We start from the raw sequence: 58784 nt of genomic DNA, 5'->3' as shown, positions 1-58784 counted from the left end.
GGTCACAATTATCATAAGAGAAAGGAAAATATAACTCCCTCCCATCTCCTCCAGACACACCAGACCTAGCTAGGTTTCACCCTGAACCTCATTATCATACACACAACATGAAGGTACAGAAATAACTGCAGCAGTGCAACCTCAGCTTAAACCTCTTCTAAAAATCCTCTTTTTTTTTTTTTTACCCTAGGAAGAAGACACAGCTTCAGCCTGTCCATACGGGTAATGGAGAATCCATCTGTGCCAGGAGCTTAACAGACTCGAGATCAGGCATGCCCATACCGACACGGGGATTTTGGAGGCATGAAGCAAAGCTGCCCAGTGTGGCATCTAACCCTGCACTGCGCTGGCTGAGCTCCCTTCCCCATCGATACCAAAACTGATAAACAGCCCTAAGCTAAACCACATGGCCTCACTTCTTGTGTAACTATGCAAAATGTTAAATATATTAATACAGGTCAGCAACAACTACCTCCCCCCCAGAGCTGGAGACTTTTTGGAAGAGGGTGAGGGAGGGGCATTCTCAAGTTTGCCTCTAAATCAAACAGAGAACTCGTTAATGCAAATGAAATCACTAAGTGGGACCTCTCTCTATCGTAACTTCCTCAACAGAGCAGCTCTGCTTGATTTCACTCGCTAACGCCAGTTTTAAAAGCCCTGAAGGCAGCAGAAGCTCTGAAGAGGCGGCCGGGCGGGAACGGCGGCGGAAGGGGCAGAGAACGCCTCCGCCTCTTCCCGGGGAGTGGTAGCGGGAGGGGGCCATCCCGCCCACCAGTTGGCGGGAGACTTAAAGTGGGCTGGAACAGCCGGGAACGCTGAGTGCTCCCGCCTGGTGCAGCTATGTCCACCCCGGCCAAGCGACACTGCCACAGCACCACCGGCTCCCTCGACTCCAGCTTCCAGAAGCGCCTCAAGAAGATTTCTATCGAGGGTAACATCGGTGAGCACAGAGACGGGGAGGGGGAAGAACCAGCGCTTGTGGCCGTTGGGACCGCAGGACGGGCCACCCTGAGGTGGCGTGGGCAGTGGCGGAGGCGCTGTGGGCCCTATTCCACCCACCTATACAGGAAGGCGGGGGGGTCCTGTTGATCCGAGACCGGCTCCCGGCGCCATGGCCGGGGTACGGGAGCGTCCGTTCCAGCGAGAGGGAAGCGCTGGCGTTAACGGCCGTTGGGTGTGCTCCGAGGCGGTAACCTCCGGGCACACAAAGGCCCCCCCGGGGACCGAGCGCGGCGCCCCACCTCAGTACTGCGCCACACGCGCCGCGCATGCGCGGAGCCGTTCTCCCGCCGCTGCTCGGCGATGGCGCGCACCGAGCCCCGCCCCGGCTCCTAAGATGGCGGCGCAAGGCCCCACCATGGCCTTTATCGGCTGCCTGGCCCCGCTGCGGCCTCCTGGCGACGGCGATTACAGCCGTTTTCTCGGAACGTGCACCCGCAGCACGGTGCAGGCAAATCAAACATCCCCTCCCCTGCCCCGGGCGCCGTGCAGCTCCACACCAGAAACACCATGGCCGCATTACCTGCGGCCTCCTTCACAAACCTCACGACTGCCCGTCTAACACCAGTCTAACCTGCACCCCCAGTGAGCTTTTCCCATCTTCTGCAGCTGCAGGGAAGTCAACGTTTGTCAAGCTACTAGAGAACCACAGTGATGAGTGGGAGATCATCCCTGAACCCATTGCCAAGTGGTGCAACATCCAGACAGCTGAAGAGGAGCATGAGGTAGGTGTGCTGCTCTGGGGAGCTTGGGCAGAGAGATGGATCACACACTGCAGTGAACAGCCAGGGAGCCATACCAGAATTTAGCTATCCAGTCATCCCCACTATCATACACCAACTGGCCAGACAGACTGTAAAGGAAGATACTACTGAATCCAATTCCAAATAACCCCTACTCAAGGCAAAAGAATAAAATCCTGTAAATATGTTGGTATTAAATTTTCTCTTGTCCCCCAGGAACTTTCAACATCTCAGAAGAGTGGAGGGAATCTACTCCAAATGCTCTACGACAAACCCACACGATGGGCTTACACATTCCAGACTTATGCCTGCCTGAGCCGAGTGAGAGCACAGTTAAAACCTGTCTCAGCCAAACTTCAGGAAGCAGAACACCCAGTGCAGTTCTTTGAGAGATCTGTGTACAGTGACAGGTAATTACTCTCACAATGCACAAGGGTTTATATTAACAGCTCCAGGTCTTTATGACAAAGATCTGGAGCTGGGAAAACACTCAATATTAAACTATAATCTGCAAGGAGCAGGTTTGATTCAACAGTGGGAGGTGGATGGGACTCAGAGTACTTCATGAATGACAGAGTAGGCAGCTGCATGCATTTAAGTATCACTATTCTGATTCAGTCAATTTTAGTAGTTCCCTTTGGTCATTCCTGGCCTGAGACTAATGTCCTTCTTTGCAGATACGTATTTGCTTCTAACCTGTTTGAGTCTGGAAACATTAATGAAACAGAGTGGGCTATTTATCAGGACTGGCACTCATGGCTTTTGAATCAGTTTGAATCAGATATAGAACTGGATGGCATGATCTACCTAAGAACCACACCTGAGGTAGGTTCACTAAAGATGAAATAATAAGAACTAGATGTTTAGCTGAAGTGGCTCAAGTTAAAATAACTTTTTAAAAGGCAACCAAAACTAATTTTAGATGTAACTTATGTTCAGCCAAGCATTTAAATCAATTGTAACATCTAACATTACTCTTTCCAATTTAAGGACCATTTAATCTGTTCAGTTGATTTAATTTTTAACACGATTAGTATTTGGTCTTACACTTTTTTCCTCCCCCCAGAAATGCATGGAAAGGCTACAATTGAGAGGAAGAGAGGAGGAGCAAGGAATTGAACTTGAGTATTTGGAAAACCTCCACTATAAACATGAAACCTGGCTTCATGAAAGGACTATGAGGTATGAATCCATTTTCTATAGGCAAGTTTCAATTTACAGGCAAGGCTCTTACCTGTTTTGTGCTGAAGCTGATTAGGGATAAAACTAAATTTAGACCCATTCCAGGTTTTTTGCCACAGAGATACTGGTTCTAGGTTCCATGCAGAGGGAAAGTTATCTTGGCAAGAAAGTAAAAATTGCCAAGAGATGGAACTTCATCTGCTTTAAAGCCTAGTTAAGCATTAGCTTCAACTCCAGCAAGGATATGCTTTTTGTTAACTGGAAGTACACAGGAATAGAACAGAGCTGAAGGGGTGTTCAGTCACTGTTCACCTAAGTTACCCACTTAGCAGGTTCTCATTCCAATGTAAGGGAGGGCAAGGTCCCAGCTAGCTTTCAACTAGAGTATATTTCAACAAGGGTTAAATATTAATCCTAGCTTCAAAATAAACAATGAGCAGAAAGGCTTTTGGCAGGCACTAAGCAAGACAATCAGCAACTAAGTCATCTCAATATACTTTCCCACCCCAGCTGCCTTACTCTTACTAGTTTCCCCAGCCCAGGCCTCTCGAAATAGGAAGCAGATTATACTTCTCCCTTGAGAAGCCTGGAATGCTCTACTGAATGGGAAGCATAACAATTCCAGGAAATGTTATCAGTCACATCTACTTTCCTAAGCTTAATGTAGGACGACCCAGACGCTTAAGAGACAAGAAGGCACTGCATATTGTGGAATTCTGGGACCATTTACCTTGTATATTCATTTCAAGCTCATGAGCAAGCATTTCCTACATTTTTCAGGAACATTTAAGTCTGTAAAACACAAGTTACAATAGAATGGTGGTTCTGCACACATACTGCATTTTAGAAATGCTTTTCACACCTACAAAGAGAGAGTAACTACTGCTTTAAGGGAACAACCATCCAGTTGCACAACTACTGCTCCCATCTGCTTGTAGCCAGAATAGTCTTATCTCCCAGCCATTTTAAATACCAGTCTTAGAACTTGTTTAAGAGGTCCTCCCCACAAAAGGAAACTTTAAAACTGCATCTTAGTAAATGGATTAGGAGTTAGTTAACTAGACTGGGAGAAACACAGGGCAATATTAGCTTTTAAAATGCTCTTCCCAAAATCATAATGCTGATAATTGATTCCATAGCAAAAAGAATGGAGCAAATGAAGTTAAGGTAAAAAGCTTAAACCATCTCTTCTACCCTACTTGTACAATAAAAATAGATATTAAAAGGCCAGATTTATGAACTACATTAGTTAGAGTAATACAATGCTGACTGGGTTGTATAAGAGCAATTAAGGACAGGCTTATACTTAAGTCCTGGGATCCAGTACATGTGGTAATCTGAGTAATGCTGCACCCTTAGGATGACTTGGAAAGCAACCAAAGAGCTAGATTGCTTTATACACACTGCTTTATACCATTTACTAGCATTACGTTTCTCATTTAACAGAGTTGACTTTGAGAACCTTAAGGAGATTCCCATTCTAGTTTTGGATGTTAATGAAGATTTTAAGAATGACAAGATTAAACAGGAGTACCTGATCGATAAGGTGAGCATTAAATAATGTTTCCTCCTATCTGCTTTTCATCTGCAGTAGTAGCTTCAGGTTATCAAATTACATTTTTGAATTGCATGAAGTGCTTGTCTGGGGCTAGTATGGTCAGTCTCCTTCACAGGCTTAGAAAGTTACATGGCTGCAGAAAAGGCTTTTCGCTTTTCTTCATGAGGAATTGTGAGGATAAGGAGGTGGCATTAAAACAACTCAAGGGAAAATTGTTTTTAAAAGAGGAGCAGTTGCAAGGGATGCAAGTACACAGCAGCTGGCTTAGTCAGACTACCCCCTGCCAAGTCTGTGCTGCCACACTGTTCATTAAGTAGTTCACAGAATGATACTGTCCAAGTTCTGTCAGCCATGATGTCCTCAGAGAATCCTGCAGTCAGCTTAGAGCTGACTCAAAGGATCTATGGTCTTCCTGGACTGAGCGCAATACATCTGACTCACACAGATAACTAAACCTTTTACATACTTCTCAATGCCTTAAGTGACATTTCTAAGAAGAGCTGGGAGGGAGGGTCAACAGCCATTTGAGGGAACAAGGTGATAATAATTACATCACTTGACTCAAAATGGTGTTTGTTAGGTAAGACTTAGGAACTAAGTGCCTAAAGGAGTGCTCCTGCTAGAGGCATGTGCTGTGTAGTACCTAGACCACACCAGATCAAACCCCAGCCTCCCAATATTTAAAGGCATGGGGCTCATCTCCAGTCTTCCAAGGAGAGCTGCAATATTAGTTATTATCCCGGGACACATTACCTTTTCTTTACCACTGCCCCAACAAGACTGTTCTTGTAAGATGGACAGAAGTACCTTACTCCCAAACTGTACAAACCATTTTCTCCATCTTGTTGTGTGTCATCCATTTGAGATTACTGAAGAATGACTCCTTCAAGTCAAGCCTAATTCCTCCAATTAAGTATTTCTATATAAACTGGAAAGGGGAGCACAAGATCCAGTTGTGGAGGTATTTGTTGTTACATTATATCCTCATGGACACTACCAACTAACAGCTTACAATTATGAGCCAGACTACATACACTCATTACATGCTTACTCCCCTCACATGCAGTATATGAAAGGTCAGCTCCACTCTCAGTTTGGGGCAGGGGTACTGTACCATGCTTAAAGTTCTGCCAGGTAGTTGGTTTAGTTTTCAGACAATCCCTCTCTTCATAGGCAAGAACTACCTAATGAAGTAAAACTCATTTTTCTTTAATGAGGTAACATTCCATAAAGCATTCCGGAACCTGCCTTTCAGACGTACCTGTTATTTTAGAATAATTAAAGTCAATTCTACCTAGACAAATCTCAGGCTGTCACATGCTATACTGAAAAACATTTCACATCATGAATTACACAGAGAGAGGCAGAACAGCACTAGGGACTGTTGCAGACCATTTGTTTGCTAAGAACAAATTGGGAAAAGCCTAGTGACTTTTCTAATGCAGCAAATATATCTGCTTTCTGTTTTCACAGGTCAAGTCTTTCCTGACTTCTTAGGATGATGAAAATTAATTTGAATGTCAAGTTCTTGAAGGTTAAGAGTTACACTTATCAATCAGCATGTTGATTTAAACTGAATGCATCACATGTATAGCTTATTTTAAGGCAAGATCGAAATGCAAAGGATGGTTTGGTTGGGATTTTTGCTAGTCTTACCTGTGCAGGTTTTGACATAATTTTCTGTCTAGTTAAACAAATATGGAATGCTTTGATAATATATTTTATGTCTACTCTTTGCTGTTTATAATAAATTAATACCGACTGAAAACTGGCTTCAATAACAGAGGAGTTAAGCTGTTGCCAGCGGCTGACACAGCAGCACACAGGCAAGAGGCACTGAGGCAGAGTTGTTTTGCAATAACTGGCATAGTTCACCATTTTAAGACGAGACTGTTATGGCGTCCACAAAGCTTTACTTTCAACTTCTGCTTTATTGAAGGGCTCTTTTCACAGCACTTGCACTACTTAGTGATGGACGCTACTGTAGTCGCAAGGGTTACACCTGTAACGAGCTGCAGTTCACACATCTCTCGTTTACCACCACCCCCCGAATAAACAAATTTCCCCCCCTCCATTTTCCTCTCACTCCCCGCCCCGTGACAGCAGGGAGCAGGCGGGGAAGGACCCGCCGGCGCTTGCACCGGAGGCGGCAGCGGGACAACGACCCCGCAACCGCCCTCCCCTCCCCCGCCCGAGCGCAGCCGCCGCCCCAAGGCCCCGCCGAGCTCCGCGGCCGCCACGACGCACGCGGCGGGGGGAGGGGAACGGTTGGGCGCACGCGGCCGGGCCAGACTAGGCCGAACCTCCCCCCTTATCCCCCACCTCCCGCCAGGGTCGCGCCGGTGGCGCTGTGCGCGGCCTCCCCCCGCCGCCAGCAGGCGCCAAGGAGGGGCTCGACGGCGCCGGGGCCCCGGATCGGATGGAACCGGCCGCCCCACCCCCATCCGCCCCACCTTCCGCTTTCCCCTCGCCACAGCCACCCCCCCACCCCACCTCCCCCCCAGCCGGGCCTTACCCAAGCCGGGGATCTCGCCCTCGGTCTCCTCAGTGTGACAGGGGTCCATCTTGGCCGCGCCTTTCCCCACAGGGGCCGCGAGAAGACAAAGCTCGGTGGGGGCGCTCGGGAGCTGCGCAAACGGAAACAAAAGCTCAGCGGCCGCCGAAGGGACGCTCCAGCGAGCCCGGATCGAGGCGTTTCGGCTGCTTCTTCCCTGCGCTCACGGGGATGCGGCACGATGAACCCGCGGCCTTCCCCCGGCCCAACCCGCCTGCTCGCTCCTGCGCACCGGCCCCTCCGAGCCTATAAATAGCCAGCGGGCGCGCTGCGCGGCGCGCTGACGTCACGCAGCGCCCGCCCCTGCCCCTGGCAGCCAATGGCAGCGTGACAAATTGAACCAGCCAGTCACGTCCGGCGCTCTTGCGCGCAGAGGGCGATGCGTAAGGGAAAGGGAGGGGGGGGGAGCGGCCGCCCCGGGGGGTGTCTCGTAACGGCTGCGGCGGGGATTGGCGACACGGCCTCCCCCAGTGTCCCTCGGTAACCCCGGTGCCCGCGGCCCGGTCCGGCGGGACAGGCGCGACCCCTCTGCTCGGGGACCCGCCTTCGGGTGTTTCGCTACCCAAACCGCAAACATGGCGGCGGCTTTGTCCCTCCCGCCTGCCCCGCCGCGCCGATCGCTCCCCACCACCACCACCCCCCGCCCCTCACCAGCTCCCGGCTCACGGCAGGCTGCGGCCCCGGCGCTCCGGCGACCAGCGGGGATCGGCGGCTCCGCGCACTGCAGCAACGCCCGCCGCCGTCAGGTGGGCCGGGCTCCGCCTCCCGCCGCGCCGGGGGAGCCGGGGGGAGTGGACACGCACGGGCACGGCGGGGCTCGGGCCCCCTCCCGAGAGGCTCTGCCCTGATCCTCGGGCCGCTCCGCTGGGGTGTAGGGTCACTGCCAGCCCCGGAGGCGGCGGGGGAAGGAAGGCGGCCTGCGGGAGGCCCTTGGGAAGGGGCTGCCTCGGAGTCCCCCGCAGTGCTGACAGTGAGGATGCGAACCGCAGCGGGCGAAAACCTGCTAAACCTTGACCCAAAGCGGCTGTCTGTGGGTTTATTCGGGCTCGGGCAGGTTTATTTGCAGGATCTCCGCCTGGGAATCACCGGGCAGGGTGGTTCGAATGGCCGGTGCACCCTGCAGTCCACTCACCCTGAGCCTAACCAGACCAATCCCCTCTTCAAAATGTTGCCACAAAGAATCATTAGCTAAAACAACTAGAGAAAAACTGTAAGAGAGCCAGTGCGATGGAACAGATAAGTGGTGACCTTCGGACTGCGGAGGTGTGGGGTCTGTTCACAGCTTCGTTTCTGAGTGGTTTGTGTAAAGCAAATCCCTTTGCTAATCCCTGTTGAAGCCTTTGCATTTCCAACAGTTAATTATAATTTTTGTTTTCTTCTAATGTATATTAGTAATCATACACCGAGGTATATCTACTCTGGGTCATTTTATTAGTCTGATTGGTCTTTTTAGTCCCCATTACTGCATTTGAATAATGATGGAAAATGGGTTCTCTGTTGTTTACGCACGAAGATCCACGTGATTCATGGCTTTGAAGTCGGCTGTACTGGCTGGTTTCTTGCTATCTAATGTTCTTATTTTTCTTATCTAAATAAAGCCTGGTTTGCCCAGTACTTTCTCAACCATATGTTGTGGTCAAACAGCATTCTGACATAAATTTTCTTTTTAGAGGCCTCTCAGGAAATGAAAATCATCCTGTGCTTACACTGGCATGAAGTTCTGCTGCAGGCATATTCTTCCAGTGTTAGAGGAAAGATCATATGACTTCTTTGCAAGTACGTAATTGCTACTAAGTGTAGGCAAAATACCTGCCTGCTCTGAAACTCAGCACAGCAACAGGATGTTGGGTACAGCCATGTCTTGGAGAAGAATGTGCCTGTGAACAGAAGCAAACAAAGACAGAAATAGTTACCAGAAGACTTATTATTAGCCAACATATAGGCAGTGCTTGAAAGATGAAAATAATTAGCAATTCAAGTGGAGTTACTGTTAACAGCATCAGCCCTTCTCCTGAGAGGCCATCTCTGGTTAGTGTTTTTGCAAGTAAAGGCAGTCACATGTGGTATGTGAACACTTGCAAAGTGTGAGATAGAGGATAAAAATGTTGCTGGAAGCGTCTAATGCAGGATTTTATTAGGTTTCTTGAGCAAGGAAATTACTGTGTAATTTACACATGTAAACTTCCAGGTCTTGCTTCCATGATTTCTTCTAGGACTCCGGCATCTTTAGTTTACCTGGCTTTTTTGTTTTATGGTGCCAACCTGACACGTCTACCTTCCTCTCCAGCAGACACAGCTGAGCTGTGGTGTGTCTGTCAGCATGTCTGTCAGCAACTCACGCTGCAGCTTCAAGTACTTTTTTTTTTCTCTGAAAGTGCTTTGTTCTACTTCAGAATTTCACTGGCCTGTTCCTGTGAAGGGGAGAAGAACACCTGCCATGGAGGCTGCTGGGGACAGGAGCTGCCCTCATGTTCCCACTTGCATTCCCAGAAGATAAATTTCACCTTGTTCAGCCCTGGGGACAGCTGTAACCTAAGCCAAGCTCAGCTTGCTGGGTTTTGTGTGGTCCATCTGGTAAAAAACGTGCAGAGCGGAGCCTTCCTGGGTAGAAATCTGCTGGAGAAATAATCTGCCACAGTCACACAGGCCTTGTGCAACATCCCCAGTTCCCTCAGACTTCATGGTGACTGGGGCTGGGAGCAGAGACCTGCATCAGGAGAGGATGAGCACCAGTCCACCCTGCAGAGAAATATGTAAAGCTGAGTACAGATGTGTTGTGGTTTAAGCCCAGCTGGTAACTCAGCACCACTCAGCCACTCGCCTCCAGGCAGGATGGGGAGGAGAATGAAAAGAATGTAAACCCCATGGGTTGAGATAAGAACAATAATGAAAGTATAATACAAAACTACTACTAATAATAATAATGATAAGGAAAATAATGAGGGGAGAGAATATAAAACTAAGTTTGGGTCAGGTGTCCTGTCTCTGCTTCTTCCCCGCTTCTTATGCCCCTCCTCACTGGCAGAGCATGAGACTGAAAAGCCCTTCATCAGAGTAAATGTTACCTAGCAACAACTAAGCCATTGGTGTGTTATCAGCATTGTTCTCAGACTAAAGCCAAAACACAGCACTGCACCAGCCTCTAGGAAGGAGAAAAATAACTGTCACAGCTGAACACAGAAAAACATGTATAGTGTTAAGCTGGACTGAAGTAAAGCTGTTCCTTGAAGCCTGCTCTCCTCCCTGCTCAGGACATTTCTCTTTGATACCAGTCATAAATCTCTATTTGTTTGCTTGCTTAAGTTCCTTTTCTGGAGGGCAAGAAAATCACAGTATCTACAGCTCTGGTTAAAGGGTTTTACAGGCATCTAATTGTACGAAGACGCTTTGGGTCTCTGGAAATTATGCAGATGCTGATTTCTGAGTAGGTTTTTGAGACATTATTGCAATGCAAAAAAATAATTACTAAAAATTCTCTTACGGGTCAGCATTTGCCATTTCAGGGAGAAGAGAACAGTGACCAGAGTTTAAATACTTGCTCTGAAAAGATGACAGAACTCATTATCCATCACCCTGACCCCATCGCTTTCTGCGCCTTCCCTTTCTCTCTTTCCTAAGTAGATGTTATCCATTTGTTCCTCTGCTTCTGTCATAAGCTTCATCCTTCATATCTCATCTCATCAGCTGCGTGTTACATGTTTCTCACGTTTGCATATAAGCATAATTCAGGGTCTTGCAGGTAATCTGCAAACCTGATTAACTCAACAAATACAGCTAGCAGCTGACTTGCTTTATCATCTGACATCTGAAAACAGGGAATGCAGGGAAGTCTTACACTACCAATGGTTTCTAAGTTTCTCTGTGAATGTGACTCCCAGTCAAAAGCCCTTGAATTCAATCATAACCTTTCTGTCACTCCCCATGGCTCTAGAAACAGCCTCTAGGTGTGATGGTGCAACAAATACAAGCTAAACAGCTACTAAATATGTATAATGTGTGTTCTACCATATTAGGTAACAGGGCCACCTTCGTCATCTTCTATGCTGCAAATTCCCAGCTTTGATAATGCACCCTCCCTCTTACTTTTGCTTTGGGTAATTTAAGAGTTCTTTTGGTGACACTTCACCTTTATTTCTTCATTTTCACTTTTTTGTCTCTTTATTCATTACTCCAAAAATGGCGGTCTGCAGCAATGACTAGGCAGAGCTTGTATTTCCCACATTTCCTAAGCTGTAGTTCATTAGGAACCAAGCCAGTGTGGAAGCCAGTCGGAGAGGTTGACGGACACTGCTCTAGTGAAAAAGCAGATACCCAAGTCCCTCTTTCTCTCTGAGACCGCTGTTGTACTGTTTGACTCTATCACCCTTCTCTTATACCACCAGCTTATCCACAGCATATGCTCACCATCGCTGTCACTATTATAACGGAAGATTGCCTCTCTTCAGCTCCCTTGGTGGTCACAGGGCTCCACTGGGATTTCCCCTGTCTGATGCTTTTCTGCTCATTAAGGTAACTCAGGCCTCTTACTGTTCTGGTTCTGCAACATTATCATCATGGCAGTTGGCAGAATGCCTTTGCTTTTTACCAACAGAGCTAGCTGCCTTGCTGTGAATGCAGTTACATCGGTAGAAGTGTCTTCTACCAGCTCATTTTAGGTATCTGCATGTTTCGGCTGACTCTGAGCTAGGTGGGCATGAGTCAGCTCTGATCCAGAAGCCATCTGGCTGTGCAGTGCTGTACTGAGCTCATCAGGCTGCTCTCAGAGAAGGTTTCTTTACTCAGGCAGAAGGTTTTCAGCTCTTTGGCAGTTCAGCCCTGTACCCACCAGGAGAGAGGTGGCCAAGTGTTCATTTGCATCCCTTGCAATAAGCCTTGTCTGCATTTCCTTATGTCCTCTCAGAAGGAGAATGAGCTGTAAAGCTGTGAATACTTCACAGTGGGGTGACTGAGTCCAGACTTGGGAGAGCTGCTGTGATATCTGTGGCAAAGCAGGTAACACAGTGCCTGAGCTCTTGTTATTCTGAGTCACCTGTGTTTGTGAAACGGTGCCTATTTTAGCCACTCACCAAGGGCAGGCTCAGGAGCAGTGACCACAGCAGCTCACTGTTTTTGTCCTTGCTGACATGATGATCCCAACTTCCACCCCTTGCAGGTAACATTGTTGTAGCTGTTTGGGGTCACCCAGCTTTCTCTTGTCAAGTCCTACAATGTCAAAGCTGAGGCATATGCTTAGGCACAGATCCTATTTGAGTGCTCCGAGTCTTCAACTGCTGACCCTACTTTTGCTCTTCCTACCTATTTTACCTTTAGCTCTTAGACTCTGGAAATCCCTGAGCACAGTCAGGCACAGCATCAGTGAGGGCTGGAGCTGGGCAAGCTCTTTCCTAAGCTACCACAGAAAATATGCAAGTTTTCCATTGGAGGGAGTGCCTTCAGGAAAGAGCACATTAAGCCCTGCCCACATTGTGGCTCTGCTCTTACCAGGAAAAGGGTAAATTCTTAGTGCTCTCTTACAAGAAATAATTGCTGGGAGGTATAAAACTGATGAAGATAAAGCAAACTGTGGATTTTCCTGGCCTCCCTGTCTTGACCCCACATACAAAGTGGCAGATAGTTTTGGTTTTGTTTGGATTTTACCCTACTATCTAACCCAAGAATGACTTTTACTGCATAGGGCCGTGACCTGTGCTAATGTAAAGGGCAAGGGGCCTGCACTCACAGACTTGTCTTAAGCACTCTGCAGTCCATCCATGGCTTCATCTCTGCTGCAACACTGTGGCATTCAAACCAAACAAAAGTGCTCTCAAAACACAGGTATAACACAGGTCAGCCACAGTCACACTCTTCACCTCAGCCCACTGCAGTCTCTTCAGTGAGGGCTGTGCTCTTGCACCTACACCCTCAATTCCACTCAACAAAGCAATCCTATCTCTGCTCCTGCTCTGTTGCACACCCAACGGATCTGTGTGTCCACATGTATACTCAGATCAAGAGGGTTTTGGATCTTCCTGCCTATAATGCCCTTCTCAGCGTCGGCATTGATGGATATATAGTTCAAAATGACCATATTGCAAGCAGACAAGCACTAAAATGCTGTGATGTTGACAGCAAGGCCTCTGAAGACTCAGCACATAAAATGGGTCACTAGCGTGGTTATTTCTGTTACACAACTCCAGCCTACCTTTCTTTTTCCTTGCCCTTGAAGTCATCTGAATGTAAACAAGTAAAATTAAGACAAGGGGTAACAAAATCAGGATGAGGAATGGCAAGGGGAAAGTAAAGTGTCCCACAGTACTGGTCTTTAGCATCCTCACAGCGCCAGCCGGCTGGCTCCCCAGAGCTCTGATCCTGGAGCTGCTGCAGAAATAAAGACCCATTGAGAAGTCTGGCTCCAAATTAGCATCTGAATTCCCTTGTAGCCTGTTGTCAGATGGGCAGGAGGTGGGTGCTAGTCTCTCAGGACTGATACACAACGGTGGCTTTAAAAGGTCCTTATTTTCCTGAGGCAAAGAAATACATTGCTGAACTATGGACACTTTGTGTTTTCCTGTTTTTTTTCCTCCCTTCCCTCTCCCTTTCTCCTCGGTTTCACTCCCTTTCCTGGATCAGGCTGAGTTGTAGATAGACACGTCTGGGTATTGTTAGCCCTGTCTGACCTACTTCTTTCTCTCCCCTTGGCCTTGTGTTATGGATGCTGGTGCTATGGAAACCTGGGTGACATGCCCCACAAAGCCAGGGCCACCAGCTGCACCCTCATCTCCCAGCCCCACAGGAGCTTCCCTCCCAAACACATCCACAAGGAAAGCGGTGCTGCTTCCCGGGGAAATTCAAGGATGTGCTCCATCCATCCCACCAAGCTGTGCTCTGGAGGGACCAGGGTGCTCTTCCTTGGGCTCAGGTGTGGTTTTACCCCAGCCCCAAGGCACAGTGCTGGTGTCCACATGTAACCCCATCGCTCTCTGCACACCAGCCCTGTCTCTGTGAGTACCTGCACAGGCCATCACATGATGGGTACGAACTACATGTGGGTGCCCTTGAAGTGTTCAAGATAAAAATAAGCAACAAACTTCAGTGCTGCGGTACCAAAAGGAACCCAGTTAGGTTCCTGCGAAGGCAGAAACGGGAACACGTGTGCCGGTGGATGGCAGCTGCTCCAAAGAGAGCTCTGCATTTGCACTCTCACTCTGCCGCGTGGGAACAAGCCCCATAGGGCTGGAGCTTGTTTACAAGTTCAACATCTGCGTTTCTCCCGATAAAACCGTTCTCGCTGGTTCTGCAGGTTTCCCTTGCGCTCCGCTGGCCTCCCCCCTGCCTGCCGGGGAGGCTGCCGCAGTATCACAGTGGATTTGCTTCCAAGTTATCAGACGCCGAACCTTTTCCTCCCTTTTCCTGACACTGATCTGGCAGCTGTAAGGGGAGGAAGCAGGAAGGAGCCCGGGAATCCATAAAGCTCCTGCATGGGGGCTCTTAATGTCTGTTGTAAGCCGTCTCCAGGAGATTTCTGGGAGGCTCCAAGGCTCCCCCACCCCAATAACCTTGACACGAGGGCCCGGCCCAGCACAAACAGAACCTGGAGCAGGTTTGTGCCCGAGTGCCGCCACGGCCGTGCCCTGTGTGAGAGCTGCGCCGGGCCTGGCTCGGGGTGCACCCAGGGGCGCCCCAGCCTCCTCTCGGGGTGCAGCCACCGGCGGAAGCGGCGCCGACCCCGGCGCGCCTCAGACACCCCGTGCCCGGCGGCCGCGTCGCACCAGCGCCCTCTCCCGAGCGGCGGCGGCCGGAGCCCGGGGCGGGCAGCGCTTCCGGCCGGGGCCGCGGAAGGGCCTGGGGACGCCGGGGACAGAGGACGCGGTTTCTCTTCCGCCTCAAGCTGTGGGCGCCGCAGCCGGGTCTCATCCTCGCCGCCATGGCAGCTTGGCCCCCTCAGCCGGTTCCCGCCAAAGCCGGCTCCCCCTCAGCTCACTGGAGCAGGATAAAATCATACAGAACGGTTTGGGTTGGAAGTGACCTTCAGAGCTCATCCAGTCCAACCCCCTGCAATGAGCACGGCGTCTTCAACTACATCTGGTTGCTCAGTACCACGTCCAGCCTGGGCTTGGATGTCTTCAGGAATGAGGCATCTACCACCTCTCCGGGGAATCTGTGCCAGTATTTTACCACACTTATTATAAAAAATTATAAAGTCCAGCCTGAATCTCCCTTGTTTTAGTTTAAAGCCATCTCCCCTTGTCCTGTTGCAACGGACCCTGCTAAAAAGTCTTTCCGCATCTTTCTTACAGGCCCCTTTTAAGTACTGAAAGGCCACAATAAGGTCTCCCCTGAGTCTTCTCCAGGCTGAACAACCCCAGCTCCCACCCGTTCCTCATAGGAAAAGTGCTCCAGCCCTTGGAGCATTTTATAGGCCCTCCTCTGGACCCTCTCTAACAGGTCCATGTCTTCTCCTGCCCTGAGGACTGCAGAGCCGGACGTAGTGCTCCAGGTGGGGTCTCACCAGAGAAATATCCTTCACCCAGGGCACGGTCCTGGGATGGGGAAGCTGAGGTGGCTCCATGGGGCAGCCCCAGGCACCGAGGGGACAGCCTCTGGGCCTTCACACCAGCTCGATGGTGGCCCCGGAGCCACCTCCCGCTGGGGTGGCAGGGGCAGGCCCCATGTTGTCGTCGTCGTCTGTCCCGTCCGTTCCCCCCCCCCGCACACCCCCTGCCAGACCAAACCTGGCCCCTCAGCATCACCGCAGGAGGTGTAAGTGGGCAAAGAGGGCTCATACAGTGCTGGGGCACTGTGCTGTGTGGTGGCATTTTGAACCGGGTAAATCCTGCCTGCATTGCTGAGCCACGGCCCTGGGCAAGGTGATTTCCTTGCATTACAGTTATGAAGTAGCAGAGTAATGACAGCGTCCCTGGGTGGAGAGGAGAAGCTTTCCTTCTGCTAGAGGCACCTGAAACGACTCCTCTGACAATTGTCTGAAGGGGATGGTGTGCCGGGAGGTTTTTCTGTAGCAGAACCAGTGACAGTCAAGGCCAGAGCTTGGCTGTGCTGCGACAGGATTGTTAATGGTCCTCTGTGCATCCAAGGGGAGAAGCCAGCTTGCTACAGCCTCCTGCTGAATCATTAACTTCCCTCCTCTGAATCATTCTGCAGCCCTGTCACACACAGAAGCTGGGCCGAGGTGGGAAGAGACTACAGGCCGACACTACAGGTTGCAGAGTAGGAGATGGAGGTTGTGTCTACGGAACCCTTCAGCACCCGCTTGGACTAACCTGAGACATCAGAGGTTTGAAACAGAGTCAGGATCTGCACCGTCAGCTGGGGCTGGTCCTCCTGTACTGACCCTCTGGGAGGTGACTGGTTATGCTGGTAAAAAGGTGAGGACTGAGAATTGACTTCAGGAGATGGTGGGATGTGTTAATGTAAAGGCTAAGAAAAACCTCACTGGGGGCAGGTGGCATGTCTGTCCCTCCCTGGCCTTGCTAAAGCACAGCCAGGGTTAAACAATGTTCAGCCTTTTCCTAAGTGTATTATCAAAGATGCCAGATGTCCTTGTTTATCTTGTGGTGACACCCGGGCGTTCCTGTGAGGATGGGGCCCTGCTGCACTGAAAACTTTGCAGAGACAACTGGTTTACAGTTATTTTTGTATGGATTTAAGCCTTTCCCTGCAGTGTTTGCCAACTTCAACGCAGCAGCACAGCTCCAACGCAGGAGAGCCTGAAAGGGAAATGGACTGGGGGCTTTGCTGGCTAAGGCAATTTAAAATGCAGGGTAGGAAATGAAACAATGTAAAAAATTAAGCACTTCTTCCAAGAGAAATACGCCTTTTGTTCTTATAGTCTAGATATGCCCACTGCTGGGAAGGGAGGATGGCGGGCTTTGAAAAGTGGTTAGACTGGCAGCACGTTAATGCAGTTATTTTTGCTCTCTGGGTTTGGTGTGGCCCCCCCCCCATGACGATGGCACAGAGCACTGCTGGTGTTTTCTGAGCTGTGCTGCTGACATGAGTAGACTGATGGCCAAAAGCATCGGTGTTGTGAATGCAGGGCTCCATGAAAATCCATCCCTTCCTGCCTCAGGAAGCCCAGAGTGGGACCTGAGCACTGGGAAAAACACCCGGTCGGGACCACTGTTTAGTGCTGAGCAGCAAAGATGCCAGTCTCAGACCTCAGATCCTCTGAAAATCAGCTTCTCTCTACTCAGAACTCTCCTCCCACAGGATGTGGGGTTGCAGGCTGTGTTGCACTGCACAGCAGGGAAACTGAGGCAGCCGCCTTGCATTCAAACGTTCATGTTTTTCTCCTATGTTAACTGCAGACCTACCAAGAGACACCCAGCACAGCAAGCTCAGTGCCTTTTTATTTGTGCATGTTATTGCTCAGCAGTATTCAAAGTAGCACATGCAGTAGTGGTTAGGAGTTTGTGCACTCTGATTTACAGCATAGCCCATGGACAGTGGCTAATAACCATTATAAGGGCACTAACAGACTTTTGCACAACATGTTGGTGGCTGCTCCTGTTTATCCCTCACCTCTTTTGTTACGCCTCAACCCACATCTGGTTGCAAACAAATGCCTTTCTTAGGTGTGGGACTTGGTAAACTGGAATGAACGCATGTTTGGTGCCTGGGCTGGAGGCAGAGCCTCTGGAGGAAGGGGAACACATGGCAGTTCCATAGGGTAACTCACTGGAAGCTCAAGCTGAGATGAGTTTGCCTTTATGTGTCTGGTTTTCCTACAGTTCCCCCTGTTTTGGAGCACTGTTGTTTCCGCATCAGGCATGATGGAGCTGCCAGATATGGAGCACTTGACACCTAGAGTGCCACAGGGGAAAAATACCTCCTGAAGAGCTCAGCCGTTCATGCTGGTGCTTGGCAGCGAGGAGGGAGGTGTTAAAAACTCAGGTGAGGGTGGATTTGTCACTGGGGACTGTGTTGGTTGCAGGCAGTCTGTAACTGTGGGCAGGAGGGAGCAGGACTCGAAGGCAAGGACACTGATGAGGAACAGAGCAGTGAGTCATACTTTGAGAAGGTGGAAGATGTTCAGCCCTATGTAGTGAGAGAGGAAGAAATGCAGGATACCCAGGGCTGATGCTGCAACGAGAATCCAAAGAACTCCGGTGCCAAAGTATATCGGGGCAAGCCTGGTAGGAGAGAGAGAGCCTGTTGAGGCCAAACATCACTGCTGTCACTCCAGAATGGGGTGGAAAGGCAGCCCCTGGCTGTTCCCTGCCTCCTGCATGGTGTCCTGTGCCCTGCTCCCACCCCAAAAGAGCACACACATACCCGCAAGGGCTCAGGGCAGCTCCATCCTTGCCCCATGTCTGTGTTTCTGGCCCCAGCCCTGTACCCATGCCCATGTTATGCCCCAGGGAGAGCTTGGCAAGGCTGAGTCATGCAGGGACACCAGAGCAGCCAGGAGGAATCTGGAGCTTCTCTGAAGCACATTATGCTCCCAAATGCAAACCCCAGCGGTTATCACGTACTCCAGGCTGCCAGAGGTGCTCACCTTTCTGAGGATGATGCCTTGTATCCCATGAAGTAGCGGTAGCGGGCATAGAGATAGACCAGCCCCAAGGCTGCAGCCAGACCTGCAGTTGAGAGAATTCACAGTGACCATCTCCAAAGGCTTTTTAGAGCTGCTTTGAGCAGGTACCCCAAAGTGAAGGAATATAGGCTTTGTTTCCTCTGGCTCCACCACCCCATCAGGGACAGGATTACTGCCTAATTTGTTTGGAAGGTGAGCAGGACCTGAGGACTGGGGCTGTGCTCAGGGGGACAGATCCAGTGACAAACCAGGTAATGGGCTATTCTCACCTTGATGGAAGAAGAGTCCAGCCTGCCACAGAAGTGCCAGGAAAATGGGAAAATACTCAGAGGAGTTCACCCTGGCAGGAAAGAGGAAGGTCATAAACAAGGGAAAGGAGGAAGATCTGGTTTTGCTTCCCCCAGCAGTTTCCAGATGCTGGAGGCTCTTGCTTCTAGAACTGATATTGCCATCTTTCTGCACAGCTCCCATTCCACTTTTATTCACATGAATTAAACTGTGGAAGAAACTGGGTCTCCAGGGCACAAGAAATTAAGTCAAAGATGCCCAGGTCAGTCTGTGCACAGAAGGGCTCTATGAACCACCCCTGCTGCCCCTTCCCAAGTGCTGCAGCCCCAAAGCCACAAGGAAGGTATGCTCCAGCAGGCTGCAGACACAGGGTGAAGTACGTCTTAAGCAGATAAGGCCAGAGCAGCTTGGGCTTTATGCAGAAGAGAGCAGTTTGCTGTAGGCCATGCCCCATCCCCCCAAAGACAAAGTAGTATGGACAGGAGATGCTGAAGGAGGTTGACTCCAAGCTGGCAAAGGAGCAGAGAAGGGGATGGCTGAAGGCATCCTACTCCTATTGCCTGGTTGCTTTGCTTTCAGTGCTCAGCTACAGCAGGAGTGGAAGCTTCCTCTCTCTCTGCTTCTCTTCCCACTGCAGCCCTAGCACAGAAGTCACAGCAGAGATGCTGGATCATGTCTGTCCCAGTCCCAGCCCCAGCTGAGATCTCTCTGGGTGCTTGTCATTGCCAGTGAGCAAGGTTCAGGGCAGGGCTGAAGCTTCTTGAGGCTTTGATGCTGCTTGGCGTTAACCAGCCTAAGTCTCAGGCACCGACAACTCTGTCTTTAGCAGCCCTTCACTCTGCAGCAGATTCCCGTGTGATTTCTATCAGCAGTGGCTGATGTGTTTAGCACTCACATCAGGAGAGTCCTGGTACTCTTAAGCCCATTAACTTAACCCCAAGAGAGGTAATTTAAGAATTACAGTCCTGAGAGATGAACAGCGAAGCGGGGGAGGGCAGTGCCATTAGATGTAAGATCTGACAAGCATCTTGTAAGAGGAGTTTCTTACTGTGCTCGAAAGATCCTCTCAAATTCAGGTGGGCCTGAGATCTTTGGAGGAGAAATGCCAAATGCCCTCCTAGCATAGATCACCTGGAGGAAGAAGTAGGCTGCAGTGAAAGAGAGAAAAGTATCAGTGGTCAGTCCTCTGGCTGGGCATGGTGGGGCAAGGAGACTACCAGAGGTGGGGGCAAAAGATCATGGTCTCCTCCTAACCCTGCACCTCTGCATATCAGAGAAAGCTGGATGAAAATCCCAGATATGTTTCAGACAAGGAAAAGGAATGTCCCAGAACAACAGTGAAGCGAGGAGTATGCATTCATGTACCACCCGCCGATATCTGCTTTCTCTCTTGTGTAATCAACAGGCCATCTATTACCTATAGAAAAGGTTACACAGTTCAGACATACTTTGTTACTGCCAATTTTAGGTTTTTTTCAATCTTTAATGTTTTCCCCTTCCAAGTCTTGATAGCTGAAGAAGGAGGGGACTGACGCCACAGATAAACCACCCAGACACTGAACTAAATTGTCATGCAGTGTGAAGCCACGGCTGGGAGATGTTCTGTGTGACCCACCACTGCCCGTTCTTCTGCCTTCCCACACTGCAGTACTCTCTGAATGTTGAAAAACCTCAGGAACTGCTGTTAACCCATTTTTCAAAGAGAGAAAATCTGCGTGTTTGCAGAGGAGAAGATCTAGCAAGGTCAGTTCAGAGAAGGGGTTCACAGGCACTTGTTTTGTTGTATACTTCTCAAAACCCACACAAGATATCGGTCCACTATCTGAAAACCAGGGAAGTGCCAGTGCAGCAGCAGAACTTACATATGTGAGTGAAAGGAAATCAGTGGAGGTACAGTAGACTGACTCAAGAAGTATTTGGTCATGTGCATCTGATGTCCCTACCTTGCTCCAGGACTCCCAGGACTGTCACAGCAGCCAGCAGATGAATCTGATCCAACATATTGACTCTTCCAGACCCTAGAAAATCTGATTTCTTGATCAGAATCTCCTCTGAGCAAGTTTAAGCCTTGCTGATGCAGCAGTCGGCAGTAGTAGCTGGCAGCATAGGTTTGCTGTAATGGAACAGGGAAGGTTTGTACATGTACCCAGGAGGAGTCTGGCTTATTCATTAGCATATGCCTCGAGGAAATGTAAATGGGCAGGGACCAGCCTAATGGAGTTATTTCCGTTCCCATCCTCCCTTTTCAAGGAGTGAGTTACAAGGAAGTGGGAGAGCCAACAGAGGGTGAACATGTGAGAGGTAAGAGGGGAACTGAGAATTGAATGGGGGGACATATCTCAACAGCATAGCAATCCACCCCCCTGAGGCATCTGGTTTAAAACTGTCTCTAACAAAGGCCAAGGCACATCCGTCCTGCTGATGTTGCATGAGAAACAGCAGCCTCACTTGGGCTGTCCTGTACCACTTCAGCACCAGGACAGGCAGCTTCTCAGACCACACCACTGTGTGTACCGAGCTGGGAAGCACACGTTAGACACTGAATACATCTCAGACTCTGAGACAGCATTGAATAAAGCCCAAGTGAAAACTCCTCTGCAATGGTACGACAGGATGTCATGACGTATACAAGGTATAGATCTGTTGTGCCTGGTGATAGTTTACTTGGGGATGGGTCAAAAAATGTCAGACACCAAGAGGGTGTTAGAGTCGTCCCTTCTACTGGCAAGGCTGGGAGCTGGGCATTTAAGGCTTCTGATCAATCCTCAGACAAATTAACTCCTATTGTCAACACCAGAGAGAGTTCTTTGTGGGTAAAACCCTGCAGAATGCAGCAGGATATAGCAAAAAGAGAGACACACACATGTCAGGGGAGACGTACTTGGCTAATTCCTGCTTAACAGCACAAAGCTGGCCTGGCTGCGAGCTGCTGGGGCTGTTGGCTTTGTTTCATTCCTCTCCTTTCATTCAAAGAATTTTCCCTTCAGACAGGGAGGAAGGAAAGCGGGTTAAGACAAAGTGATCGTTAAACATCACTATTATAGAAAATGAGATCAGATTAAAGCAGTTTACAGAAATTACATTGTATGCCTGATGTCCTTGATAGACTTTCTGAGAAGCAATAGGCTGGTTCTGGTTTTCTGCCTCTCTCTAAGGGATAAAGGCACTTGAGGAGGCTATAGCAATGTCCCAACTTAGTATTTCTCCAGATATCAAACACAGACACTACCATTTTTCAAGCACCAGCTCTAAGATTAATTCTTTCATCTCAGAATGGATTCTTTTTCATTCCAGTGACTCTTTAGAAATACAAGGGACATTGTGTTTCTTTTTCTCCCATTCAGCTGTTAAAGAAATGAAGGACTCAGCCTTCAGCTGAGTCAGCTCAGAAAGGGCAGAGGTCTCACAGTGTTTAATGACATTTGATTTCCCTCTGCTCCTGTCTGATTACAGCTTGCTAGCAAAAGAAAACATTAAGCAAAACAACTGAACAAAAAGGATCTGGGCTTACACCTGCATCAGATGACAGTGCAGTGTAACCTGCGTCGAAAGTGTCAAATATGTGTAAGGAAACCTGGCCATGAGAGCTTTAAAGGCTGCCACAGAGCATTCCTGCTCCCCAGATCATCATTAGATGCAAAGTACTTCTAGTATCATCTAGCATAGTCTAAATATAATAAAGGCTAGTAGAAACATGAATGAGTACACAAGCACAGATGTCTCTCCCCTCCTTCTTCCTCCCCCATAAGCATAATTTTTCAAGCTGTCTTTACCTCCCGAAGTGCAAAACATTTTTCTTGTCCCTATTTGTCACCATCACAACTTGCCTTATTTTCTGTTCTCATGCTGTTTTTGCAAGGAGCAGACACAAGTAGCCTCCTCCCAGCTCCAAATGCCCTTCAATGATGGGACTATCACCAGTGGATGGACTCAGCATCCTGCAGACCACAGTGTCCACCACCATCCCTGTGTAGGGGATGCCACGGCAGGGTCCGGCCAGCAGACATGGTCCCCCTCACTCCCCCCAGCCTCAGCCACCTTCCATGCAACCTAATGACTACACAGCCAAGCAGTGACTCAGATCACACTGTTGATCAGACAGAAAACTCTGGTCAACAGACAAAGGGAGACTTGCTTGCAGGAGGCTCGGCTTGAATGGCTGCCACATCCCTCGGGATGGATTTGCTGAGCAGGAGCTAACAAAACACTGTCCCACTCCCACTCCCCAGCATGTACTTTGCTCTCCAGGTTACATGGTGTAAACATGGCCCTGCATCACAGAGCAGCTGGACATGGTACAGTCCAAACTCCTCACAGCTCCCACTGATTCATTGCTAGAGGCATTTCTCTGTGCCCATGGTTGCTTCTGCCCCTCTTCCTGCAGCTATTAATCCTTTTTGCCTCCTAAATTACCACTGTAGGGCCACACAGTGAGCTGAGCTGCAGCACTGATAGGGCTTAAAAATAAACTTGGGAAGAAAAATAAGCAACACAAAAGGAAGAAGACATCTGGAGGACTCTGGAGGAGTCCAGAGTTTGCAGTGCCTATTACCCCCCAGGAGCAGCAGGACAACGAGAAGGCAGCAGCACTGAGTCCAGCACTGTTATATGCAGTGACATCCCCATACAAATGTATTTCCTGAGGGTACAACAGGCCAAGTTAGTGGAAAAGGGAACATTTTGCAGCTGAGCAACTTACCCTTCAGCTGTGCAGCGTGGAGGGTGCCTCATCCTTCCAACTGCATTGTAAAAGTACAGAAGTATTTTCTGATCTAGTTGGTGCTTGTGCTTCCTTTCTCTTCAAACTCTTTTGCAGCCTTAGCACGTCCAAGCCCGTGCCCGTGGCACTCTTGCAAGAACAGTTTGGTCTCTTAACAGCCACACAGCAAAAAAGAGAGAGGTTTTCATTCAAAATAATTAAAAGCCACACAGAGAGAAAAGAGTTTTTCTAGTTCAAGAGGAGAATGAAAGGGAGCTCAGCCGAAAGTGCCTCAGTCTGTTCAACTCATGCTCACTCAGGCTGGGACACTGGAGGTAGTGACGTATCTTCCTGGACCTCCCATCCATGTGGAGGTATGTGTTAACTCAGACTTATGTTGAAATTTTCCTGGAATTCTTGGATTTTGCAGCTTTAAAAGGAAGGACAGACTAAAACCATGGCCAACACACGATTTGGTCCCTTACAAAGATGCAGTTGGCCACCTGTGGCTGTTCCCAGGAAGTGAGGTCATCTGCAGAGGATTTTTTGCTTTGCGATTCCCACCGCGGCTCCCAGCTGGCTCAGATCCCCTGAGGATTTTGAAATGTGTCCTGGGATCTGCATTTTGCAATAGCCGTAAAAGCTTTGCGTGTCAGGAATTAGTGTGTCTTCCTAAAGCGTGCATTGACACAGAGGCTTCTCCTTTCAGAAAGTAAAATAGTAGGTGTTCGGTTTAAGAGTCATAAAATCAGAATGGTTTGTGTTGGAAGGGAGCTTCAAAAGTAATCTAGTCCAGCCCCTGTGCAATGAGCAGGGACATTTTCAGCTAGATCAGCAGCATCCAGGCTGGCATTATGTGAAGCATCCCTTGGAGTACAAACACAGTACGTATCGGAGAAGCATGTTAGCCTCTTCATCTAGGTGGATTTCAGACACATGTTCCTGAGATTTCTGTATCTGTGGCATAGCAAAACGGTCACATAAATGTTCTTACATGATTAGTTATAGCAGAATTCCTGGGGGCCAAACCAGTCTCTGCTTTAACCCTCTTTAACCCCTTGTTTTAACCTCTCCACTGCACGAAGCAGGACTATGGCTGAGTACTCCAATTGACAGTGCTTTGCATCTCAGTGAAGTCAAAGGCTTCACTTTAAAGATAAAATGGGGAAAACATTCAAAGCCATTTTCTATAAACCAAGATGGACAGCTGAGTCTTTGGGAAGCCACACAAATGAGTACACATACTCATATAGTTAGGGGCAAGTCAGAGATTTTCTTTTAGCTTTCCTCTAAAGTAGTTTGGTGAGCTTTATCTAGGCTTATTAAATGTGACTAGAAAGCACATCAGTATAAAAGCAATGCCAAAAATCTCCCCTTAACCCATCATCAAAAGGCACAGATCCATACAAATGAATAATACCCCTTCTTTTATGCCCAGCATCTGTTAAAAATATCAAAACAGGCAAATTAAACCCCTCTCTCGCCCAGCCTTGTCTTTTGTTATTGTCACATGAGGCAACTCCTTTCCATGTGTTTTGCCAATTTTCCTACTCCCTTTTCATCAGAATGTCAGAAGTAGCAACAAACAAAAAAGAACAATGGCAGAAAGGCCACGGTACTTCTCTGTGCTCTCTCTGGAGCAATAAGTGCATATGGCAGGGAGGGGGGAGGATTTCCCTTTGCAGAAGGACAAACAAGCCTTTCAAACATCTTTGGCAGCTCTTAAGTTAACACACACTTAGTATTATCCTATAACCATGTGGGGAAAAAACTGCAAGGCCAAAGGGCACATCAAAATACATCAAAGGCTGAAGAGTGGCCATGGAGTGCAGCTTCCCTTTCCCTAAATTACAGGGGTGAAAAAATAGAGCTCTTTAGCTTTTCTGTCTTGTCTGGACCAGAAAGCCAGATGCTGGCCAGCCCTGCCTGGTTATGAGATAGAGCTGGGCACAGCATCAGAGAGGAACTGAGTGCCTTTCACACCAGTCCTCTTGTGTGCAGGGTTAGGGAGAAGAAGAGTTTCAAGGAGACAGAGGAGGTGGTTCAGAGGGAGGTCTGTGGTAGGTGAAATGTGATATGAACAGAGATGCAGGCGGGAGGCTGGAGGCCAGCACTGCGAGCAGGGACCACACCACTGGGAAGAGACACATGAGCTGCAAGAAACCTCCCAGTCTCGGTCAATAGCTGCATTTAACCTCAAGCCCTATCACTTCTGTTTTGCCATGGATACCAGCACCCGTTTGTATGCCTTGACCCGAGCTTGGTTTTTCAGCCATCATTCTGTGACATGCTGGTGTGGCCATGTGTGGGCTGTGTCACCCCACACCAGAGCTGCTCTGCCCTCCTTATGTGGAGCTGCTCAGTGGAACCTGTATCCCGCTGAGTGTCCTGCCCTCTGTCACCCCATTCATCTCCCTAGGTGCAGCTGAGCTGGGTGAACATAGAAGGTGAGACCACAGAGTCTTCAGCCATAAGCATGGGACAGGGATGAGGCCTGTAGAGAAGCTTGTGTGAGGGCAGAAGGCACTGGCAGCAGCACAACGGATGCGTTAGGAGGAAGACAGATGTTTCTGTACAGCTCCTCTGACATCAGTGGTATTAAAGGGTTTTGAAATGCATCTCTGGAAGGAACCAAGGGCAGATGCTGTGAATGAGAGTGGGTCATCTTTTGGATTGTTGTTCTTTGAACTTTTTTGCTCTTGTGCCCCGAGAAGACACCCTGAGTGATGTGCTGAGTGCATGGGACAGCCGGGCAGGGAACAGATCCTGGGTATGGGTGGGATGCTGCCATCGAGGTGTACATACACTGTGCTGCAGTTGTGAGGCTACAAGTGCAGTGTAAGCAATGTGAAGAGCCTGCCCGGGTCACGTAAATAGCTGAGCCCAGAGGAATGCAAATGGGCTCTGTTCCTTCTCTTGCCTCCAAAGGAGAAGTTAAACAGAGCTGAGCTCCTCATCTCCTCCTGGCACAGGACCAGGAGATGGGAGCAGCTATGAGTCACAGGAAGCAGGTCTGTGAGAGGACAGGTTTCTGGTTACCGGCCACTGTTTCTTGTTCCCAGGCTGAGGTCGAGCTGAGCAGAGTGTACTGACAGTAGTGGCACCTGTAGGGACAGCAGGGCTGGGCACTGTCCTGGCAAGAGGTGCCACAGGAGTGTGACACCTCCGGCCTCACATGGAGCCCAGACATCACATGAACAGCTCTGCTATCCACCACCAAGGTAACTCCTACCCCCAGAGTCTCAAGTTGGGCAACACCATTTAAGGTACCAGAAGTGGAGGCTCTTTGTGAGCCTTTCCCATTCTGTCTGTGCTCCTGGCTTGCAAAGCCAGGCCAAGAGCAGTCCCAGAGGTGCCACTTGGACCAGGCACTAATCCTGGCATCCATCTTCTTCCAGCACCTTCAGAGCAACTTCAGCCTCTCCGGCTACAGGGTGCTGGCCCGCAGAGTGAGGCAGTTAGGGGCTGTGTCATGGGAATCTAGGACAGACAGACAGGGGCTCAAAGTCAGAGTCTTGCTCTTCCCAGAAGCCTCTGAGAAGTTCTGAGTTCATCAGGAACAGGGAGCTTTTGCAAAATGCAAGGAACAGCCTTTCATCATTCACAAAGCCAATCCCACAGTGGGACATAGGAATTGCTTTAAAACCAGCTGGGTTTATTTTTAGGGTGTGAAATGGTTGCATGATGCAATTGTGTGAAAGAATAGAACGTCCAGAAACAGTGCTGAATACCAACCTTGCCTGCACACCCTTCCTTTTAGCCACTGGGAGGCTGAAGTGGCAGTTGAAGTGATGTTACTTTGCAGACCATCTGCCTCCCAAAGCCTGGCGGTGGGATGGGTGGTGTCTGTAAGTGTTCTGACAAGAGAATTCATCAGGGGCAGTTACTGAGTTCTTGGTTAGAGCTGTACTACCAGTACCTGCTCAGGAAAAGGGCAGAGAGAACCTGCTATCATTTGAAGAATTCTTGTAGCCCTTACACAAGAAGTATTCCACTGCTTCCAGCTTCCTGACATAATTCCACTGCCCTCTTACAGTGAGGTGCATTCAAAGTTTATTTTAAGGAAAGCTTGTTTTTTTTTAGTGATACAAACCCCTCCCAAGCCTTTACACTTTCAGCACCTTGGCTGCAGACCTTGTAGACATACTTCTATTGATTTGTGCCTGTAACAGCAATAAGCAAGATGGACAGTACTGGGACATGGGTCCTGCTGCCCGTTGTATCACACTTAAGGAGACACCTTTTCCAGCATCCCTCTCTCTGCTCCACACTGCACAGGATTGGAATGCTGTCTTTTAACTTTGCATGTCTTGATGGTAGCCACTTCCACTAGGAAAGTTCTCAATGCCTAAATCAGTGCTTGATGCCTTCTGGCTGCACAGAGTTCTGTCTGCAGGGCAGTGTTCATCCCCTACCTCTGCACCATCCGAGTAGGCTTTTATCTGGGGTCCAGCAAAGCAGAGTTGAACGCAGCACACAGGACCTTGGTCTTTGGTGTCTGAAAGCTCTGGTATTAGTGCTGGTCACTGCAGTTTTACATCCCAATTTAATCCTTTTGTTTAGCACCTACAGAGATCCCAAATGCATGCTATACCCTCTACAGTTTCAGTGTCTACATGTAACAGCTTGCGTACTTCATTCACTGTCTTGGGCTTCTCTGGAATACCCCTCTTACATTTTTGGCTGTTGCTATAGTTCTGCAAATACCAAAGGATAATTTGCCTTGCCCTTTGGACAAAAGAGCTCTGGTATCTGCGTGACAACTGAGCTTTTTGCAGCAGGAATAGCAACAGTAGAAATTACAAATAAAAGCAGATTATGCAAAAATGGGATTTAAGAGAGCTCGAGCTCAAATTCCTGCAGTTGCCCAAGAGGAACACTGATGTCTCACAATCTATTTAAAAGATCTTTCGCTAAGCCACGTGCCACAGAAAGAGAATTAGCAATAACCTGTATGACTGCTTATAATTTGCTGATATAATCCAATGCTATAAAGATATTGCCTGAGCCAGGGTGGCCAGATAGGGTTTTAATTCACTGACATCACCAGATCAGTAGCTGCCTGCTGTTCACAACTGCCTGCCTGCCAGACTTGAGTGCAGGAAAGACTAGAAGTGACACTTACAAAGCGACCAGAGAGCTCTGGGACTGGCTACAAGCAGCCAAGCAAGCAGAACTCCTTCTGAGGTGGTTACCTGCAGCAGAGAAGATGGGCAAGAGAACTGGGACATCAGTGTGCACTTCCATTTGGAAAAACAGCCTATCTGGAGGAGAACAGGGATGCACACCTACAGGGGCATTTATTGTGTGCTAACTTTAAGGATCAGTCTCACCTTTTCTATAAGGAAATTGTCTATAAAGAAATGCCAACAGACTGTGCTGCAAGAAAATAATCTTTTATTTTGTCTGATAAATAGCAGGATGGATGTCAAAGAGACAATAAAATCCTTACAGAGTTACTGTTAAATTCGAGTTTTTGTGGGAGGTTTTATTATTACGACACTAGTAGTTTCTATAATGTTTAACTTCTGTCAAAGAAGGAGGTGCCTATTCAGGAATACACAACCCAGGCTGCAGTACAGGACTTAGCAGGGAGCATGTTTAGGTTATTACTAAAGCAAACAGAAAAACCTCCACTCATAATTGCAGAGGTTCAATATTTACAACAGATTTACATGTGCAGCTGCTATCTGCAGAGCACTTTTTTTTCTCTAGTGAAAATGAGTTCAAATTCCTCCCAAAGTCCTCTAATGATCAACTCTTTCAGTAGGTAACATTCCGTGTACCAGTGATCTTCTTAACCCTAGATACAGGGTATGGATATTTGTTATGTATTTTTTTATTACACAACACTTTTTATTATGCATATAGATACAGATTTTTTAATCTCTGTGTGTGTATATATATATATATAAAATCTATAAAGAGCTGTAAGACTGATCTGATTTTGCAATGAGTTAAGAAAATTAGGAACCAGTTACAAACAGCTTTCATGTTAAATTTAATTTGGGTGTTTTTCTGAGTTTGCCTCAGATCTACATCTTTATATTCATAAAGGGGGAGGATCCCTTTGATTCTTTTTGCTGCCTTGTAAAAGGCTATCAGGAAACAACCTCTAGCAAAAGTCTATCTGGGATTACAGAAAGCTCGCAGCTCAGTTCACTTTTACCTTGGATGGGGGTTACCCAGAGGGAACAAAAGGAAACCCCTTGTCACTGAATTGATGGACAGATTAAAAATGTACCTGTTCACAGGACAACATCTTTGATTAAAATGTCCCAGAAAAAACAAAGGAAGCTAATGATGTGCTTTTAGAAAGTCAGTGACTGATCCCAGTTCCATGTATACACACTTTCAAAAAGCAGAGACTACTGGAGGAAACATTTAGAATAAATGAAATGGATGAACTGGAAATGTAAAAGCAAAAGAGTGAACTTGTCTGATATACACTACATTGTTGTGATCCAGTTTCTATGGAGGCAAACGGGAGCAGCTCAGCTGCAAACCTCCTCACCTCGGCAGGGTTAGCATGCTCTGAAAGATTCCAAGCTCTTACCTGGCCTTGTTTCCTGATGGAAAACTAAAGCACCATATTTTTGACTCTGGAATTTGTGCTTGAGAACAGCAACATCCCCTGAGGCACAGCTGATACTTTCATTATTCTTAATCAGATCTATCTCTTCATTCCACCTCATTCTTTTGAGTTTCCACTGAGCTTGGTAGCAGCTTGCCTTCATAATTTGATCTATTTCTTTCAGTTATAACACTCGCCTCATGATTAATTCAAGCCTTGAGTGATAAAAATCTACTCAAAGCTACTTGACTTGAAAATGAGAGCAAAGGTTGTCATGTTTCACTTGTGTAACCTTAACCATTCCTTTCACTCTGGTGCCAAGCAGACATTTTCTGTGACTGACTCTACCTTCATTTTCCTATCAGCCCTATATCAAAGAAACTCTTTCATCCCCCAGCTTCTGCTTGATTTGTTAATATCCAGACAGTCCCCCACATCCACACTCCCTTGGGTTTATACACTGGAAAGCTACTGCATCTTCTGACCCTACAGAGAATACCGCACCGCATGTTGCGCTTGCACACAGCCACAGTGCTGCTTTTCAATCTGTGACTCACCATTTTCCCTGGAAACATTATTTAGAACAGCCCTGTTTAGGAGTTTTTAACAATTTCCAGCTTTTCAGATGGCTTCACTGGAAAGCGGGGTCAATCTAAGCTCAGGACAGTAAAGAACAGCAAGAACACTAGACCCTTAGGGCCACAAGAATTACTCTCTTTACTCCAAACCAGAAGAAAACCCAGTGGATTCCAGATTCTCACATAGATCTTTGGTTGACATGCTCTTTCCCAGATCTGCTTTTAAAAAGATTCTTTGAGTTCTAAAATAACACTAAGGATCATTTCCTTTCATCCCCCCCCCTAAAGCAGCAGTGGCAGCAAGACCCAAATCAGTAAGCATAGAGGACAGGCTCTACCATCCCCTTGGTCTAAGTCAGGATGAGCAGAAATGTTGGTGTTAATACAGGGAGAAACAGTCATTGGGTCTGTCCTCTCCTCTTTGTCATGTATGAGCAGTTCCAAAGCAAAGCCCTCATGCTGAGGACAGGAGGGCTGCAGAGCTCCCATGGGTGATGTGGACAGCCATAGCTTCCCATTCATAGGGTTTCCAGATGTCTCCAAAGACACCACAAGCTGTGCCTAAGGTTCACCATACACTTCAGGGAGCTCCCAGGAGCAAGTGGCTCCAGTACAATAAAAACATAGATGTTCTCCTGAGAGAAACCTCCAGTACCTCTCCACAGTGCACTCCTTTTGCCCATTTCCTGGTGCTTTTGGGCAAGAGTCCAGACTGACAACGAATGAAAGGGAATTTTGCTCTGTGACCATTCAAAGGAAGGAACGGATACAGCACTATAATGTTATCTTGGTTTTGTCAGCCACAGCAAAGCACAAGAATGCAGCATGTTCCCATAGAAAACTCCAGCAGATGACCAGGTTAGACCCTCTGAGGCTACTTTTGCTGCACAGAACTCCACACAAGGGGCTGGAAGCCATGGTGTTCCTCTTCATCCTACTGTTGTGTCTGTGCTGCCCTCGCTGCCATCCCTGGTTACAGCAGCTGGTCGCTCCAGCAGGGACAAAATTCTTCACACACACTTCGTTCCTGCTGGACTTCAGAGGCCAGGCAGGCACGGGACCACCTCCAGACCCAGCAGCTAATCCTTTCCTAGGAGATGGCTATCACAAATACAAGCAGCAGCAAATCCTGTAAACCCTTCACTCCTGGCTGCTTTGCTCCTGGCAACCAGGGAAATACATTCACCACTCCCAATCAGCTAACGCTGGGCAGCCAGAGCAAGACTGAACCTTGGAGGTGCCTGCACTTTTGGGGGATGTTGGCAGAGGGCTGTTAAGAGCTGCAAGCTCCTGTGAGGCAGAGAAATATTGGAGACACATCAAATCCCTACAGGCATAGCCGGACCCTTAGAAACAGAGGGTTTGCTTATTCCCCGCCGTCCTTTCTGGCACAGAATGGAGCCTTTTCTGCAGAAAAGAGGAGGAATGTCAGAGTGATTGCAGGCGATGCCAGGAAGGGTGCGAGATGGGGCCCCAAACGACACGCTCAGCACAAGCGTCTGGCTCCGGCTTGCGAGAAGCCCGGGCTGGGAGGGAGGTTTTAACGCATTTTTGCCACCAGAAGGCAGTGGGGAGCTGCAGATGTGAACAGTGGGTGTTGAGCAGCACCTTCCCCTGGGAGAAATAGCAGAGGGAGCCTCTCCGTCCTCTGTGCCTGGTTATAAGCGCTCTCGTTCATCCCGTTTAGCTGTCCTTAGGAAAGCACAGGAGGCTGCAGCTTACAAAGAGAGTCCCGCTATCATTTTATTTGGAAAACAAATGTGCATCAGCCTTTTTTTTCTGAGTAACAGGTGTATGAGAAATAAACCCATCAGAATGGGAAGGTGAGGATGGTCTCACAAAGCTGGGATGCAGAAGCAGACACATTGGTGGTGCTTTAGTTGGGAGTGTTACAGCCCCTCCAGCACATCAAGCCGTGTCCCGCCTGCAAAGGGAGGGATCCCAGCCTGGGAGGAATATCCAGCTCCTTGAGCAGAACATTTCTGTGGCTGCACAGGTCAACCTCCCGCCAGGCACGTTTAGGTCAGGAAGTATCCCAATAGCAGAAGGAAACAGACATTGCTGTGTTTCTGGCATGTGAATCCAGTCCTGACGAGGCAGTGGAAGGGAGAACCACTGGCCAGGCCAAGGGACGGTGCAGGGACCGGAGATGCTGGTGACTGCAGCTTCTGTGGGGACGCTGGTGTGTGCAAGCTTTAGTTTGAAGCTGGCATCTGGAATCAGCTCTTAAGTAATTTCCATTTATAGGGAAATATTTTCACCTGATTAATGACAAATTCACAGTCTAACTGAGAAAGGGACATAGATCCACAGCACTCACAGACATACCTTATCCCACTATCTGCTGAAACCCTCCTGGGGTGAGCACAGGCATGGAAAACCCCTTTGAGCAGGGCTTCTGCAGCTCTGTTGTTGTTTTTGGAGAGGCAGCTAAATGTGCACAGTCACTGCCCTGCAGCTCCAGTGTGTGACCAAGTGGTTATTAGGGATACAGAGTGTACATGGAATCCTTGTTGGCTGGTTGCAGTGGCCACAGTGCAGCTGTGCCATGACTCTCCCTGTGGGTTGTTTCTCAGAAGCAAGTCCCTCCTGCACATCACTGACTTACAGAGCCTGTGACGGCAATTTTAAGAGGTTGCCAAGCTCAGTTTTCCACCTGTGCCATCTACCAGAAAATGATGCTCCATAGCAAGGACTTTCTCAGCCCTTCTGACTGATAGTGGAGTGTTTCAGCATGAATTTACCAGCAATTACATTGGGCATTGGAGATTCAATGTCACAAGTTGTCCAAGCATATATACATCTGTGCTGCTCCTAAAAAGGCCAATCCCACTAATCCACCTATGATCAAACCACGTGTCTTTTAGCTGATTTGCCTTCAGCTGGGACAGGTGCCCAACTCCAGCCATGGTGCAGCCACATAAGCACAAAGGAGGAAGCCACATGGAGGGTGGCACGCTGGTAATACAAAGAGAAACAGGCTCAGTATGAAACCACATGGAAGATTTAAGTGGAAACAGTACAGAAGTGTGAAAAAATAAAGCTCCAAAGCCAGCATGCAGGCTACCAACCACATCTGGGCTTCCATATTCCTTAAAAGAGAAGAGTGATGAGGGTATTTTGATCAGACACAAAGGCCCACCAAAATAACTGAAATATTTGTCTTCTGTGATCCAGCTCTCCTGGAGCTGATGGTTGTGTGAGTGGTGCATCCAGAGAGGTCACCAAGTTAAATGCTGTTAATTCCCTGTTTATTGACTTCAGATAATTGGGATTAGGAGGGACCAGAGTTTCGAGGCAGCCTTGTGCTGTTTACATGGCATGTCAGGAATGCAGCTCCTCTACCATGACTTTTGCCTGTCTTTTAAGAAGAGAGCAAGGTGCGGAAGGTAGGCTGGTGCCGAGGGTGAGCACTGTGCTGCAGCCAGCTTCATTACCCCAGGGCTGCATGTGGTCCCAGATGCCTGGCTTCTGGTGTGAGGCTGGAGGCTGAAGCCAAGGGGTCAGTGGGGTGCACATGGGGGGCTCCTGGGCAATCCTGGCCATGGGATCTCACTGTGCCCTGGGGCAATCACATGTTGGCATGGGAAGCTTCCTGCCTTTCTTCATAGTCAGTCCTGGCTTTGTCCTTCCTGTCTCTCCCCTAAACAATGAACCCATTTACCTCTTTCCTTTCTCTCTGTGATATTCTACATGTTAATGGAATTTTGGTTGCTATTCATTGCACCCCATCAGTCTGTCAAGACTTAAGACGTTTGGAAACTTTACCATTGAGAATTTAAAACGGGTTTTGTTCTTCATAAAAACGAAAAGCTTCCTTGCAAAACAATTGCTTCCAGATAAGCAAACGGACCAGTGCTGAGCCAGAGAGCCCCGGGCTGGCCACATGCAAGGAGGTACTGACTCACAGGCACGTTCTGTGTTGCTGTATAGACACTGTTGTAGAGGAAATACAGAGCCGTGAGCAGCTGGGGGAGAGCAGCCACTGTCAGTCACTGTCAGCCCCTGGCTGACCTGAAACGTGAGCTAAAGTGGAAAGACCTTCTGTTTCAGCACAGTGTTCTCTCTGTTGGCCTTATAACACTCACAGCCCTTCTCTGTGCTCTGGGTCTCATTGGGCTGGAAATGGAATGAGCATTTTGTCCTTTGAAGAAAAATCTGGGAATTGCTGATGCACTCAGGACACTAAGGTGGTGGTGGACTACTGCTATTGCTGGCAAGCCTTTAGCTGATTGGGGTTCCTGTGTTTGCATCTGAAGGGTCATCTGCATTGCCCTTGTAACTCCTCTGCATGTGTTGCAACTATGCTCAGATAAAAATGCCTCAAGTGTGAGACCCTCAGGGAGGACACAATTCTGGGGATAGCTGAAGGCCGCTCTCAAGCAAACCTACATCTGCTCTGTGAAAGAAGTGGTGGAAAGGGGCACAGTGGAAACCAAATGGTGTCCAGAGAGCTAGTGTAATGCCACAAAAGCTGCGTACAACCCAGGGAAACCATCAGGGTTCCCCTGTCTTATATCCAGACCAAACTTGCACCCATTGTCTTCAATAACTCTGAACTTCTGGATCCTGGAAGTTTTCTGTAGAGTTCCTGTTCCCAGGGGCACTTCCTAACTTGTGTCAATGGCGTCAGGAGGATCTTCTACCTCAGTGCTGTGTCTCCCCAACTCCTTTCATCTATCTGCTAGTGCTCTGCTTCTGGTTCCCTGTTGCTTTTTCCTCTTTCTTAGGCTTATCTGCCTCCTCTTATTACAATTAATCTATAACACTTCCAAAATTTAGATTTCTTAGCTTTGAAAACAGCTGGTCTTTAGTATTTCCTTTAGATACCTAGCCCTCCATTTTGATAATGTCAGTGTATCTTTTCTTGTCCTTTCCTCAGGCGTGCTCTCCAGAGATGTCACTGTAATGTGTTTTCCATGAATAGCAGGGAGCATGGACATTGCCCATATGGAGATGTGAGCTTGTCTTCCCTCCTGCAGTTCAAAGTTTGAAAGAGCAAAAGTCAGCATTCTCCTGCTGGTCGTCTGCCTTGGCTGCCTGCTATCTGTCAGTGTGGTGTCACTAATGTCCAGCCAGTCTGACCTGCTTGATTTTCCACTCACTTCTTGCCAGTTTTACAGAGAAGAATGAGACTCAGAAGATGGACTACCATAATGCTTGACATGCAAGGAGAGCACTGGCGATGTGGCAGTGCCCTGCAAGGATTAAGATTCAGAGACTGAGGTTAGAGGGAATTCAGAATGGAAAGCAGCAGCTAAAAGTGCCAGAGGTTTTTCTGTCTGGTAACAGTTAGGGCAAGAAAAGTTCCCCAAAATACAGTTATTCAAAGCTGTGGTTATAAACTGAGGATTTATAAACTTACAAACTGAGGATTGCCTCTCACCCCTGAATTCTGCCTGTTCGGCTCATCACACTGCCTTCCAGAGGTGTGTGCCAAAATCAGAGAACAAGTGTTTAGCAGTGGAGCAAGGCAAATCTCTTGCAGCAAAGCCTGAACACACCTAAACTGTTTTCCTTGACAATATTACGTTTGCTGTGTGGTATCTGTCATTCATCCCTCTTTGTTTCAATGCCCCTGCCCTGGCACTCCGTAGTCTAAAAATATCACCTTCTAGGCTGCCAAAGCAGTTAAATCCATGCATGTCTCTTCTGTTCCCTTTATCACACTTTTTTGGTTTCCTTTCTGGATTATTTCCCTCTCTTGTGTTGATTTTGCATTCCTTTTATCTAAGTTCAAACACCTCAGAACTCACAGGGTAAGGTATGCTTTTAACAGCTTCTAGTTTTTTGTTTTAACTTACGCTGCTCCCCACGATGACAAAGCAGCACAGGCAGGAGCAGGCTTCAGGGCTGCCTGCCTGTGCCATGATTCAGCAGGTTGTAAAAGGAAGGAATGTCTTCTCTTTTGGGAAAGGGTGGGAGAAAAAGGGAAGCATGTGGGACAGGCATGTGTGTGTTTGACTTCCCCATGCTTATGTGATTGCAGCAGTATTACACTGTCCTGAGAGTTATGTTGCAGTTAACAACCTGTTTCAAAAGAGGGGCTTGAAAGATATTTAGTGGAAAAATAGATTTTTGCCTAGATTGAGGAGGAAGCCTGCTATATTATACTGCTTTGTTACCATTTGAAGCATTCTTCTGTGGTGTTTTTAGTTTCTCATTTAAAGCACTTGGTATCTCCTGTGTAGCCTGTCTGTCTGCATCTTCTGTCTCTGGGTGTAGCTCAGTCAATGGGGAGGTTTAGGACCCAGCTTCAGTGCTTTCTGAAAAAAAAAAAAAAGTGAGTGTTTTATTCCAAACTTCAGTGTAAACAGGGATTTGCTGATTTCATTTCTGCTGAGCCTTATTTCTGACCGCCGAGGCCCTGCTTGCATTGTCCAAACACAGTGGAATTTTCAACTTATGTTGCTGACTCACTGCATGAACTCAAAACAGATTTATGTTTAGAAAAAAACCCCAAACCCAACCTTTATCTTTCTTCCTTCTTCCTGCCCCTCCTAAGCAGTATTGAATTTGGTATTCCTACAGAATACCTCCTATCTGCTGGAACAGGCTGCGGCCCACAGACCACACAGAGCTTGCTTTGAACTGGGCAGTTCAAATACAACTTTCCATTGAACTGTTCCCAGCTGGAGCAGCTCAGATACAACTTAAAAGTGATGTTGCTGATAGGGTAACAGGAGCCTGCGCTCCCCATTGAGGGTCCTTGTTCATTGCTGTCCCATGCTGCTCTATGTGTGCAGCAGGAGGCAGGGACTCACAAAGCTTCATCTTGGCCCTGTGCACACAAGTTACCACCTTTGGCCTCTACTTCCCAGTCATTACAGCAGGGACAGCTATTTCTTCATTCCCCTGCACTTTTGTACTTCTTCCATGTATAAATGTTCAGCATTTACATGTTATTGCACCTCATTAATTCTGGACATAACAGCATAGCGTAAATCTTTCCAATATTACAAGGCCTTTAAACAAACAGTTGCCTGAGCGGCACTGCCATGTTCTTAATGCATTGGAGTGTTTGTATGGCTTTCTTAAACCCTCAGTTAGTAATTGAGCAAAATACACTAGGTTTTGATAAATGCCTATTCAAAGACACTGAATTCTGCATAAACAGGAGAATTTGAAAAACCTCTTCTAAGGAGCTAATGATCGTGCAGGCACACATAAAGGTGACTTTGCTGTTTAATACTGTGGTGCTCAGACACAGGACAGGCAGTGACCTCCTCAGAGCTCCGGGGCGAGGCTCGCAGCACCTCCAGCTGCACGGGCAGACCCCGGGCTCCTCCGCCGCGAGGGCCGAAGCTAGGCCAGCCCCTCGGGTCCTGCCTCAGGGCCGGCAGCAGTAGCGGGACGAGATCCGCCCTCAGCCCGTCCCCGTGACCCGTCCCCGCCTCAGCGGCTCCCGCCCGCCGGGCTCTGTCAGCCACCGCAGCGCCCTCGGACGAAGACCCGCCGCGTCCCCGCCCACCTCTCAACGGCCTCCCCTCAACCAGCCAATCACCCAACACTTCCTGCAACCCCTCCAACCAATAAGAGCGCTCCACGAAGGGCAGCGCCGTTGGGGCGTGTTTTGAGGCGGACTGGCCATTGATTGGCGGCAGCGTGAGGCAATCAGAAAGCAGGGCTGGCGGCGGGGTGGGCGGGGCGACACGCTCTCCGCCAATGGGGAAGGCGGAGAGATGTGGGCCGGGGGCGGGGCTGGCGCGCGGTAGATAGGCGGGCGGTGGCGGCCGGCACGTGACGGAGGTGAGGGGCGGCTGGGGGCGCTAGGGGCTGCGGCGGGTGAGTGTCCGTCTGTCCGTCCCCGTCTGTCCCCGTGTCCCCACAGCCCGTCCTCCGCCGCTGCGGGCCGGGGCAGCTCCGCCACCATCGCGGTGCGGGGAGCGGGCCCACCGCGGGGCATGTCGGGGGATTGGCGGGGTGAAGCGTCGGGGGTAGCCGGGGGGTGTGCGGCGGTGGCGGCGGGAGGTTGCTGGGCCCTGGGTGTGGCAGGCGGCGGCAGGCCCGTGTGTGCGCCGGGAGCTGGGGTGGGAGGGGCGGTCGTGCCTGGGGAGGGCCCCGCGGCTGGGCTGGGCATGGGGCTGCTGCGGCGCCCGTAGGCCTCTGAGAGGTTTGACGGGGAGCGGTGGGGTTTCTGGTAAGTTCTGGGACCTCTGGGATGGGGAGCGGCGTGTGGGAGGGCCGCGGCTGGAGCGGGGCCGACGGGACCTTCGGTGCTCCCCCTCCTCGATGGGGAGCGGCTTCTGTGGGGAGGGAGGTTGGGGTCGGAGGTGACTGTGGGGTGGTGTGGGTTTTATCTGGCTGCTTGTTTTAATGCCGGCCGCTAACGCGTGGAAATAGCGTTGAGCTCCCAAAAAATGCTCACTATGAGTGGGAGGCCCCGCAGAGCTTGGAGAGGAGGCGGGTGTGGAGCTCAGCGTCGGGCCTGGTTCGGGCTGTGCAAGGGGAAGCAGAAGTCTCTGGAATGGGGGAGTTGAAAGTGCAGAACTGAAGGCCCAACAGGTGAAGTACAGACGAGCAGAGTGCAGCAGCAATGTCTCAGGGTTTGAGGGACCTCAGTTCATGCTTTGAATTTTACCACACAAATATTACTTGTGTTGGGTGTCTTCAAAATGGTGTATAAATGACATCCTGGTCTCATTTTTGTCTGAAGATTGTATCATGTGCTTTTAAAACAAACAACTCCACACCTTTGAATTAAAGCATGCATAGCCCGATGCTTTCTTGTCTGTACTGACTCTAAAGAGAGAACTTTCACGTGCAGTTTTGTGGTTAAGAACTTTCTAGGCTGTAGAAAGGGAAATGCTGCAGGTGATGTGGTTGTGAAGGGAGGCAGACATGGATTAGCAATAGTGGTAGTACTAGTAAAAGTCCAAACTTCTTTATTCTTAATGTTAACATAATTGATGCTGCAGTATTTCTGCAGAGCATTATGGAAAACTCTCTGAAGCTTATTTAGAGTATGTTAGATGTCTCAAAACTAGTCTCTAGGAATGCAATGTATTTCTAAAAGCAGTATGATTACTTCATGTTGTAAATTAAGCAGAGCTGACATGCAGGTTTTTTGTGACATTACCCACTGTGGTTTGGGTTGTTGCTAAAGTATTGCAAGGAGATAGGGAACTATAATAATGTATGAGATAATGCAGATAAACTGATGGTTAAATGCAGGTTGAAATAGGCTACCACACATTCACTCTGATGCGCTTGAATGACTAAAAAAACCTCCTTACTGTTGATTTGATCACATTGCATGTTTATCCAAAACATGGAAAAGCTTTGGGTTGAACTCTGTGTTCATAGTAAGTATCAGTATTTCTAGTTAACAGATGGGAATGCTTATACAATTCACAGACATCATTACAAGCTATGTATAAGACACAGAACTGTTTCCTGGTATCAGCTTCTGTCCTAGGAAGCAAAGCCTAGTGTAAAGCAGTAAGAAGGCTTGCAGTCTCTGTTAGATTACCCTCTCATTTGATGTGCTGCAGCACTTCCCCCTAAGTAAATGAATAAATCCTTTACTGAGAATAGACTATGGTTTGTACTTAGCCCTGCCTTTTACTTCCTTTTCTGGGCTTTCATTTTTCTGCCTCTAGTAGTGATCATAGTGGCAGCCTGTTCTTGCTGGAATCAATTCTGTAGCAGGGCAAACTTAAATTGATTTCTAGGCATGATGGTCTGAAAGATCTTGGGGCACCTCCAGATCTCCCCCACTTAATGTAATTTTCCTAGCAGCCCATCTGTTTTATGGCCAGAAATCTTTGCAGTTCTTGTCTTTGCCCTCCAAGGACTTCCAGTTCTGAGGGAGCAGTGTCTCTGCTGACAAACGGTACATGGTGTTTTCTCCCTTGCTGTATTTGTGCTGTTAATTTTAGAAAACTGGCATATTTGAAATACTTATTAAAGCCAAGCTTTGTTGCCGCCACCTTTCACACCTAATCTCTTGCCTGGTTTGTGCTCCTTGCAACTCAAACAGAAGGCAGCTTTTTTTTGTGGGGCAGTTGAGCTCTCCAGGAGAGGTCTGGCTAATCTTCTCCTGGAGAATTTCCTCAAATGTGATGTAGCAGTGTACCCCCTCCTTTAAAAACAAAGAGGAGGGACAGGAGCAAACCACCCTCCCCACATAGCTCCTGCCTTGGGCCTGTTGCAAGCAAGGTGGTTTGAATTCAGCCACGCCTGCTGTTCATTGAGGTATGATGTTAAAGCAGAATCTCCTCAATGGTGGAAGTTGTCTAGCTGTAAAATGAAGCATTTAAGGGGAGAAAAGTGTTTTCTGCATCATATGAATTGCTGCATATATATGAACATAATTTTATTATACCCCTTTAGAGGGGTGGGAGGTAATGAACTGGTTGCTGAAATTACACTGTTTGCCCATGCAATTGTTCAGCTTTGCCATAGAGTGTCCATCTTCCGAGTCTGCCTAAAGACAAGTGTGGATGACAGAACTGCACTTGAAACTATGGCATTAACCCAGCTGTGCTCCCAACAGCTTTATTTCCTTTATCCTTGGACTACTTTATCTCACAGCACTTTCACTTGTCCTGCCACAACTCTGCCTTTGTGTTGCGGCTTGGACTGGGGTATTGATTCAGGGTTAAAATAACATGGCAGAAGGCTTCTGAGCCATCATAAACCTGCTGCAGCTCATCATGAGGCTGTGTAAACAGTTACCCTGGCACCGCAGAGGAGCTGGGATGTGGAAGGTGGAGGGATTGTGAGATGTGGAAGAGGTTTCCGCTGCTCTTCACTATTTCTGACTTTGAGAAACTAGTGAACTACCCAGTTGGGTGGCCAAGCCTTTGCTCAGAAACTATACAAATCTAATTTGAGAGGGGAAAATGGGTATCTGGGTCTTGGCCTTTCTGTTCTTGTCTCCTTGCTTGCTTTTTTTGTGTTGTGATGAATTTTCTGTCTTTTGTGTCTTTAAACCTTTCTTCCATAATTCTTGCCTTGCATGAGGATGCCTTGTGCTTGTTTTTACTGGTGTGCTTCCACTGTAAATACCATTCTGAAATACAGCATTTGGAACACATAACTTTACTAGCAAATTTTGCTCTTCATCTACTGAAGTCATTCAGCTATCGCTTTGGATGCTACTGAAATAGAAACCACTGCTGTTCTTCCAGTTAAATTGTTGGGGTGTAGTTTATAGCAGCTTATTTTTAATAAGGCCTATTTCATCTGACTGTTAGTTCTTTAAAAAAAAGAAAATGAAGTAGTAAACTAGATAGCCAGTAGCAATTGAAATGTAGTTTACACATTCTGTTATGCCTTGTTAAGGACTTGCTTGGTGAACCACTCAAATAGATGAGTAACCGAGGAGAGGATTAAACTGGTTTTGCAGGCTCTGTTTGACCTGACAGGGAAGTTACTTTCTAAATAGTATGTTCTGTAAGTATGATAGCAAAGGACTTTAACATTCTTTGTGTGGGCCCTTTCATTGCCTGTCCTTCCCCAGGACATGCATGTTGGAGAGAATGGAAACATCTGTCTGCTGTATGGGTCCAATGTTTGCAGGGTCATGCCAGTCGTCAAGATGAACTTTCCCCTTTATGCCCAGTGAAAGGAATTCTAAATAAAGATAAATCACTGAAGCTATATGACTTCCTTTGGAGGCCTTGAAACACAGAGGTAGCAATCACTTAGCCCTAACTTGGGAGTGCCACTTCTATGGCAAGAAGCTGATCCTGTATCTGAATCTCACTCCAGTTCGGTTTAGTTCTTATTTTGTGAAGTCTGTAGTAGCTGTTCCGGGTGTCTGCTTTCATTGCTCTGGTGCAGCTCCTGTCAATTCTAAGGGAAAATGCTTCAGCCTTTTGACAATCAGGTGGACAGTGCTTAAATTTTAGCTATAAGTTCTCTGGTGTAGAAGCCTGGCTGTGGATGGGCACATGGAAGAGAATAAGTGATTTGTTAGCCCTGACAGTCTCAAACTCTCTTCCTAGTTAGTACTTTGGTGTTATGCCTGCAGTAGTTCTCCTTCAGTCCAGGTGGTGCCAATGTCTACAAGTGCCTGAAGAACTTACTAAAAGAAAAGTAGACAAAGTTTTAGTCATCTCTGTCTTGAAATGTTGTTATTGTGAAAATGGGGGTTGCACTAAGGGAGAATGGAAACGTCAGAAGCTCTTGCTTATTATGAAAGGGTTCCTTTGTTAAAGGCTTTTGGCTGTTGCATGGTCAGAAATACGCTAACCTTCAGAAGTATTACACAGTTCAACCTAAAAGGGAAGTGCAGGCAGAAATGGCTAATGGTGATGATGGCTTGGAAATTGGACACTTCATGGGAGAAATCTGATCATAATGGAATAGGTAGCTGTGCATCTGAAGGTTAGACTACAGTTGAGGTGACTAATTGAACACCCGTAGTTGCTAGCAGCTTAAAACTCCACTGAAAAATGGGTTCATGCCCGTTTTACACAAAACCTGAGTTTCTTCTCTCTCCCTTTCTATCTCCTATTTATGAATAACCTAAATTACTGGTGCGTAGTTGTGTTTGCGTTGTCTCTAAGGATTGTGTGAAGTGGGAATTTTCTCCTGTAGCAGCATATCCATTATGGGTAGAAGCAGCTTTTTCAGCAAAGCACACATTTATGATATTTAAATTGCTCTTTTGAGGACATGGTTTCTTCTGTTTCTTAGAGATCAGCAGAATAGGGAGCTTGAAATGACAAGTGGCATTTGCAGGAGATGCTGCCAGTCTGTGCTCAAGGTGTATGAGTAGTAGCTTATGTTGAGTTTGGGACTGATTTAATATGTAGGAGGTGTCCTAAACAGCTTTTTGTAGGGATATGAACTTGTGAATACTGCTTGCCAGTGATTGGAAAGAGGCAAAGATGTGAAACTAGATTAGCTTCTTTTCATGCATGTAGCTGTCTTTGGAAGAGGGGAAAGAAGCTTTCTTGGGGACTTGAACAGGTTACCTTTCTACCTTGAGATGAGGTTCAGTGAGGCCTCAGATTGAGACAATGCACAAACTGATAAATATATAGGGTAGATAGCTATGGTTGTGTTAGGAGCACAAAGTGACATAACTTCTGCCTTGCTCTGTGGGGTACTGATGGAATTGCCTGGTTTCACAGGGGTGCTTCGGCAAAAGAATTTCTGGAGCAGCTTTGCCTGCAGTATGAGGCTCTGTGGCTTTGCTGTTTATGTGTTAGCATTTAGCAAAGCCCATTTGCTGCTGACAAATACTTCCAAAGGGCTGTAGTTGAAGTGGAATTGTGAAGTACATAATTATTACATATGGAGTCAGTACTGGCATGATTTAATTCCTTCACCAAAACTTTATTGCTAGTGGTGAGATTACTTAAAGGATTATTTGCATGCTAAGTCATTAATAGCCTTTGCACAAGCTAGAGAGGAGGTATGCAGGAACTCCCTCCTCTTAGGAGAGACTTGGCTTATTTTTAGTCTTGCTATACTTCTAAGACAAATTTCTTCGTATCACTTTGCAAATGATGAAGTGGTCACTCTATTTGCATAATGTAATTTGAAAGCAGTTGTAAAATTTGGGTAAAATCATCCTCAGTTCAGCTCTGTGAAGAATGTATTTGGTGAGGCCCTGTTGGTAAAGTAAGACAAAATTCAATCTTTCCTTTGGAAAGGTGTCCTTGTGCCGTCTCACCTGCAGTTGCTTCAGTCAGACAGAGCTCTGAAGATCACTTTTTCAAATGAAACTCTTGTGTTCTGTAACTGCTTTTATGCTGGTGGGCATGAGTTTGTTCAGAGACTGCTATCTGCGCATGAGGAGCTTCAACTTCCAACTGGCAGTTCTCATTCCTTGGCTTTATATTGTGGTTCCAGTAGTAAGAGCTCTGACCTTCTCTGATGTCTGTGACTTGAATTTTAGCTGTATGCTGTGCATTAAGCAAATGAGCTTTACTCATATGTAACAACACTTGAAAGCTTCTGTCATCTGTGAATAGTGTTCATGGGGCTCAGAGGTGTTCGGGTGCAGTTGCCTGAGCTGTGAGGGGGAGGGCTGTGAACATGCATTTAGACAATAATCCTCAAGGCCATCACTATTGTTAGGGAACTGGCTGCAATTACATGTTGCTGTAGTGACAAACTGGACGTGACCTCAGCAGAGGTCTTTGAAATACAGTTTTGTGGTAGTTATAAGACATCCCTTCTGTTATTAGATGTTAAAGAATAATCTGCAACATAATTTTGGAGCATTGGATAGTGCTGATAAGCACTGAAGACTGTAAATTCTTTCAGTTGCCTAACCATGTTTTGGAAAGTTGAAGTTTGTTTTCTAGCATGATCTTATTCCCCTACAGGCACCATTAACTCTGCTTGAGTTATGTTTGTAAGTCCACAGGGCTATGACCTGAGGCAGGAGTGTTGGGAAAGGAGGGGTGTTTCATTTTGTATTGACTTCTAAAATGTATTAGTCACAACTCTGGTTTTTGAAGAAAGATTTGGAATGTGATTCAAAGGAGAAAAGGTGACAAGGGGCAGGTTATTGTGGCAGATAAAGCTATGAACAGCAGGCTCAGTGTTGCCTTCTGCAACAGAAAGGTGCAGTGATCTTGTAGTTTTTGTAGCAAGAAAGTCAAATTGAAGCCTGTTTTACAAGATCTTTTGAGCTACAGCTTGCCAATGTCTATGATATTTCAGGTGTGATAATGTGCTAGGCACCTTATAAATAAGTGTGATAAGCTAAGTGTGATAATTTAATTCTGTAGAGCCTCAGTTAACATACTCTGCTTCTTTGGTTATCTTGTTAAATTAAAGATTGAAAGAGGGGAATCAAAGCAATTGTCTGTTAAATAGTAAGAAGTTTTCTCCTGGGCCTAGCTAGCCTCAACTGCTTATAGACATCTGCCAGTAGTATCAGTGTCTGTTAGCTGTAAGACCATGATAAAACCTGGGAAAGGGTCTGATGACTGGAAGTATCCCATGGTTGAAAGGACAAACAAAATACTGAACAGGAGGTAGAGGATCGATTACTCTTTGCTTGAAAGAGCTAGCTAATTGTATTTCAATTTCTGAACTGAATGGAAATTCCAGTTGCTGCATGATACATTTAAAGTTCTTTGTAAGTAATGGGTTTTTCTGCTAAGTTTTTACAGTTACAGAGGTTGTGGTGCTGTGCACATGGCTGCTGTCCTGCCCCTTGTTGCAGTGTAAACAAAATGGGCACTTCTGCAGCATGATCTGCGGGACTTGTACAAGTGGCCCTCTGCTCAGTTAATGTCTGTTTTGTATTAAGTACTTAGCTTTATGCTGTATTTCTCTCTGGCTTTTCGAGCTGTCTCAACCAGCCAGATGCAGTAAATAACAGAGCTGAAAAGATTAGTTTGCACTTTCGCTTCAGTGGTATGACCAGGCACTTTACCTGTTGTCTTGGGTGCTTGGTTTGGAGAAGCAATCCTATATGCTCTGCCTGTAGTGCTGGCTTGACCTCTTTGCCTTGTCTGTCTTACTCAGATCATGGAGCTGAAATGGCTGCTGTATGTGACCCTGTTAGCTCTTGGGACTCTTGCTGTCCAGGCACATGATACGGATGATGACAATGATGGTGATGATGTAGTTGATATTGAGGATGACTTGGACGATGGCATTGAGGAGGCAGAAGAGTCAAAGCCTGAAATGAGCACTCCTCCTCCAACTCCAAAGGTTTGGCATGGGACTTCTTTTAAAAGATTAAATTACTGGTTGTGTTGTGGTTAATGTGAGTCTGATCAGAGTTGTCTTTGCTACCATTTAATATGTTGTGATTTTATTAAAGATGTTATCTGGGAGTAGGGCTTGGAATTAAGCTTAGCTGCTTTGTTCCTATTCTCATGTCCCCCGCATTCTTCCTGAAGACTTGGATCCATCCTTGAAATCTGTGATGTGATTATCAGGAGTTAGTCCTAGTGTTTCCAGCTAGATAGACTTCTAGTTGCAGACAAGAGCACAGTGGCTTGGCTCAAGCAGCAGTATTTACATAGCTTCTGTATTTATTCTGCAAGGGTGTTCCAGGTAAACTCTACTTGAGTGTAAAGTGGGAATGTGAGTTCTGTGTCTGTATTTCTTTAGAGTAGAGAATGTGCTTTGAAAGGTGCGTAAATGCTCCTCTTCTCCAACAGGTTACCTACAGGCCCCCAGTCCCAACTGGCGAGGTGTATTTTGCAGAGTCCTTTGATAAGGGAACTCTGGATGGGTGAGTATTGCCTGAAGTATTCAGTATGGCAAATAATTAAAAATTAAACCCTCTCTAGAGCCTGTATTACCCAAATTGAATTAAAGGGCTGTGGCTGGTGAGGATTACAGCAGTGACTAGATGAGACTGCCTGTTAAAGTACGGAGTTAAATTAGTGTTGCCTTAAGTTCTAGTAACAAGGGGGAGGTGAGGCATACATGTAATGTTTTAATCCTCATCTGACTTCTTACTTGGGTAAGGAAGTACTATTTACTTATTGAGGTACTACTTCTGTTTTTTACAAGATCAAGACGGAGACCATGATCCTACTTTGAAGGGGGGCAGAGAGTGGCAAATGCAGAAACCTTTGCAGGCTTGGGGATAGAACTCCTTGATGGATCAAAACACTGGGGTGTAATGATAGGACAGCAAGGGCTATCTTATTTTAAGGGCAGGATTTTTAGTGTGTGTGTGTAAAAGTATGGTTTTCCAACCACTGGATGTCTGTCTTCTAGATGGATCCTTTCCAGAGCCAAAAAGGATGATACAGATGATGAGATTGCCAAATACGATGGTGAGTCCAACCTGGGTCTGGGTAGTATATGGTTTCTGATGTATTTTGCCGTATCTAAAGAAAAGGTGCAAGTCTTTGGTTTCTGTTTCTCAGTTAAAAGTATGTTCACTGAAGAATATGGGAGAGGTGGGTTTTATACCTGGCTAGCAATATAAGTGTAGTCCTGATTTAGCCAAAATATCCACTTGGAGATTTAAAAGTAACTTAGTGAAGATGTTATTGATAATTTGCTAATGTGTCCTGGAGGGTATTATTGCAGAATGCTGACTATCTTGCTCAAAACCGGGCTAAACAAAGACTGTCTTGAATAAGTTTTGATAGCATTTGGTTAATTTCTTTTCAGGTAAATGGGAAGTCCAAGACATGAAGGATACTAAGCTTCCAGGAGACAAAGGGCTTGTGTTGGTAACCCGAGCCAAGCACCATGCAATTTCATCCAAACTTGCAAAGCCTTTTGTATTCGATACCAAACCCCTTATTATACAGTAAGTAAAGGATAACTCCAGGTTCTGTTATTTCAAGGGTGGTATGATAGCAGGCTGAGGTTAATTCCATAACTGAGCTTTTGTTGACTGGGGGTCTAGATGACACATGATGCTGCAACCTATTATTACACTGTTTAAGTAAAAGTAAAATAGCAACCCAGATTCCCAAAGTGGGAAGTTAAGAACAGGGTAGTCCCTCTGAAGCCTGAAGAGGAAAAAAGACTTGGTAACCTGTCTTGGGACTTGAATTCACTTGATTTAATTGTAGTAACAAGGTCAGGCAACTGACTTTTGTACTGCTAATTGTGGAAGTCCATGTCCTTTGGAACAGAAGCTGGTCTGTATGTAGGTCAGTGCTCTACCTTATGCAGTAAACTGCCCTGTTTCTAAGGTGGAGTGGACAGAGTGGTAAAGACACTTGTCCTTCTTTTGTCTTAGTTCATCTATCATGGGAGATGAACAGCTTGCCTAACTCTAGCGATGACTGATGTAGAAAAAGCTGTTTGCATGTATTTTAGACTACCGAGTTGGGGGGAGAAATAGTTCAGTAAGAACTTTACCAGTTTTAAACCAAGAGTAAGCTACTTCAGATATGCACAAGATAAATTGATCACTCTGCTTTGCTTGACTTTTTAGTTTTGACTCAAAATACTAGACTAAAAATAAATCCCAGTGGTCATCTGCTCCAGCTGCTGGCACTGAGAGAGGATCAAGCATATTTAGCCTATTCCTGACAGGGTTGTTTTGCCTTTTTCAGACTCCTTGGCATCCCTAAATATACTGTTGCATACTTATAACCCTAAGGGGGCTTCTCCTAGGATCCAATTGTTGTCACTTTGGTCGTCTTGCAGACTGAGTTGTCTGTCTGCTGTAGTAGTTGTAGAGAAAATAATTGGCTTGCCTTAATCTCTGTTGCAGTGTTTTACGTACTGGAACTCTTTCTTCCTTCTCTGTTTCTAGATCATGATCTTCTAGACCAGTACTCAATTACTGTAATTTTTTCTGTCAGGTCAAGTCTTCTGAATCCTTATTCTTCCTTGTTTCTCAGGCCTTTATGAATATTAGTTCTTAGGGTGCAGTGTGTACTTTTAATACTCACTGGGAAATTTAAAGTAAGCAACAACAAAACAGTTTTAATTAGTAATTGAAAATTAAAATTGTGTATTACAGAAGTAACTTTTCCTTACGTATAACATGTTCTCCACTTCTCTGTCCAAAACCAAAATTTAGGTATGAAGTAAACTTCCAAAATGGAATAGAGTGTGGTGGGGCCTATGTGAAATTGCTTTCAAAAACTCCTGAATTGAACCTGGTGAGTGATGCTGCTACTTTGAGTATTAGCTGTGAAAGCAAACTTCCTCATACTGCTTCTGCTTGAAGAAGCCCCTTTAGTAAAGGCAGTAAGGGCTTATATAGGGCCTGATTACCAGAATACTTTGCACTCAGCATTTTCCCCACTGTTTCCAGTTGGAGAGGGTAAATATTGAAATGTTCTGGCTTCTTGAGTGAAAATTCTGCAGTTCTCTAGTAGCTGAGCAGTTGTAGATCTCTACTAAAATCTGCAATCCTTCAGATTTCCTTAGGTTCTAGGACCAAAGAGGATGTGTCTCATGAGAGTAGCCAGTGTGTGGCCAGAGGAGAAACCTTCTTGGGAAGCTCTTGGTGCAGAAGGAAGATCCCATGTTTTATTGTCTAAAAGAGACTAATGCAAATAACTAAAAATACACCTTACATTTATTGTCTTTTGACATGTGAACTCACTTGAGAGTTACTGGGTATATTTAAAAATGGCCTTGAGAGGTTGGTGTGGATACAATATTACATGTTCAGCTACACACGTGAGCTATATAGAACCATTTACTTCATAAATGACCCTTGAATGCATTGTTTTAGAAGTGTGGTCAGTGGAAGAGACCATGTTATAACTCCTAAGAATTAAGAATCATTCTCTCTCCTCTCAGTCATATTCCCACCTGAAGTGGTTTAGCCTGTTCAGACAAAGCTTAACTGCTTTGCAGAAGCTTTTGTAGCCTATGGGTTTTCTTTAGCCATCTTCCTAGACTTTATAGGAAGTACCTTTTATGAATTGTTACCCATCCTTCTCCTTTCCTTCTCCAGCCTCATTGCAGGTATATTATTAATACAGATTCCAAACTGTCCTTTAAAAAAAGGACACCCAAAAGACTGTTTGTCTAACCAGTTTATGTGCATTAAATTTCAAACTACCATTAGCAAGAACAAATAGACTTGCTTGCAGTGCTCAGTGGTGAGATTATATCCAGTTAGCTTTCAGATTGAGACTGTACCACAGTTTATAAGTGTAAACAACATAAAAATTGTCCTCACTTCTAATGCTGCTTATCACTGTGTGGGAGAAACTCACTGGACTAACTACTCATTCATTATTACCAGTAAATGATATTTCTGTATTGATAGCTTTTAAAATGCTTTATGATAACGTGGAGGTATACTTGCAACATTGTGGTTGTTACACTTATCTTTTTGATAACGCTTGTATAGCTGCTGTTTTCCATATGAGAAGTAGAGACCTGAGGTGCAAAATCAAGCAGCTGGGATCATTCTAGTGTGTTTTTTCTAAAGGCTTGTATTCCTCATACAGGCTTTAGTGTGAGTTCTTCACTGCTTGATAGCCAAATTGTAGAATAATCCCTGATGAACTGGGACTTCTTATGCCAGGCAGTGACTTAAGCTGTATTTCAGAATACTGGAATGAAGTCTTGCATTGTTTTTAAAGGACCAGTTCCATGACAAAACTCCATATACAATCATGTTTGGCCCTGACAAATGTGGAGAGGACTATAAATTGCACTTCATCTTCCGGCACAAAAACCCAAAGACTGGCAGATACGAGGAGAAGCATGCAAAGCGTCCAGATGCGGACCTGAAGACTTACTTTACTGATAAGAAGACCCATCTTTACACTCTAGGTATGATGACTGCTCATTATGTGTGTTAATAACTACTACTGTGTTTCCTGAATTAAAAGCTCATAAAAATGAGCCAGATGAATGGAATATTTGTGTTGACACACCATAGTACTAAAGACCACTTGAAAGCTCTGAATGCAAAAACTGGTCTTGTTTTACAAAGGCTTATTTCTTTGTTGCAAGAAATCTTGATTTATGTAAGAATGGTCATGAGACCTTGAACTTAGTAATTAAAGGAACAGCTGTAAGTAACTTGATCTGCCAAGTATATCCAAAGTTACTAGCAACATTTATATAAAACTGCTTGAATGCTGCCTCCTAGTAATTTGGGACATGCTAGGCTTTAGATTTACAGGGATGATTTGTGCTTTTTTTTTTCTTGCTGCTTTTATGGTACTAGACAAACTCAGTGGGTTTTGAAGTACAGTGTCTGGTTTGGTATGTTAGCTATGACTAGAATATTTCAAGGAAGACTCGGGAGAATCTCTAGCCTGTCCTACTAGAGAGGCAGCAGTGGATAAAGAGGAGTGAGATGAAAATCCTGTGAGTCAGTAGTAAGGAGACTTATTCTTGAGTAGAAGTGAATATATACATTCTTGCTACTAAGGGAATACTTAACAGTGCCAAAGTCAACTTGCTGTGATAACTGGTAATAGCTCTAGAAGTTTCTTTGTGCTTTTAGCATATTTAACATAGGACCCCTGTAATGAGTCTTCTCTCTCACAAGCTGAGATGTGGTACATCATCACTAGTTATACTTTGGCATAAGGAGAAAGGTTCTTATAAAACAGTCGCTGGGTAGGTGGTAGCTCGGTTTGCTGAAGCTTTAGTTGTACGGTGGGGATGAGTGATGCTGTATGATGCATGCTTTCTGTCATCTATGTAATGGCTACATCAACTTTTTTCCTTCCAGTTTTGAATCCTGATAACAGTTTTGAAATCCTGGTTGATCAAACGGTTGTTAACAGTGGGAATTTGCTAAATGATATGTCCCCTCCTGTGAATCCACCCCGAGAGATCGAGGACCCGAATGACCAGAAGCCTGAGGACTGGGATGAGAGACCAAAAATCCCAGACCCAGATGCTGTTAAACCAGATGACTGGTAAGCTGTTGGAAGAGTGGAATTGAAGGACACCATAGCTTGATAATTCAGTCCTGATCAAAAAGTCTTTCTCAGATGACTTACAGAAGGTTTTGAATCTTACCCTTGTAATCAAACCACAGTCAGTTTAGGCATCTGAGCAGTAGTTTGGTAGGAAAAAGCAGAGTCTGTGTCTTCTGGAAATTACTGTTTAGTGTTCTTGTTGCTGTGCTGGCCACAGATAAAGGTTTTGCTGAAAGAGCTGTGCTAGCTGATGCTTTCATCCTTGGTGAGATCAAAAGATGAGCTACAGAAAGTATAACTAAGGTATTTGTGGTTGTTTCTGCAATACATAGTTCCAAGCAGCTGAAATATCTGACATACTAAATCAGAAACTGACACTGGGTTTCTCTCTTTGAACCTGTGCTTTGTGAACCACGGACTCGATTTCAAGCTCAGATGCGTGGTTGCAGCAATGACCAAGATACAGGCTTTGCTGTAATACACCCTTTCTAGGTTGGCTTTAAAAAAATCAGTAGTATTACCTTACAGTTGGTGTTATGGCTGCGCCATGCAGGCACATCTAGGTAACAGATTGCAGTGCGATTCTGGTCTGAAATAATGGCATTGCCCTTATCCTACCAGCAATGAAGATGGATGGTTGTCCACATCAGTGGGCTTTCTCAGAGTCTGTAGAGTTATGCCTTGCCGTTAAGAACTTTTATGTCTTGTATGTATTAATATATAATCTGTTTTCAAGGGATGAGGATGCTCCTGCAAAGATAGCAGATGAAAATGCTGTGAAGCCAGAGGGCTGGCTGGATGATGAGCCAGAATATGTAGCGGACCCTGATGCCGAGAAGCCTGAAGATTGGTATGTTTACTGCCTGTTGCAAATGACAGCAAGTATTTAATGGCTTTAGTGCTGATTTTTGCAAGGTCAGTGCTGCTTGCTGACAAAGTTGTTGATTCATGCTGTCTTCCTTCAAAAATAGAAGGTAGAGTTGGTCTGCGGGTTCTTATCTTCTTGTGTTCCCCTGTGCACTTGTCAATTCTTTTGTGATATAAGGTGAACAGGACAGGGATGGTCACTTTGCAGGTGTACCATACTTGGAATGGGCAGCGGGAGAGGCTGTGCTTGAAGACTGGCTTTGGTTGAGCTTCTATGCTTCCAAGTTGTTTCTTGAAATCCTTGATCCTTCTGTGGTATCTGTATCTACAGACCTACACTGCATCTAAATCTTATTCTGTATAAAGGGAAGAGGCAGATTTCAACAATTAATTTCCCATTTCAGGGATGAGGACATGGATGGTGAATGGGAGGCACCTCAGATTGCAAATCCTAAATGTGAGGCAGCCCCTGGCTGTGGTACCTGGCAGCGACCAATGATTGACAATCCAAACTACAAAGGCAAATGGAAGCCTCCTATGATTGATAATGTGAACTATCAGGTTGGTGTTTTCATTGCTTAAACTGCTGGCCAGTGTATTTCTCTCAGAATAAACCAGAAGGATTTAGATTCAGGAACTGTATTTTGAATAAAAATCTGTTGTGATTGTACTGTTTGAAGTGGAAACATGGAAAGTGTTTGCTTGGCTTCACTTATCTGTAGCACAAATGAGAATTGATTCTCAAACCCTGACAAGTTGCAGGTAGACATTCTAATTAAGTGCAGTGGATTGGTGTTTCACTCTGTTCAAAGTGGGCTGAAAACTAAAAATTGCATTGTAGTAGGTGAGGCTGAATGTCTTTTGTCTTTCCTAGGGCATTTGGAAACCTAGGAAGATCCCAAACCCAGATTTCTTTGAAGACTTGGAACCTTTCAAGATGACTCCCTTCAGTGCTGTGGGACTTGAGTTGTGGTCAATGACTTCCGACATCTTTTTTGATAACTTTATTATCTGTACTGAAAGAGCTGTAGCTGATGATTGGGCCAGCGATGGATGGGGACTGAAAAAGGCAGCCGATGGTGCTGCAGAGGTGAGAAATAAATGTTTCATTGTGTGCTTGGACAGTAGGAGCATTGCTGCTGTTCCCTCTGTGCTCTTTATCAGCATATCCCTATATGTACCAAGGATGGGTGTTAGGCTAAGTCAGACTGGAACCTCCGTTCCCAATAATAATATAGTAATGGTTGCTATGGGTAGCTCTGAGTACTCACTGCTCTTTTGTGATGTTTTTGCTCTGACAACTGGACTGTTAGCTTTAGTTTAATTCTTAATTTGTAAACTATGTGGAAAAAGTACTTGTGCAAGTTAGCTTTAATTTTTTGAGGTATGAAATGCAATGTTTAAAGCTGCAAAAAGCCTACTTGAAATCTATGGAGCTTAAACTTAACTGCTGTGACTTGCTGTATGGGATGAAATGTGACAGTTCTTTTTATTTTATAGCCTGGTGTTGTGGGCCAGATGATGGCAGCCGCTGAAGAGCGCCCCTGGCTTTGGGTGGTCTACATCCTCACTGTGGCTTTGCCAGTGTTCCTTGTTGTCCTTTTCTGCTGCTCTGGGAAGGTATGAATTTAGCCCAATTATAAATAGTATTATGCTTAAAAAGAGATTCAGCAAAATATGCCTTTATGTCACAAGTAACTGCCTGGTTTTGACAATGTTTTTTTTTCTAGAAACAGCCAAGTGCTGCAGAATACAAAAAGACTGATGCTCCTCAGCCTGATGTGATGGATGAGGAGAAAGAGGAAGAAAAAGACAAAGGGGACAAGGAAGAGGAGGAAGAAGAGGAAGCAAATGAGGAGAAGCTAGGTAGGTGAACTAGATATTCTTGAAACAGTTCTGAGTGTTTTCTCTGATAAAACAAACCAGCAAGATTGGCAGACAGAGTAAAGCCAATGGTGGAGTGAAGTCAGAAATGAGAATGAGGTATTTTTATTTCCCTTAGGAGAGAAGCAGAAAAGTGATGCTGATATAGGAAATGCTAGTCAAGAGGAGGAGGAAGAAGAGGAGGAGGAAGAGGACAGGAAACCTGCATCAGAGGTAAAAGTGCTTAATGTTTGAGGGAAGCTTGTGCATTTTTTTTCCTTAAGTCATGTAGAACAAGCTTTACTGACATGTTAAAAGTTAACCTGGCTCATGTGATACTCCCTCCTGGTATCAGAACTCTGAAAAACTTAATCACCCTGCTGAATAGGAATTTCTGTGGCTACCTTCGGCAGAGCTAAAAGCACTGCCCTAGACCCTGCACTGTGAGAGGAGTGGGACTGTGGAATGCATCCTCTTGAGGCAGAAGGCTTATTCAGCTTTGTATGCAGCCAGGATGTGACTTCTTAAGTGCTCCACACTGACATAATGATTGACTTAAAAATGGGTGCAGTGTTGCTCAAAGTTAAAGGGATTTTCACAGCAGCAGAAGCTGCTGACTACTCTCAGCAAATAGTGTATGTCCACTGTGAAAACAAGAGGATTTGTGTTTGCCATGTATAGAAAGGAAGTGTGTAACAGTGGTAGGTACTTTCAGAAATGAAATCCTGAAGTAGATAATTCTTTCAGGTTAGCTCAAAATGTTTTATTTAAGGGTGTTCTTAGATTTTATTTCCTTGATGTTTACACACATTACTTTCTTGCAGGAGGAAGAAACTGTGAATAGATCACCCAGAAACAGAAAGCCAAGAAAAGATTGAGAAAAAGTCATAAGAACTTGATCTGTAATTTTTTTTTTCTTCAATTTTTTTCTCCAAACATGGTTCTGGGAGAGGACCTTGGACACCTTACATTGAAACTTGGACAAACCTCAAGATTTCACCATCCACAGGTTCCAGTCACACTATCCAATGTAACAGAGTGTCTAGCAGTAAAACCTTTGCAATCATCTGTTTTAAAGAACGTCATTCCTGTAGAAAAGAATGCATTTACTAGAATGGGCTGTGGATTTTGGAATGTAACATAACTAACCTTTTCAGTTTTGGTTTTAAATATTCTTTTCAGTTTTTAAGTAGATTGGTAGAACTTTTCCAGTCACAAACTTTTGGCTTAATTTAATATATTAATTAGTGAAGAAATAACAATGAATCTTGAAAGTGCTAGGCGATACAAATGCAGTTTTGTAACTAGGTTTTTTTACCAGTCTGTAAATTCCTAAATGCACCAATGTCTTTATATCCCTTAAAATTTGATAATTGTTTCAAGAAAAGCTGTCAATGTATTTGACAAGTCCGCTGCCCTCAAAAGAAAACTGGGGTGTGGTGTATAGGGAAACCAGTAGTGAAACTCTCTAATCAATCAACTACATTCTTTTGGGGGCAGGGGAAAGAGGAAGGAGGGGTGGAAGGAGGGGTTAGTCTCTAGGATATGCATACTGTGCATGGCTAAAACCCTGTTAAGTGTTAACAAATTATCTAGGATTTGGAGTGGATCATCTTAAGGTTGGATTTAATTCTGCAGACCTTGCAGATAATGGCTTTTGTTAGTTCTTGAACTCTTTCTGTGTAAAGCTAATGGATTGTGGGGGGTGGGGTTAGATTTACTTCCCCCTTTCCTCTCTGTTCAGCCACTGATGCTTTCCTTTTTCTGTGGCAATACAGCTTTTTCTGAGTGCAACTTCGCCTCGGTTGCTGAAGTGCTTCATGTTCAGCTCATCATCAAACTCTGTTTTTATAGCTAGGTGTACTCCTTTCCAGGGTCCAAACACTGGACAGGACAGTGTCCCATATCCTCTCACTGTTATCACTGTATGTCTACTCCTGTAGGAATGGGGGAGGTAGTTGGGTAGACAAGTTGAACTGAGTATTTGTTAAGGAAAAAACAGAAACCCAAGCAAACAAGATGTCAGTATTGTAGGTGGGGAAGGAGCATGTGGGATATCTTAACTGGTATGTGAAACTGTTTAAGTCTTTTTTTTTTCCTGCTCTTCATGTAACAAATGCATCCTAAATTATATTGTGAATGTTAGGGAGTTCCAATTCCAGCTAAATAAATTTTTTTTAAAGCGTTGAGTCTACCATATTATACTGTTCCAAACACTTTTTCTTTTGTGGAATGCAGGTGACCACAGGAGCATACCTCTGAGAGTGAAATCTATGTAACTTCATTACACTGTACCAAATATGTTGGCATTTGGATGTCTGTATAGATAAACTTTTGCCTTTCATTTAGAGTGAAATTAAATGTCCTAAAACTACTCTTCTTGCACTGAATTTAAACACTCCAGTGTTGTTTGGTCATAGCATAGGTCTGGTTTGGGGAGTGATTCCCAGGGGTTGGGGAAGGAAGAGTGTTGCAGTTACCTTGCAAACAATCTAACCAGTTACTAAAAGACTCCTGATTTGGGGTTTAGTTTTTTTTTTTTTGTAAAACACCTTTTGCTGCCTGTCCTCCTTATGTTGTATCCCTTGGTTGTTGTGTTTGAAATATTAGTGCTCACCAATGCATAGCAGGATTTCTTGATCTTTCTGCAGTGTGCAAATAAACTATTGTAAGCAAGATACTGGAAATAATTTCAGACTTCTCTTGGGAGCTATTGCATGTTCAGAATGCCTTTGCCTGTTCAACACCTGGTAAATACTGCTCCTTATTGCAAAAATAGCTTATACTCTGACATGGAAGATGTCATAGCTTAAGCATTGCTACTAGCTTGTTCTCAGGACTGTATTTTTATCAAGGAGCAGCTGCTATTTATTGACTCTCAGTCCTTTGAGATGAAGTATAATGTAAATGGTTTCAATTCAGCTAACATTTTGAGCACAACATAAAAATCTATTGTTTTTCTTAATCTTCATATGCAAATTGCCTTAAATTTCCAAACAATTACATGTGCATACGTGTTCTTTCAAAGCATTAAAAGCGAACTTAAGGTCTGCTATCAGCTTTTAAATAGTGTTATATTCCCGCTAATTGTAAATCTACATTTGCTTCTGCTAAACCTGCTGAAAAGGTCTCTTTGTCTGCATGTTACAGCCTTTTTTGATACCATAGTGTATGCTTCCTAAATAATCACTACAATAAATGAAGACTTTCCAAAATGGATAGACAACTCAAGGTACTTTTTATCCTGCTTTCTGACTTGGGTGGCTTAGTTTAATCTCAGGATCAGTTGTATTTGTAAAGCCTTGGCGGAAAAAAAGGAGTTATCTCCTGAGTACTTTTAAAGCATAGCTGTGATTTCAGGGCACTGAAGTGCTGTTACTGGTTGTAACTGAACTAAGTTTGTAATTGTGAATATGTGAAGGTCGATTTGGGCTTTTTGTGTCTGTGCACACTAATGTATCAGCTTCTGAGAATGACGCTCCACAGAGCATGAGTGCATGAGGTGAGGGATATCGGGCTGAGATGGTGAATCAAAACGGGGACTAGGAGCAGCAGAAATGCTGAAACCAGGTTTTTCTCCTGGAGTCGGTGCTCAGTGAAGGGGGTTGATAAAGATGCAGCTAACCAGCTGCAGCAGCTCGTGGGGTGTGGCCTGTAGGATGTATTGTCAATGTCTCTGATGATTGACTCCTGCTCTTGAGGGGAGATTGTTGCAAGTGCTAATTGCTATTAGAGAGCATCTTGTGGTGGATTGTCTCACTCCTTCCTCAACAACAGTGCTCAGCTTGAGCTGCGGTTACCTCTCTATCCCAGACTGTTCCCCAAATAATACCGCTTTTCCCTCATAGTGTCAGAAAGGGGTTTTTGGTTAGATTTTAGTGTTGCTGAGCAAGGACTTACGATTCACTTCCAGGAATGTCCTCTCCATTTCAAAAAAGGTGCAACTAAAAAAAAATGTGTGTGTGTGTGTGTATATATATATATATATATAAAGACTAATCAATATCGAAACTCAACCCGGTCTGGCTTTCTTTACGCCGTTAGCGAGCCTCACCCCACTCCTCATCCTCGCTCCCGGTTGCCTCCGAGCGC

At 46.1% G+C, this 58784-nt stretch overlaps 3 protein-coding genes and 1 long non-coding RNA gene across 8 annotated transcripts; 2 read left to right on the top strand and 2 right to left on the bottom strand.

Annotated features, from left to right (window-relative positions):
* The first annotated feature begins 654 nt into the window (after window positions 1–654).
* LOC134173320 (deoxycytidine kinase 2) lies at window positions 655–6169 on the top strand. Of its 2 annotated transcripts, XM_062637197.1 has the most exons (7): window positions 655–940; window positions 1609–1724; window positions 1959–2152; window positions 2420–2567; window positions 2809–2924; window positions 4371–4470; window positions 5956–6169. In XM_062637197.1, exons 1-7 carry the CDS (start codon window positions 841–843, stop codon window positions 5977–5979), a joined length of 798 nt encoding a protein of 265 aa, XP_062493181.1. In that variant the 5' UTR covers window positions 655–840; the 3' UTR covers window positions 5980–6169. The 2 variants fall into 2 exon arrangements, with proteins under 2 accessions (XP_062493181.1, XP_062493180.1); XM_062637196.1 differs by lacking the exon at window positions 655–940 and having other exon boundaries at window positions 1154–1724.
* Window positions 6170–6393: 224 nt separating this feature from the next.
* On the bottom strand, window positions 6394–7450 carry LOC134173321 (uncharacterized). Its single transcript, XR_009968202.1, has 2 exons — window positions 6998–7450; window positions 6394–6484 (listed from the first exon to the last, which is right to left on the bottom strand). It is a non-coding gene; the product is annotated as an uncharacterized LOC134173321 (long non-coding RNA).
* A 1703-nt stretch (window positions 7451–9153) lies between these two features.
* On the bottom strand, window positions 9154–23924 carry LOC134173319 (leukotriene C4 synthase-like). 2 transcript variants are annotated; one of them, XM_062637195.1, is made up of 6 exons: window positions 23557–23924; window positions 20801–20970; window positions 19906–20005; window positions 18839–18909; window positions 18531–18612; window positions 9154–9775 (listed from the first exon to the last, which is right to left on the bottom strand). In XM_062637195.1, the coding sequence occupies exons 2-6, from the start codon at window positions 20856–20858 to the stop codon at window positions 9715–9717; spliced, it is 372 nt and encodes a 123-aa protein (XP_062493179.1). In that variant the 5' UTR covers window positions 20859–20970; window positions 23557–23924; the 3' UTR covers window positions 9154–9714. The 2 variants fall into 2 exon arrangements, with proteins under 2 accessions (XP_062493179.1, XP_062493178.1); XM_062637194.1 differs by lacking the exon at window positions 9154–9775 and adding an exon at window positions 17360–18165 and having other exon boundaries at window positions 23557–23920.
* LOC134173318 (calnexin-like) lies at window positions 16235–55576 on the top strand. Of its 3 annotated transcripts, none has more exons than XM_062637192.1 (15): window positions 16235–16398; window positions 46153–46341; window positions 46797–46870; window positions 47365–47423; window positions 47767–47908; window positions 49139–49220; window positions 50664–50856; window positions 51770–51959; window positions 52699–52812; window positions 53234–53390; window positions 53704–53919; window positions 54330–54449; window positions 54560–54695; window positions 54832–54926; window positions 55517–55576. In XM_062637192.1, exons 2-15 carry the CDS (start codon window positions 46156–46158, stop codon window positions 55568–55570), a joined length of 1818 nt encoding a protein of 605 aa, XP_062493176.1. In that variant the 5' UTR covers window positions 16235–16398; window positions 46153–46155; the 3' UTR covers window positions 55571–55576. The 3 variants fall into 3 exon arrangements, with proteins under 3 accessions (XP_062493176.1, XP_062493174.1, XP_062493175.1); XM_062637190.1 differs by lacking the exon at window positions 16235–16398 and adding an exon at window positions 38407–38493; XM_062637191.1 differs by lacking the exon at window positions 16235–16398 and adding an exon at window positions 39990–40013.
* Window positions 55577–58784: the final 3208 nt, after the last annotated feature.

Source organism: Pezoporus occidentalis, unplaced genomic scaffold (genome assembly GCF_034315485.1).
Source record: "Pezoporus occidentalis ecotype Australia unplaced genomic scaffold, CSIRO_AGI_Poc_V1 ctg508, whole genome shotgun sequence".
In the NCBI taxonomy this organism is placed as follows: domain Eukaryota; kingdom Metazoa; phylum Chordata; class Aves; order Psittaciformes; family Psittacidae; genus Pezoporus; species Pezoporus occidentalis.
Note: the sequence above shows the minus strand (reverse complement) of the source record. Positions and strands in the feature narration are given on the sequence as shown.

Excerpts from the sequence above, each read along its gene's own strand:
- LOC134173320 (XM_062637196.1), top strand. The coding sequence starts at position 1,269 with ATGCGCGGAGCCGTTCTCCCGCCGCTGCTCGGCGATGGCGCGCACCGA. Across the intron at positions 2,925-4,370 it reads CTTCATGAAAGGACTATGAG|AGTTGACTTTGAGAACCTTA; the intron begins GTATGAATCCAT and ends CTCATTTAACAG. Across the intron at positions 4,471-5,955 it reads AGGAGTACCTGATCGATAAG|GTCAAGTCTTTCCTGACTTC; the intron begins GTGAGCATTAAA and ends CTGTTTTCACAG.
- LOC134173318 (XM_062637192.1), top strand. The coding sequence starts at position 46,156 with ATGGAGCTGAAATGGCTGCTGTATGTGACCCTGTTAGCTCTTGGGACT. Across the intron at positions 46,342-46,796 it reads CTCCTCCTCCAACTCCAAAG|GTTACCTACAGGCCCCCAGT; the intron begins GTTTGGCATGGG and ends CTTCTCCAACAG. Across the intron at positions 49,221-50,663 it reads AAACTCCTGAATTGAACCTG|GACCAGTTCCATGACAAAAC; the intron begins GTGAGTGATGCT and ends TTGTTTTTAAAG.
- LOC134173319 (XM_062637194.1), bottom strand. The coding sequence starts at position 20,858 with ATGTTGGATCAGATTCATCTGCTGGCTGCTGTGACAGTCCTGGGAGTC. Across the intron at positions 18,910-19,905 it reads GAGAGGATCTTTCGAGCACA|GGTGAACTCCTCTGAGTATT; the intron begins GTAAGAAACTCC and ends CTTTCCTGCCAG. Across the intron at positions 18,613-18,838 it reads TGGACTCTTCTTCCATCAAG|GTCTGGCTGCAGCCTTGGGG; the intron begins GTGAGAATAGCC and ends TCTCAACTGCAG.